Consider the following 72,089-nt stretch of genomic DNA (forward strand, 5'->3'; position numbering starts at 1 on the left):
AATATACGCGCGCAATTCTGCCTCTAACGCGTCAATGGATCAGGGAATCAACATCATCAAGGCGACTCAGAGCCCCGCAGGCAGGCAGGGGCAGTCCGACACTCCCCAGGCAGCAATAGACCCCAGAGTAGGACTTCAACAGAGACAATGGCAGGCTGAACGGACATTCACGCCATCACAGTGGACAATGCGGCCTGGGATGGGGTCATTGAACCCACTAATAGGGTACTTAAGAGCAGTCAGCGCGGAATGCCTGGCCATAGTCCCTTTGTTCCCAACAATGGAAACTGTAACTCATGCTGGAGGTGTGGGGGAAAACACTCAGCTAGATCTTGCAGATTTCAACAGTTTGTCTGCAGGAACTTCAATCTCAGTGGCCACTTAGCTCGAATGTGCAGGAAGTCTGCAACCAGACTAATATATGAGGCGGATGGACCAGAAGAAGGTTCTTTGAGGCAGATGACTTTTGGGGCAAATCGATGGACGCCGAGGTTCAGCGGGTCCATGTGACGAATATTCACAGTTCATACACCAAAACACCACCAATGATGATGAGGGTTCTATGAAACGATATCCCTGTACGCATGGAGCTGGACACTGGGGCCAGCCAGTCACTCATGGGCATTCAGCAATTTGAGAAGCTATGGCCACTTAAAGCCAGTAGACCCAAATTAGCACATATTGAGACAAAATTACGGACTTAAACTAAATAAATCATTCCTGTGCTAGGCAGTGCAATGTTGGCTGTCACACACAATGGATTAGTGAATCGGCTGCCGCTCTGGATTGTCCCGGGCAATGGTCCCGCACTGTTGGAGAGGAGCTGGTTAGCCGAGATGAACTGAAAATGGGGGGATGTTCACGCAATGTCATCTGTGGAGTGAAGTTCATGCTCACAAGTCCTACAACAATTCGATTCACTATTCCAACCTGGCGTCGGGACTTTCAAAGGCACTAAAGTAGTGATACACATCACCCCGGACGCCAGGCCAGTGCACCACAAAGCCAGAGCGGTGCCATATGTGATGTGGGAAAAGATCGAGAGCGAATTGGACCGGCTGCTGAGAGAGGGCATCATCTCGCCTGTTGAATTCAGCGACTGGGCAAGCCCCATCATTCCTGTCCTAAAAGCGGATGGCTCTGTCAGGATCTGTGGCGACTACAAGGCCACCATCAATCGGGTGTCCCTACAAGATCAATACCCGCTCATGAGAGCGGAGGACCTCTTCGCCACGCTGGCAGGCGGCAAGCTGTTCACCAAGTTGGACCTCACTTCAGCCTATATGACCCAGGAACTGGCCGACGAATCTAAACTACTGACCACCATCATCACACACAAGGGACTTTTTGTTTATAACAGGTGCCCATTTGGCATTCGATCGGCGGTCGCGATTTTTCAAAGAAACATAGAAAGCCTGCTTAAATCCATTCCTGGAACGATCGTATTCCAGGACGACATCCTCATCATGGGGCGAGGAACACCTCCACAGCCTGGAGGAGGTGCTACGCCGACTGGACCGGGTAGGCCTGCGACTTAAGAAGTCTAAATGTGTGTTCTTAGCTCCTGAGGTTGAGTTTCTGGGCAGGAGGGTTGCTGCAGATGGGATTCGGCCCACCGAATCCAAAACAGAGGCGATTCGACGAGCACCCAGGCCCTGCAACATATCGGAGTTGCGTTCATTCCTGGGACTGTTGAACTATTTCGGGAACTTTCTGCCAAACTTGAGCACGTTGTTGGAGCCGTTACACGTGCTCCTGCGTAAGGGTTGCGATTCGTTTTGGGGGGGACTGTCAGGAACGGGCTTTTGATCGGGCGCGAAACCTATTTTGTTCAAATAAGTTGTTGACCCTGTACGACCCCTGTAAAAAATTGGTTCTGATATGTGGTGCATCGTCCTATGAGGTTGGGTGCGTGTTGCAGCAGGGCAATGCTGAGGGTCAACTACAACCTGTGGTTTATGCCTCCAGGTCGCTCTCTCAAGCAGAACGGGGATATGGGATGGTCGAAAAGGAAGCGCTTGCATTTGTCTATGGTGTAAAAAAAAATGTATCAGTACCTCTTTGTTAGGAAGTTTGAATTAGAGACGGACCACAAGCCATTAACATCCCTGTTGTCAGACAGCAAGGCCATCAATGCCAACGCATCAGCTCGCATACAGCGATGGACTCTCACGCTGGCTGCTTATGACTACTCCATCCGGCACTGGCCCGGCACTGAAAATTGCGCTGACGCGCTCAGCAGGCTTCCACTGGCCACCACTGAGGGGGCAGCGGGGCAAAGCGCCGAGATGGTCATGGCTGTCGATGCCTTTGACAGCGCAGGCTCCCCCATCACAGCCCGTCAGATCAAAATCTGGACAAACAGAGTTCCTTTCCTATCCCTGATTAAGAAATGTGTCCTGACTGGGGATTGGGCGCCCGCACACGGAGCATGCCCTGAGGAGGTCAGGCCGTTCCACAGACGGATGGATGAGCTCTCCATCCAAGCCGACTGCCTATTATGGGGCAGCTGGGTAGTTATGCCCCAGAAGGGCAAGGAGGCATTCATCAGGGAACTCCACAGCGAGCACCCAGGCATTGTGCTGATGAAGACCATTGCCCGGTCACACGTTTGGTGGCCTGGAATTGATTCAGACCTGGAACACGGTGTTCGCAGGTGCACGACGTGTGCCCAGCTGGGTAGTGCCCCCAGCGAGGCCCCGCTCAGCCCGTTGCCCTGGCCCACCAGGCCATGGTCACGCATTCATGTTGACTACGCGGGCCCGTTCATGGATAAGATGTTCCTCATTGTGGTAGATGCGTACTCGAAATGGATCGAGTGCATCATTCTGAATTCATGCACGTCATCCATCACCGTGGAAAGCCTACGTGCGATCTTTGCAACCCATGGCTTGCCGGACATTCTGGTTAGTGATAATGGCCCATGTTTCACAAGCTACGAATTCCAAGAATTTATGTCGGGCAATGGCATCAACCACGTCAGGACTGCGCCGTTCAAGCCGGCCTCCAATGGCCAGGGGGAACGTGCGGTCCAAATCATTAAACAAGGTATGCTCAGGATTCAAGGACCCTCCCTACAATGCCACCTATCGCGTCTCCTGCTGACCTATAGATCCCGACCGCACTCGCTCATGGGGGTCCCGCCCGCAGAGCTACTAATGAAACGGACACACAAAACTCGGTTGTCCATCATTCACCCAGTCCTGACCGACATAGTTGAGGGCAAGCGCAAGTCACAAAATGAATACCATGACTGTAATTCGAGGGGGCGATGTATAGAAATAAATGATCCTGTATTCGTCCTCAATCACGCCATGGGGCCCAAATGGCTTGAGGACACTGTAATTGACAAAGAGGGGAATAGGGTCACCGTGGTAAAACTCAACAATGGTCAGATATGCTGTAAGCATCTGGACCAAATAAAAAAAAGGTTCAGCATCGACACGGAGGAACCCGAAGAAGACCATGAGATGGAGCTCACAACACCGCCAGTGGACGAGCAACAAGAGCTATCAGAAGAATACACAATCCCTGCGGTCAGCCCGGACAGGCCGGAATCACCACAGGTGACAGACACTCACGTCAGTGTCCAACAACCAGAGCCCCAACTGCGGCGCTCCACGAGGGAGCGTAGACCACCTGAAAGACTAAACCTATGATCCCAATAAGACTCTGGGGAGGGGGAGGTGATGTCATGTGTGTAACCACAATGTAACACCACTGTATTACTGTATAACCTCAACCTAGATGCACAGCTTGACCACAAGGGGTGAACATGTGGGAAACACTCCTTACCTGATCACACAGGTATAGAAAGGAAGGTCCCTCGCAGGGTCACCGTCTTTGGAGTCCTGTGAATAAAGAGCTAAGGTCACAGAGTGACCTTGTCCCCAGAATGTGCTTCGTGTGGTTTCATGCTGTAAAGTAAGGACTTTACACTACCGGATTGTCGTCAAAACCCATCTGGTTCACAAACATCCTTTTGGGAAAGAAATCTGCCATCCTTACCCGGTCTGGCCTATATGTGACTCCAGAGCCACAGCAATGTGGTTGACTCTTAACTGCCCTCTGAGTTGTACCAAACTGCTACAAGGAAGAATCATTGCAGTGGCTCAAGGAGGTGGCTCAACACCACCTTCTCAAGGGCAAGTAGGGATGGACAATGAATGCTGGCCTTACCAGCGACGTACACATCCCGTGAACGAATAAAATAAATTTTAAAATGTGGCTTTTCTTAAACGATAAACCTATGATGCCTTCCCCAGAATGTGCTTCGTGTGGTTTCATGCTGTAAAGTAAGGACTTTATCAATTCTGTCAATTCTGATGCCTTGGTGAAGTCTTCAGCTGAGACGAGGCAATCCATCTCCCTGACGTGTAGGTGGGAATGAGGACAATGTGGATATAAAGGTGGCAGCACAGATGTACAGCCAAAAAAAATCTCATCTGAAGGAAGACATAATTCATACAGCACCGAGTTAGTGAGGTAAAGCAGTTAACATGGACTGCTACGATTATTAAAAACAGTGTGAATATATTGTAAAGGCAATCTTTTGAGAGGCCAAAAGGTAAAATGCAGGAAAAAGCAGTGAGGAAACATTTAGTTTACTGCCACCACTGGGCAAGAGATGGTTCTCCACATGCTTCATGATAATTAGAGCAGAAAACACTCCATGGTTATAAAAAAATAGACGAGAGGAGGAGCTCATTAGATTACTGAAACCATTTGAACAAGTCACTTGGGGATATCTGGCCAACTATCCAGTGATATGGATTCTTCAGCAGATGGCGGATAGCTTCTGAAAAAGTCCTGCTGAAGAGGTGATGGATGTGTTTAAATATTTTTCTGATTGAATCAAAGGTGCTTTAATGGCAGTCATCTGAGAAACAAATATATTTTAATTGGATTAACAGAACTTTAGTTCAAGTCTCCTGCGCTTTGGATAGAAGTGTCTACTGAACACTCATGAATGACCTGAACTGAGAAGATCAGATTCCTTACACAGCTGTTACAAGAGTTTTGGTTTATCCTGCCTTTGGTTTCCATAATATCTTTTGCTGGTATGTCATCAGTTTGGTCAGATAAAGAAGGATTGTGTGGTCAGGAGTGCCACTGCATCCTTTCAGCAGAGGATACATGCCAAACTTTGCAACCAACTGTGCACTGATGCATCAACAAGTGACATGCCTTGTTTGCCAGGACTAGTTCATTCGTACTTTCTCTTTCTATGGAAAGGAGCCAGCAGCACAATACTTTATACATTTCACAGATTTCCCCAATGTGTAGGGTATATTGATGTCCATATGGGCCGTATCTCACAATCCCACAGAGCAAGTTGATGGAAGACGAAATAAGGTGTCATGTAAAATGAGCTGTCGATTCGTTATCAGCCCATTTTACATGACTGCCATTGACCAATTTCCCCCGATGTACCTGTTCTGGTGCTTGCCACTGTTGACGTGAGTGATGAAGGTATCCGTAGCTGCTGAGGATAGGGTGGACATTGGCCTCTGGTTCACCTCCATAGTATTACTATAGGATCAGAAGAAAAAACATTTGTAAGAATACTGTCAATGAGGTTTTGCTTCAAACAGAGCTCACATGCCAAGATATTGGGGTTGAATTTCTGTGGGACTCCCTCATCTCCTGCCATACATTTGGCAGAAACCCAGGAGAAACAGGGGTAAACTGTGAACTGTTACCTGGGCCTTCCTTTTCACCTGCACTTGTTCCTGCTCAACTGTGCTCAATGAATCACTCAGCACAAACCCTTCTAATTCACTGTCTACTCTACATGGGGTGCGAATTACTGTCCTGGAGCTTGGGTCAGAGCAAATGACCTTCAGCAAGGTTCTCCCCTTGAGTCTGTGTGGTTGTCAAATGAGAGTCGTCGAACAGACCTAGAAAAAGGGGAGAGGGAGATGGGTTCTCAAGTAATGGGAAAGGTAAACTGTAGCAGATGATGCACCACCAGGTTAGCACTTCCACTAATGGTGGGATGAACAAAGTGGGGTTAGAGTAGCTAATGTAGGGGTGATGGGTGGGTAGAAAGGTGTGGGATATGGGCTGAGGTTTATGAAGGGTGATGGATGGGCGATCAGCCAGGAGATCATTGGAATAGTCGATCCTGGAGGTCACAAAGGCATGGATGTGGGCTTCTGCAGCAGATGGGCTGAGGCAGGGCATGCAGCAGGCAATATACATATCAAAGTTGTCAGTCTTTGTGATGGGAAGGATCTGGATTTGAAAGCTGTGCTCAGGGTCAAATGGGATGCTGAGATTGAGAAGATGCAGCTTTGACGAGAGACAGATGGTGAGTCGGTGGCGAAGGTATGGAGTTTGTAGCTGGAGGAAATTGCAGCTCAGCCACAACTGGGGTATGGTAGTGTAGTGATTATTTCACTGGACTAGAAATCCAGAGAATGTAAGCTCAAATCAACCACAGCAGTATGAGAATTTGAATTCAATTGAATCTGGAAAACAAAGCTGTATCAGTAAGAGTGACCAGGAAGCTGTTGGATTGTCGTGAAAAATGAACTGGTTCACTAATGTCCTTCAGGGAAGGGAACCTGCCGCCCTTACCTGGCCTGGCCTGTGTGTGACTCCAGTACCACACCAACTTGATTAATTCTTAACTGCCCTCTGAAGTGGCCAGCAAGCCACTCAGTTATCAAATCATTACCAGGGTAATTAAGATGGGCAATAAATTTCGGCCTTATTAGTAATGCCCACATTTTGAGAATGAATATATTAAAAAAAAACAGGGTTCGCGGCAATTTCCCGTGTGGTATTTGCATTGAGAAGCCGGCAAGCCGGCTGTGATGGGATCCCTGGAGCAACTTAAAGGGAACATCGGTTAGTGGAGAGGGGTTCGAGACAGGTGGTGGCGAGGTCAGCAGCATACATGTAGAAGCTTACCCTATGTCTTGATATGATGTCACCAAGTGGAAGCATGTGGCTGAGGAAAAGGAGCCAATCATGCATAGATCTTCCAGAGGTAACAGTGCAGGGGTGGGAAGAGAAGCCATTGCTGGCGATGCTCTGGCTACGAACGGATAGCTAAGAGTGGAGCCAAGCAAGGGCAGGCCCACTGAGTTGAACAATGGAGGAGAGGCGTTGGAGGAGGATAGAGTGGCCAACTGTGTCAAAGGCTGCAGAGGGATTGAAAAAGACGAGGAGGGATAACACCAGTCAGAGTGACAGAGGATGTGATTTGCGATTTGGGCTGCTTCATGCTGTAAGCATGTATATAAAAAAATCAATGAGCATTAAACTAATTCTAACTATAAGACTACTGTAATTAAACAGAGCTATAAAGACGGTTTACTTTCCCTCCCATGATCCGGGGAAGTATGTCTCTCTCTCTCTCTGATTTACATTTCTATCTTAGCAATGGCTGCAACAACCTGAGACACTTCTAAGACTACTTGAGGTCCAAAATATCACTAAAGAAGATGTGTCACTTATTTTTTCAAAAGGCATGACAACTTTGCAATGTAAAAGTTTTGGAAACTGATAAAACAAAGTTTCATTGATTATGTGTTAGATGACAACAAGCAATTCCATTTTTTTGGAAACCGTTTAATTAAGATGTGTATAGCTAGCAACATTAACAGATTACTTTCATCTCTTTCCAATACTTTCAGCCTAACTGGAGAGGAAAGAATAATCAGATCTCACATACTGGTTTCACTACTTTCATATTTTCTCATCCGCTCCATAAATATGGGAATGGTTAAATGCGCAGTGAAATAACACCCCAGTTGACTTTGAAAACGCCCACACGACCAGTTAAGTCATGTTTTCCAGATTACCACTGGGAAACGTCAATTACACTAATAACAGAATTGACGTCAAATTCTTTGAAAAAGACAAACATGTGTGGACACAATTTTCAAAAAATAATTTTTCAGAAACTTTTGTGGATCTCACCTGGAGATCAAAGTCTCATTCAGCGCATTCACTGGAAAGAGGATTAGTACAGGACTGATTCTACCTTTGTAGGGAGCATCACGGGACGTTGCAATCGCACAGCCATTTTCATTCATCTAAATGGAGGGAAAATTATCGTCTGTGCGTCCCAGTGTTCTTCCTGTGAGCTAAGCTATCCATTGTGAGTGCAGAATTGTAGAATCGGGATTTATTTTTCTCCTTTAAGTAATAAAAATGGACAATCATGGCCCAGGGATAGGGAGAAAAAAATGGAACCAAGGTTCACGCTCCTGATCACTACCCAGTTATCCTTATTGGAAAATGCATGTGTGCAGACATCAGGTAAGAAGAGGTTCACCCTTTGCTGTGATGCACACACAGTTAAATAGATTGCCAGCATTCAAAACTAGATTTTTTTTTTACGGATCTGATCTCCTCAGGCAGTTTGACGAGGTTCACTCTCTCACCCACTGCAGTGCTGAGCTCGTTGAAGTTCATGGGGTCAGTTTAATTATAATATTGAGGGTGAGTGTTTGCCATTGAAATTGCCACTCATTGGGAGCTCACGGGTAACAGTGTGATCCTGCAGGATTTATATGCCTGCAACAGCTTAAAGTAAATTGAAAATAAGGTCAGCAGCAGAGGTTGAACATTTGTACAACAGAACATTTGTGTCTGTTCGTTCTGAATCATAGAATCATAGAATGGCCCCAGATGTTTACATTGTACATTAATGATTTAGACGAGGGGATTAAATGTAGTATCTCCAAATTTGCAGATGACACTAAGTTGGGTGGCAGTGTGAGCTGCGAGGAGGATGCTATGAGGCTGCAGAGTGACTTGGATAGGTTAGATGAGTGGGCAAATGCATGGCAGATGAAGTATAATATGGATAAATGTGAGGTTATCCACTTTGGTGGTAAAAACAGAGAGACAGACTATTGTCTGAATGGTGACAGATTAGGAAAAGGGGAGGTGCAACGAGACTTGGGTGTCATGGTACATCAGTCATTGAAGGTTGGCATGCAGGTACAGCAGGCAGTTAAGAAAGCAAATGGCATGTTGGCCTTCATAGTGAGGGGATTTGAGTACAGGGGCAGGGAGGTGTTACTACAGTTGTACAGGGCCTTGGTGAGGCCACATCTGGAGTATTGTGTACAGTTTTGGTCTCCTAACTTGAGGAAGGACATTCTTGCTATTGAGAGAGTGCAGCGAAGGTTCACCAGACTGATTCCCGGGATGGCGGGACTGACATATCAAGAAAGACTGGATCAACTGGGCTTGTATTCACTGGAGTTCAGAAGAATGAGAGGGGATCTCATAGAAACGTTTAAAATTCTGATGGGTTTAGACAGGTTAGATGCAGGAAGAAGGTTCTCAATGTTGGGGAAGTCCAGAACCAGGGGTCACAGTCTAAGAATAAGGGGTAAGCCATTTAGGACCGAGATGAGGAGAAACTTCTTCACCCAGAGAGTGGTGAACCTGTGGAATTCTCTACCACAGAAAGTTGTTGAGGCCAATTCACTAAATATATTCAAAAAGGAGTTAGATGTAGTCCTTACTACTAGGGGGATCAAGGGGTATGGCGAGAAAGCGGGAATGGGGTACTGAAGTTGCATGTTCAGCCATGAACTCATTGAATGGCGGTGCAGGCTCGAAGGGCCGAATGGCCTACTCCTGCACCTATTTTCTATATTTCTATGTTACAGGACAGAAGAAGGCCATTTGGCCCGTTGAACCTGTGCCGGCTCTCTGCAAGAGCACTTCAGCTAGTCCCACTCTCCTGCCCATTCCCCGTGGCAAGGATTAACCAAGACGACTGGAGACCAGCTCTGCTGCACAAACCTAGTGCGTACACATATCGCAGTGTGGGCTAGTCCGTGCTGCCCCTGGGCCCTCGCCTCTTCTGGGCCCCGAACTCACGCCTTTCCTGAGCCCCGATCACATCCCTCTACGAAATCTTGCCGCTCCTTCGCCCCAACCTTGCCACTCCTGCTGTATCTGCCCACGCTCCAATCAGCTGTTGCCCTCCTGCAGCAGCACGTGCTGCTCCCTGTAGTGGCATGCCGCCGCACGCTACTCCCTCTAATGGCCCCGGCCTGCTGATGGTCTTGCAGGCCGGGACCGCGCCGATTTCCCGGCCTGGCCTCCACACGCTGCTCCCTCTAATGGCCCTGGCCTGCTGATGGTCCCATAACAGCAGAGAAAGATTGGCAACAGACACTTGAACTCCCAAACCCCACCCTCTCACGCCATATGAAGAGGAAGCTTTGGAGCTCCTCTGGAGACAGGCAATAGATGGAAAGGGTGGGAGGGGAGAATGGGAGCCCTACAATGGAAGGCACAAAGGTAACAGGTAAATCATCAGAAAGGCAAAAACAAGTGATCCAAATGGGTTGAGAAATAGTGTTGCCCCTTATACCTAAAATGTAATATGCTCAATGGTTGCAGCCGAACGATTTCATAACTCTGGGGGGGGAGATCAGTGGATAGCTTAAAGAAACAGCTTTATCTATTTACACCATTTCTCTGGGGAGCAAAGGGGGTGGGTTCTTTGGGAGTTATGGTGGGAGACTGGTGGAACCCCCATAGATTTTCAGGACTTTTGACTTACGTAGCACCTTATCATGATTCAAAAACATCTCAAAAATGCTTCACATACAAGGAATGACTTTGAAGTGCACTGACTATTTTGGACACTGTGGGGATAATTTTGACTTTCTGCAATAGTGTAAACGAGTGATATCGAATGAACAGCTCTTGTTACATCCCTCTTGTGGTTAAACAGAGTTAAAAATTGGGAGAAATGTAAAACGGGCTGCCGATTCACTATCACCTGATTATATTATCGCTCAAAGCCAAAATTAACCCCAAGCAAGTTGTCACCAACAGCACTGAGATGAGTGATAAGTTGAAGGAAGAACATTGTCTGAGACACAAGGAGATTCCCTGCTGTTCTTTGAATAGTGCCATGGAATCTTCATCATCCATCTGAATCACCAGAACAGTCAGGTGGGGCCTCCGTTCAATATTATGCAGTTTCGGGCTGCCTTTCTCATTGACAGCTGCCCTCGGGTGGAAGGAAGGATAGCGGAAGGGAGAGGGAGGAGGCGGTGCGATCGTGGCTGACAGGTGCTGTTGGAAGCACTGTGGAGCTGGGTTTCGGTAGAAATGTAACATTTCTTGTAAGGGTCTTTAAACAGGCATTGGACCTTTCATTAGCATATGCACGTCACCTTTATTTTCGGCACCCAATTTTGGGTTGGACGTTTTTCTGGCGTCCTTGGGGCACAGAACATTGCACCCCAAAATTGATCCTTTTTGTACCTGTTTTATGCCTGTAAAATGGATGCAATGAGGACCAATTTCTGCCCCAATATGTGTTCTAGATCTGGAATGGGACTTGAACCCAGATTTAAGCAAACTTGCACCACATAATATCAGAAAAATTAGTAAACTTGTCTTCTGCACAACAAAGTTTGCACGGGAAAATTGTTTTTGAAGAGAGGGGCTTGAAAAGAAAGCAATCTGTTGCAAAGAATATGGTTCATTTGTACACTGTTTTGTATCTTTTTCTGTTCATTTTTATGAATATCATTGTTCAATATTTGTGCCAACATCATCAGGATACTACGCTGGAGCATTTACTGATTGTGACAGGCAAGACAGTGTTACTAACGCTTTGTAGAGGCCAAAAAATCTCAACCAATGTCTCACTTGAGGGCCACGCTCTGGAATGTTGCAGCATATGGCACAATGCAGTGATGGGAAACAGATCTGTGCCTGCAATTCTTTACACAGGGTGCTCCTGATTTTAATCACACCACTGTAGGAGGTTGCTAAACATACTGAGCAGGGAGGCCAAGCCTTTCTCCGTGTGAAGAAAGAAAACATAAATCCCGAAGACCAATAGTTCTGTAAACTGTTCTATTTTTATAAGAACCCTTCCACTTCCAGTCTGGAAGGTGACATAGCCCTGCCTTGTAATAGAACTCCCTGCCTTCTTTTTGGTAGAGGGCAAGAAAAAGAGAGAATTGAACACATCAACATCAACATGAATGGAGTCAAATGGAGCAGAAAATTTGCCAAGACCTTCATTACATGTGCCAATGATGTAAGTGAACATCAATACACAACACCATTAACCCAGACGGTACATCAGCTGTGTATATGTTAATTCCATTTTCTCATTTCATAGTGCTCTGTAACGCCTCCAAATTATTCCCTCAGTGATTCACTCCCCATTTAAATAAAAATAATACTTTAAAAGGAAACGGAAATGGCAGGGAAAAAAAATAAGAAAATTAAAATCAAAGTTGATCCTCGTTCATTTTAGCTGTTTGATTTTTTTTTCACAAAGAGATTCCAATGATAAGACTCCCTCTTGAAATATAAACCTATTCATTGTGCAGTTTCATTTTAAAGTGGTTTTTAATAGGACACGTTAGTGGTTCCAGCACTTTACAGCACTTTTAATGCCGATGACTGTTCTGTAGTGGTTACGGAGAGACAAACAAAAAATACGTGGGATATCTTTGAAGTGTCTTTGCGCAAAGAGCAAGAATCCTTTCCATGCAAGCACTCAACTGAAGTGGATTTTTTTTTTAAATTGACTCTTTCATCCACAGCAGCAAGCTGTGGACATGCAACATAGAGGGGACATGAAACAATTGAGGAATAGCTTATCGCTGTAAGAATGTGGCAAAGAAATGGGGGAACCAGGAAGCAGCCACTGCCCCAGCCTCATTCATCTTATTGGGAACGACATGGGATACATATATGGCCTCGAGCACAGTGCTTGTGTTTACATGGGCAAGATTCCTTCAGTGTGCTTTCTGTAAGGAAATTGTAAACATGTTTATTGCGGTAGTGCACAAAAGAAATCTAACTCCTATATGGTGTGCATGTGCAGGGGAAGGGGGCAGGGCTTTTCATGAAAACTGTCGTCAAATGCCAATTTGCACACAACAAGGCCCCACAAACAGTAATTATTTAAATGGCCAGATAATCTGTTAGTGAAGGTATAAAGGTTGGCCAGTTAAAAATTAAATCTAAATTTTAAAAAATAAGTAGGCTGGACATTTTGGGGGAAGAATTGGTGTTCACTTTTCCCATTTTCCGGGCTCAAAGCGGGTCCACAACATATCGATTTCTAACGTGGATCGCACGCAACTGAAATGCACTGGAAATGCATTGGTCGCCATGTTGTTGTGGGCGCCTAAAATAAACGCAGAGATAATTGACATTTTATAATGAGGGTTCTTGTAGTGATTTAGGTCCCATTTGGTTCATTGGTTTGTGCCAGAGCCTGATTCACCAGTTCTCAAGACCACTAAGTAAATCAAGGTGGGAACAGTCAGGAAGCCACCTTCTTAAATGGTATTTAAAGCCATCCTTACCTCAATTAAGGTAAGTTTCTGGTTAGTCCTTTCAAACTGCAAGAGTGCTTGTTGGGCCAGTTTTGGCTGTAGCAGCAGCGCTTTAAAATGTCTTCAATCTATTTTTGGAGGGCAGCCTCTCGGCAGTTATTACTATTCTGCACTATTACTGCTGTCATGAGTATCCTGTTAGGTCTGCCAGTGAGGCTGCTGGATTAGGAGCAGCAGCACCAGCAATGGAGACCTGCAGTCGCTGCAAGAAGAAAGAATGGAAGAGAAGGCCGCAGGAAGTTCGACACCACACGGGTCTTCAGGAAGCAAGTATCACACCTCAACCTCACTGAGGAGCAGTGCATCAGGCACCTCCACCTCACGAGGGAAGCAGTCACAGAGATGCTGTGGCACACTCTGGAGCCCCAAACCAGGGCATGGACAACACTGGCCATGGCTGTGCTGAGGGAAGAATTTGAGCTGGAACTTGGACGCACTAGGTTTCAATCCCTTTTAACCCACGGTATATAACCAGAGAATTCGACAACCTATCGAAATTATTAAAGGTTAAATGGTCACTCTACAGATATGAAGAGCAATAATTAGATTAATAAAACATTCCTTCAGTAAACTTAATGAATATATTCCTACAGAACCAGATTTAAGTCTAAACCACAAAATGACTCATAAAGACATATGTTTTTATGCAGAAAGACAGACTAAATCAATAAAGTGCCATTTCTGCTTGGGCTCCACTTAAAAGGAAAAGTTGTGCATATTTTAAAGAATATTTTCATTGACAACAGTTATACTTTAGGGTTCAATAACTTTATTTCCAGTAATATGATACAGGTGAGAGGTAGGTAGGTTAACCCTTCAAGTACTGTGATGAGATTTTCGAACATTTTAAATCGTGCATGATTTTTTAAAATTGGGGGGAAATGGTCACGTTCTGCACTCCATTAAAATGAATGGTCAGAATATAATGGATGGGAGGGCAAGATTTTGTGGTGTGCATTCCCCAACATGTTTAAAGCACTGAAGTAAAATTTCTACCACTTATTTTGAAGGTTTTTTTGAAGAGTACTGTTGACAATGCATCATATTTATTGGTAAATCACAGGCTTGCTATTATCATGGAAAATTGCAGGAAAAATAATGTTGATTTTCCAATATGCACCGGCTGTATGCGAGGCCCCAGTGGTGATGTGAGGCTGAGTAAAATGTATCCTTATGCATATCACAAAAGTTTCAGACATCTGTTCAAAACTTGCAATGATTTTATCAGCAGGAGAAGGAAGATTTTCTGTGTGACTTGAGCACATAATCCAGGTTGACACATCCGTGCAATACTGAGGGAATGCTGCACTGTTGGAAGTGCCATCTTTTTTTCATTTATATCACAACAACAACTTGTATTTATATAGTGCCTTTAACGTAATAAAACATCCCAAGGCACTTCACAGGAGTGTTATAAGACAAAATAAAATATGACACCAAGCCACATAAGGAGAAATTATGGCAGATGACCAGAAGCTTGCTCAAAGAGGTAGGTTTTAAGAAGTACCTTAAAGGAGGACAGAGAGGTAGAGAGGTGGAGAGGTTTAGGGTAAGAATTCCAGAGCTTAGGGCCTAGGCAGCTGAAGACACGGCCACCAATGGTTGAATGATTAAAATCAGGGATGCTCAAGAGGGAAAAATTAGAGGAGCACAGATATCTCAGGGGGGTTGTGGGACTGGAGAAGGTTACAGAGATAGGGAGGGAAGAGGCCATGGAAGGATTTGAAGGATGCAAATTTTGAAATCGTAGCATTGCTTAACTGGAAGCCAACGTAGGTCAGTGAGCACAGGGGTGATGGGTAAGCGGGACTTGGTGCATTGCGGCACTGGAGCTACGGGTGGATTCACGCTGGAGCATCCGCGATGCTGAGGACGCCATGAATAGCACGTTTAGTGAGTTGGTCTTACCGCAGGTAAAGGTTACACAGACAGATAGGGAATGGGAAGAGCAGTGGAAGGAAGGTAGTGCAGGAGTCCCCTGCGGTCATCCCCCTCCAAAACAGATATAACATTTTGGGTACTGCTGGGGGGGGATAACTCATCAGGGGAGGGCAGCAGCAGCCAAGTCCATGGCCCCGTGGGTGGGTCTGCTGCACAGGAGGACAGGAAAAAGAGTGGGAGAGCTATAGTGGTAGGGGATTCTATTGTAAGGGGAATAGATAGACGTTTCTGCAGCCGCAATCGAGACTCCAGGATGGTATGTTGTCTCCCTGGTGTAAGGGTCAAGGATGTCTTGGAGCGGTTGCAGGACATTTTGGAGGGGGAGGGTGAACAGCCAGTTATCGTGGTGCATATAGGTTCCAATGATATAGGTAAAAAACAGGATGAGGTCCTACAAGCTGAATTTAGGGAGCTAGGAGTTAAATTAAAAAGTAGGTCCTCAAAGGTAGTAATCTCAGGATTGCTACCAGTGCCACATGCTAGTCAGAGTAGGAATTGCAGGATAGCTCAGATGAATACGTGGCTTGAGGAGTGGTGCAGAAGGGAGGAATTCAAATTCCTGGGACATTGGAACCGTTTCTTGGGAGGTGGGACCAGTACAAACCGGAAGGTCTGCACCTGGGCAGGAACGGAACCAATGTCCTCGGGGGAGTGTTTGCTAGTGCTGTTGGGGAGGGGTTAAACTAATATGGCAGGGGGATGGGAACCTATGCAGAAATACAGAGGGAAGTAGAATGGGGGCAGAAGAAAAAGATAGAAAGAAGAAAAGTAAAAGTGGAGGGCAGAGAAACCCAAGGCAAAAATCAAAAAGGGCCACATTACAGCAAAATTCTAAAGGGGCAAAGTGTGTTAAAAAGACAAGCCTTAAGGCTCTGTGCCTCAATGCGGGGAGTATTCGTAATAAAGTGGACGAATTAACTGCACAGGCAGCTATTAACGAATATGATATAATTGGCATCACAGAGACATGGCTCCAGGATGACCAAGGCTGGGAACTCACCATACAGGGGTATTCAACATTCAGGAAGGATAGACAGAAAGGAAAAGGAGGTGGGGTAGCGTTGCTGGTTAAAGAGGAAATTAGCGCAATAGTAAGGAAGGATACTAGCTTGGATGAAGTGGAATCCATATGTGTGGTGCTGCGGAATACCAAAGGGCAGAAAACACTAGTGGGAGTTGTGTACAGACCATCAAACAGTCGTAGTGAGGTTGGGAACAGCATCAAACAAGAAATTAGGGATGCATGCAATAAAGGTACAGCAGTTATCATGGGCGACTTTAATCTACATATAGATTGGGCTAACCAAACTGGTAGCAATACGTTGGAGGAGGATTTCCTGGAGTGTGTTAGGGGTGGTTTTCTGGACCAATATGTCGAGGAACCAACTCGAGGGCTGGCCATCCTAGACTGGGTGTTGTGTAATTAGAAAGGACTAATTAGCAATCTTGTTGTGCGAGGCCCCTTAGAGAAGAGTGACCATAATATGGTAGAATTCTTTATTAAGGTGGAGAGTGACACAGTTAATTCAGAGACTAGGGTCCTGAACTTAAGGAAAAGTAACTTCGATGGTATGAGACGTGAATTGGCTAGTATAGACTGACGAATGATACTTAAAGGGTTGATGGTGGATAGGCAATGGCAGACATTTAAAGATCACATGGATGAACTTCAACAATTGTGTATCCCTGTCTGGAGTAAAAATAAAATGGGGATGGTGGCTCAACCGTGGCTAACAAGGGAAATGAAGTATCGTGTTAAATCCAAGGAAGAAGCATATAAATTGGCCAGAAAAAGCAGCAAACCTGAGGACTGGGAGAATTTTATAATACAGCAGAGGAGGACAAAGAGTTTAATTAAGAGGGGGACAATAGAGTATGAGAGGAAGTTTGCCGGGAACATAAAAACTGACTGCATAAACTTCTATAGATATGTGAAGAGAAAAAGATTAGTGAAAACAAACATAGGTCCCTTGCAGTCAGATTCAGGTGAATTTATAATGGGGAACAAACAAATGGCAGACCAGTTGAACAAATACTTTGGTTCTGTCTTCACGAAGGAAGACACAAATAACCTTCCGGAAATATTCGGGGACCGAGTGTCGAGTGAGAAAGAGGAACTGAAGGAAATCCTTATTAGGCGGGAAATTGTGTTAGGGAAATTGATGGGATTGAAGGCCGATAAATCCCTGGGGACTGATAGTCTGCATCCCAGAGTACTTAAGGAAGTGGCCCTAGAAATAGCGGATGCATTGGTGATCATTTTCCAACTGTCTATCGACTCTGGATCAGTTCCTATGGACTGGAGGGTAGCTAATGTAACACCAATTTTTAAGAAAGGAGGGAGAGAGAAAATGGGTAATTATAGATCAGTTAGCCTGACATCAGTAGTGGGGAAAATGTTGGAATCAATTTTTAAAGATGAAATAGCAGCGCATTTGGAAAGCATGTGACAGGATTGGTCCAAGTCAGCATGAATTTATAAAAGGGAAATCATGCTTGACAAATCTTCTGGAATTTTCTGAGGATGTAATTAGTAGAGTGGACAAGGGAGAACCAATGGATGTGGTGTATTTGGACTTTCAAAAGGCTTTTGACAAGGTCCCACACAAGAGATTGGTGTGCAAAATTAAAGCACATGGTATTGGGGGTAATGTACTAACGCGATAGAGAACTGGTTGGCAGACAGGAAGCAGAGAGTCGGGATAAACTGGTCCTTTTCAGAATGGCAGGCAGTGACTAGTGGAGTGCCGCAGGGCTCAGTGCTAGGACCACAGCTATTTACAATAGACATTAATGATTTAGATGAAGGAATTGAGTGTAATATCTCCAAGCTTGCAGATGACACTAACCTGGGTGGCACTGTGAGCTGTGAGGAGGACGCTAAGAGGCTGCAGGGTGACTTGGACAGGTTAGGTGAGTGGGCAAATGCATGGCAGATGCAGTATAATGTGGATAAATGTGAGGTTATCCACTTTGGTGGCAAAAACATGAAGGCAGAATATTATCTGAATGGCGGCAGATTAGGAAAAGGGGAGGTGTAACGAGACCTGGGTGTCATGTTACATAAGTCATTGAAAGTTGGCATGCAGGTACAGCAGGCGGTGAAGAAGGCAAATGGTATGTTGGCCTTTATAGCTAGGGGATTTGAGTATAGGAGCAGGGAGGTCTTACTGCAGTTGTACAGGGCCTTTGTGAGGCCTCACCTAGAATATTGTGTTCAGGTTTGGTCTCCTAACCTGAGGAAGGACGTTCTTGCTATTGAGGGAGTGCAGCGAAGGTTCACCAGACTGATTCCCAGGATGGCAGGACTGACATATGAGGAGAGACTGGATCGACTGGGCCTGTATTTACTGGAGTTTAGAAGGATTAGAGGGGATCTCATGTAAACATATAAAATTCTGACGGGACTGCACAAGTTAGATGCAGGAAGAATGTTTCCGATGTTGGGATAGTCCAGAACCAGGGGAGACAGTCTAAGGATAAGGGGTAAGCCATTTAGGACTGAGATGAGGAGAAACTTCTTCACTCAGAGAGTTGTTAACCTGTGGAATTCCCTACCACAGAGAGTTGTTGGTGCCAGTTCATTAGATATATTCAAGAGGGAGTTAGATATGGCCCTTATGGCTAAAGGGATCAAGAGGTATGGAGAGAAAGCAGGAAAGTGGTACTGAGGTGAATGATCAGCCATGATCTTATTGAATGGTGGTGCAGGCTCGAAGGGCCGAATGGCCTACTCCTGCACCTATTTTCTATGTTTCTATGTTTCTAAGTTAGGACACGGGCAGCAGAGTTTTGGATCACCTCTAGTTTACATAGGGTAGAATGTGGGAGGCCAGCCGGGAGTGCATTGATATAGTCAGGACTAGTCAGCTAAGTTTGACAATTTAAAAAATATGCCAAACTTTCATATTCAGGCGAGTTGGACTTCTGCTGGCCTTCAGAAAAGCGAAATTGAAATGGAGATACTGCTAATATATTCAGAAATATGAGTACTGTAGCAAACCAACAGTTTTCCACATATTACAGTACATAATTCTAAGTGCTTTCTAATTATTTAGCATCGCTGCAGTGTTTATATAATGACTTTATATTTTAAGTAAATTCCCATGTTGCACATAGGCAGGCATTTTGTTTTGCATTTTCTGCAAATCACCTGCAGAAATGTGTTATTAATTCATTTTAATTAATTACTTTTATAATTTATACATCAGTTCATATCAGATGAATATACGCACAGGTGTTTTCCCAGTGCCTAGTTCCATTCACATGCTGCAAAACGTAAGTAATTATGCTGCCTTAATACTGTATTAGTTTCTATGTACAGGTCCCGCTATGGACACACAGGTGTAAGTGTTGAGTCCCACTTCCATTCCCCTTCCCGCTGAAGCTGCAACCTGTTTTATAAGAAGCTCAGGGAAAGAAAATTGGTGAGTAAGGCAGATGAGGAAAAATATTTTAAAATGGCAACAATAATATGCGAGGGATGGAGGAGAGCAAAATTAGAGAAAGGAGGTGGGGGCGGTGTGTGAGAGAGAGAGAGATGAGAGGAAGAGAGAGAACATGAGGCGAGAAAGGAAGATAAAATGAGGGAGAAACAACAACAATGAGAGACAGGATGACAGTGTGAAAGTTGAACAAAGAGGGCGAGTAGGAGAATAGTGTTGGAATCCACCTGCTTTTAGATTGGATGACCAGTTTTAGAATGGGTTACCTGTAAATTTCTAAAATATAAATCAGGCACAAAATAGTCCTTCATTTCCACTTACTTCCCTTATTTATGGAGTTGTTAGTTATAAAATTTGAATTAACTTTCACAATCAGCAAGGTAAAAATCAGAACTCGAGCCATTTTGAAATCCTTAATATGCAAGAATAAGAGCCACTCTTTTGTTAATTAAACTATCAACTGGCAGCAACAAAAGTGCGGCCAGGCCAGCCAAAGCTGGTGGGTAGCAGCCCGACTCTTAGCTTATCAGGCCTGTCACTTGCTTTTGGATAAGAAAGGGTAGGAAAAGTGAGAATGAAGACTAGAGCGAAGGAGAGTGCAATCTCTTCTTAGGTAGTCCCTCAGAGTCGAGGATGACTTGCTTCCACTCTAAAAGTGAGTTCTCAGGTGACTGTACAGTCCAATGCGGGACCTACAGTCTCTGTCACAAGTGGGGGAGACGGTGGTTGAAGGGATGGGTGGGTGGGGTGCTTGGGTTGTCGTGTGCTCCTTCCGCTGTTTGTGCTTGGCTTCAGCTTGCTCTCGGCAATGAGACTCGAGGTGTTTGGTGCCTTCCCGAATGCTTCTCTTCCATTTTGAGCGGTCCTGGCATGGGATTCCCTGGTGTTGGTGGGGATGTTGCACTTTTTCAAGGAGGCTTTGAGGGTGTTCTTGAAGCATTTCCTCTGCCCACCTGGGACTCGCTTGCCGTGTCGAGCTCCGAGTGGAGCGCTTGTTTTGGGAGTCTAGTATCGGGCATGCGGACGATGTGGCCCATCCATCAGAGTTGATCAAGCGTGGTCAATGCTTCAATGCTCGGGATGTTGGCTTGAGTGGGAACACTGCATTGGTGCACCAATCCTGCCGATGGATTTACAGGATCTTGCAGATGCAGCGTTGGTGGTACTTTGCCAGTGGTTTGAGGTGCCTGCTGTCCCTAGTCCATGTCTCTGAAGGATATAGGAGGGCGGGTATCCCTTCAAACACCCTCTTCCTCAGGCGACCAAAGGCTGTACTGGCACTGAAGGTGGTGTTGGACATCGTCATCGATGTCTGCCCAAGTTGACAGTAGGCTCTTGAGTGTGGCGGGGGCAGGTTGGTAGAGAACCTTTGTCTTACAGATGTTTAGTGTAAGGCCCATACTCTTGTACGCTTCGGTGAAGGTGTTGACGATGGCTTAGGATTCAATCTCCGAGTGTGCGCAGATGCAAGCATCGTCTGCAAACTGTAATTCAATAACAGAGGATGGGACGACATTGAATCTGGACTGGAGATGACAGAGGTTGAACAATTTCCCATTTGTTCTGTAGATTATCTCCACTCCAACGGGGAGCTTATCGAGGATGAGATGGAGAATTGCAGCAAGTAGGATCGAGAAGAGTGTAGGTGCGATGACACAGCCTTGTTTGAGCCCAGTCCGCACGTGTATTGGGTCTGTGGTGGATCCATTGGTTTCATCGTGAAGCAGGCAGAGGACGGTGACAAACCGTTGAGGGCAGCCGAACTTGAGGAGGACACTCCATAATCCCTCACGGTTGACAGTGAGAATGAATACGAGAGCGAAGGAGAGTGCAAAAAGTGAGAGTTGGAGGACAAGAGCCAGACAGACAAAAAAACAGCTGTTAATGCAACTATCTCAACAATCATTTTGTTGTGGCTGGGGAGGGAGGAGGTAGCTGTCGTTCTCATTTTTAAAACAATTTAAAAACAAAGATCAAGCAATGTGGAACTACCCTAGTTAATGTATATAACATCTGATTCTCCATTATAAATGAGACTCTCAAGGACTATTTTACGAGCACTGTTTCAGGAAAGTATGATACCTCAGTGAATACTAGAGTTTAAAGGTGTAAGTTTTACATGCCTGTATCTCCCAAAAAATACACTCAAGGGGGTGATCAGCCAACTACAAAACTAGAATGTTGGATTGTAACTAAGAGTTTCAACTTCAAATCCTGGTCATGACTGTAATTCACTCCTGGGATCCTTCCAAAAATTGCAGAAAGTGTGACTTTGCCGATTTTGACCATGCTGTCAGTAAGTAAAGGATAAAGTTCAACCCAGATGTCTCAAACAAGCTGCAGATAATTTTCAAGGTCTCCACCGGGCGGGATCAGGAAGATAGTGTTCCAAAAACCATTGAAATGGGCAGCTGGAGCATCCGCCTGTTCAGGCGGGAGGCTAATTTATTATGCTGATCGAGGTCCTATGCTGTTTGGAGGACCCAAAATTAATTTTCTGCTCTCAGGCATTGAGATGCCGAACCAGTGGTGCTTAAAGGGGCCACTGCAGCCTGTTCAGAAAACATGGCGTGAAACGCAGTAGCACTGATTTTTTTTTTTGTGGGACCACATAAATTCTCTTTCTAGGCTTACAGAAATCTTATAACCTGTCTGCCGGCCTGTCCATTCCCTCCTTCCTCCTCCCTTCACTCTTTCCCTCCCCATTTAACCCAGCTCGGATCTGTGAAGGAGCGGGCAGATTTCAAACCCACCCTGATGTGAGCGTTGATTTAATGCTAGTAGCTCGCCAATCAAATGGAAATGAGGCCCGGTTCTCAAAATGGCTCAGGTATCTTGTCAAGGCTGGCCGCCCGATGACTGCATCAAGTGAAAATCTCGCCCACTATCACCTAAGTCGTCAATCAGAGCCTGGTATTGATGGCTTCCTTGGAGAGGTCTCTGGTGACTGGTCAGGCTAGCATTACGCAAGTGATAAGTGTTGCGTATCTGTAAAGCATGCACTCCCATGTTCCGCCACCAGGGAGCGCATCCCCTGAAGTCCCAAGGGATCCCAGCATCCCTTGGGAGCACTGTGTATAAGCCGGCCCCTAAGACCTATTCCTCACTTAGGAGTGTCTTAATAAAGACTGAGGTCACTGTTACTTTAACCTCCCTGTATGTAGTCTCATCTGTGTTAGGAACACAATAACTGTCAACGAGTATACGAATCCAACGCAAAGATGCAGCAAACTGTGGGCATCCTGGAGAAGTTCTCGGAGGGTGAGGACTGGGAAGCCTATGTCGAACGGCTAGACCAGTACTTTGTAGCCAACGAGCTGGACGAAGAAGGAAGCGCTGCAAAAAGGAGAGCGGTCCTCCTCACGGACTGTGGGGCACCGACCTACAGCCTCATGAAGAATCTTCTGGCTCCAGTGAAACCCACAGATAAGCCATATGAGGAGAAGTGTACACTGGTTCGGGAGCATCTTAACCCGAGGGAGAGCGTGCTGATGGCGAGGTATCGGTTCTACACGTGCCAGCGATCTGAAGGTCAGGAAGTGGTGAGCTACGTTGCCGAGCTAAGGCGACTTGCAGGACAATGTAAGTTTGATGGCTACCTGGAGCAAATGCTCAGAGATCTTTTTGTACTGGGCATTGGCCACAAGACCATCCTACAAAAACTTTTGACTGTAGAGACAACGACCCTCAGTAAGGCCATTGCAATAGCACAGGCGTTTATGTTCACCAGTGATAAAGCCAAGCAAATCTCTCAGCACACAAGTGCTAGCAATGTTCATAAATTAACTGGAATTGTGTTTGCGAGCAGAAATGTACAGGGCAGAAACCAGCAGACCTCAGGTGACCCAGATGACACAGAGTCCCCAACAAAGGATGCAAGGCAATTCACACCTTGTTGGCGTTGTGGAGGCTTCCATTCAGCCTATTCATGCCGCTTCAAAGGGTATGTTTGCAAGAGCTGTGGAACAATGTGGCACCTCCAATGAGCTTGCAGACAGGCCTCAAGCTCTGCAAAACCTGCTCACCACCATGTGGCAGAGGAAGATCGGTCCATGGTAGATCAAAGCAATTTCAAGCCTCAGAGAGAGGAGGCAGATGCTGAAGTACACGGGGTGTACACATTTTCAACGAAATGTGCACCTATAATGCTAAATGGAAAATTGAATGGCTTACCCGTAGCCATGGAACTGGACACTGGCGCTAGCCAATCCATCATGAGTAAAAGGATGTTTGAGAGACAGTGGTACAACAAGGCACTCAGACCAGCCCTGAGCCCCATCCACAAGAAACTGAGAACATATACCAAAGAGCTTATCACTGTCCTGGGTAGCGCCATGGTCAAGGTCACCTACCAGGGCACGGTGCACGAAATGCCACGCTGGATTGTCCCGGGCGATGGCCCCACACTGCTTGGTAAGAGCTGGCTGGGCACAATCTGCTGGAACTGGGATGACATCTGAGCACTATCACATGTCAATGAGGCCTCATGTACCCAGGCTCTTAACAAATGTCCTTCCCTTTTTGAGCCAGGCATTGGAAACTTTTCCGGAGTGAAGGTGCGGATCCACTTGGTCCCAGAGGCATGACCCATTCACCACAAGGCGCAAGCGGTACCTCACATGGTGAGGGAGAGAGTGGAAATAGAGCTGAACAGGTTGCAACGTGAGGGCATCATCTCCCCTGTGGAATTCAGCGAGTGGGCCAGCCTGATTGTTTCAGTACTCAAAAGTGATGGCACGGTCAGGATTTGCGGTGATTATAAAGTAACTATTAATCGTTTCTCGCTACCTAAGGTGGACGACCTATTTGCGACGCTGGCAGGAGGCAAGACGTTCACTAAGCAGGACCTGACTTCAACCTACATGACGCAGGAGCTGGAGGAGTCTTCGAAGGGCCTCACCTGCATCAACACGCACAAGGGACTGTTCATCTACAACAGATGCCCGTTTGGAATTCGGTCGGCTGCAGTGACCTTCCAGAGAAACACGGAGAGCCTACTCAAGTCGGTAGCACGCATGGTGGTTTTTCAGGATGACATATTGGTCATGGGTCGGGACACCGTCGAGCACCTACAAAACCTGGAGGAGGTCCTCCAGCGACTGGATCGCGTAGGGCTGTGGCTGAAGAGGTCGAACTGCGTCTTCATGGCAACAGAAGTGGAGTTTTTGGGGAGAAAGATCGCGGTGGACGCCAAGACAGAGGCTATCAGAAATGCGCCCAGGCCACAGAACGTCACGGAGCTGCGGTCGTTCCTGGGACCTCTCAGCTATTTTGGTAACTTCCTACTGGGGTTAAGCACCCTCTTAGAGCTCCTACATCTGTTATTGCGTAAAGGTGAGAACTGGGTATGGGGAAAAAAAAACAAGTAATTGCTTTTGAGAAAGCCAGAAACATTTTATGCTCCAACAAGCTGCTTGTATTGTATAAACCGTGTAAAAGACTTGTGCTAGCATGTGATGCATCGTCGTACGGAGTCAGGTGTGTATTACAACAAGTTAACGTTGCGGGGAAGTTGCAACCTGTCGCCTATGCCTCCGGGAGCTTGTCTAAAGCCGAGAGGGCCTACAGCATGATTGAGAAAGAGGCTTTAGCGTGTGTGTTCAGGGTAAAGAAAATGCATCAGTACCTATTTGGCCTCAAATTTGAGCTGGAAACCGATCACAAGGCCCTCATATCCCTGCTCGCTGAAAACAAGGGGATAAGTACTAATGCCTCAGCCCGCATACAAAGGTGAGCATTCGCGCTATCAGCGTACAACTATACCATCCGCCACAGGCCAGGCACCGAGAACTGTGCGGATGCTCTCAGTCGGCTACCATTGTCCACCATGGGGATGGAAATGGCGCAGCCTGCAAACTTGTTGATGGTGGCGCAGCCCGCAGACTTGTTGATGGTCATGGAAGCATTTGAAAATGATAAATCACCTGTCACAGCCTGCCAGATTAGGACTTGGACCAGCCAAATTCTCTGCTGTCCCTAGTAAAAAACCGTGTACTGCATGGGAGCTGGGCCAGCATCCCCGTTGAAATGCAAGAGCTAATCAAGCCTTTCCAGCAGCGAAAGGATGAGCTGTCCATTCAGGCATACTGCCTGTTGTGGGGTAACCACATAGTGCTACCCAAAAAGGGCAGGGAGACGTTCATCTCGGATCTCCACAGCACACATAGTAATGAAGCAATAGCCAGATCCCACGTGTGGTGGCCCGGTATCAACTCTGACTTAGAGTCCTGTGTACGGCAATGCAGCGTGTGTGCTCAGTTGAGCAACTCGCCCAGAGAGGCACCACTAAGTTTGTGGTCCTGGCCCTCCAGACCATGGTCAACGATCCATGTCGACTATGCGGGCCCGTTTCTCAGCAAAATGTTCCTGGTGGCGGTGGATGCTTTTTCAAAATGGATTGAATGTGAAATAATGTTGGGAAGCACCGCCACCACCACCATTGAAAGCCTGAGGGACATGTTTGCCACCCACGGCCTGCCTGACATACTGGTCAGTGACAACGGGCCATGTTTCACCAGTGCCGAATTTAAAGAATTCATGACATGCAATGGGATCAAACATGTCACCTCGGCCCCGTTTAAACCAGCCTCCAATGGGCAGGCAGAGCGGGCAGTACAAACAATCAAACAGAGCCTTAAACGAGTCACAGAAGGCTCACTCCAAATCCGCCTGTCCCGAGTATTGCTCAGCTACCGCACGAGACGCCACTCGCTCACAGGGTGCCCCCGGCTGAGCTACTCATGAAAAGGACACTTAAAACCAGACTCTCGCTGGTTCACCCCAATCTGCATGATCAGATAGAGAACAGGCGGCAGCAACAAAATGTAAACGATGGTCGCGCCACTGTGTCACGGGAAATTGATCTGAATGACCCTGTGTATGTGCTAAACTATGGACATGGTCCCAAGTCGATCGCGGGCACGGTGATAGCTAAAGAAGTTTGTACTCAAACTAGACAATGGACAAATTTGCAGAAAGCCCCTGGACCAAACGAGGCTGCGGTTCACAGACTGCCCTGAACAACCCACAGCAGACACCACCTTTTTCGAGCCCACAACACACACCCAAAGGATCAACGACACCACCCTGGACCAGGAAATTGAACCCATCACGCCCAACAGCCCAGCAAGGCCAGGCTCACCCAGCAGCCCTGCAGGGCCAACAACACGCCAGCCCAGCGAGGGCACAGCCAACACACGAGAACAGACATTTGTACCGAGGCGGTCCACCAGGGAAAGAAAGGCTCCCGACCGCCTCACGTTGCAAATAGTTTTTGTTATGTCCTTACTAAACAGTATAAATGCACACGAGGCCCATACTTGAGAGAAGATCACTCTGTGACCAGTTACCTTTATTACCTGGCCTCAAGAGAGTGAAGGTGGGTGGAGCTTCCCCTTTTATACCGGAAAGTCCAGGTTAAGAGTGTCTCCCACAAGTTCGCCCCCTGTGGTCAATGTTCTCAAGGTGTACAACTTAGGTCAGCTTATACATGGGTTACAATGATAGTTGAATACATGACATCACCTCCCCCGCAAAGTCTTATTGGGATCACAGGTTAAGTCACTCTGGTGGTTTACGCTCCCTTGTGGAGCACTTGAGTTGGGGCTCCGGTTGTTGGGCGCTGGCCTGAGTGTCTACTGTTTGCGGTGCCTCAGGCCTGTCCGGACTGCCCACAGTGACTGGGCTCTCCTCCACTTGGTTCCGGTGTTCGGTCACCTGTGATGGAATGAACTCTACATCATGTTCTTCCTCTGCTTCTTCTATTGGGTTGCTGAACCTCCTTTTAGTTTGATCCACGTGTTTGTGGCAGATTTGTCCATTGGTAAGTTTAACTACCCAAACCCTATTCCCCTCTTTGGCAATCACAGTGCCTGCAAGCCATTTGGGCCCTGCAGCGTAATTAAGGACAAAAACAGGGTCATTGACATCAATACATCGCGCCCTCGCATTCCTGTCATGGTAGTCACATTGTGACTGACGCCTGCTCTCAACAATTTATTTCATAGCAGGGTGTATAAGGGATAATTTGGTTTTGAGCATCCTTTTCATTAGCAGCTCTGCGGGTGGAACCCCTGTGAGCGAGTGTGGTCGGGATCTATTGGCCAACAGGAGGCGTGATAAGCGGCATTGTAGGGAACCCCCTTGGATTCTGAGCATCCCCTGTTTAATTATCTGCACTGCTCGTTCCGCCTGGCCATTTGAGGCCGGCTTGAACGGTGCCATTCTGACATGGTTGATTCCAATGCCTGCCATGAAGTCCTGGAATTCAGTGCTTGTGAAGCACGGCCCATTGTCGCTGACCAAGACGTCCGGTAGACCATGGGCGGCGAACATTGCCCGTAGACTTTCTACCGTGGCAGAGCATGTGCTTGAATTTAAAATGGCACACTCAATCCATTTGGAGTAGGCGTCTACTACAACCAAAAACATTTTTCCCATGAAAGGACCTGCGCAGTCCGCATGGATGCGTGACCATGGCTTGGCGGGCCAGGACCAGGGGCGAAGGCGGGCTTCCCTGAGTGCGTTGCCCAGCTGAGCACACGTGTTGCATGTGCGAACACAAAGTTCCAGGACTGCATCTATCCCTGGCCACCAAATGTGTGACCTGGCAATTGTCTTCATCATGACAATGCCCGGGTGCTCATTGTGAAGTTCTTTGATAAACACCTCTCTGCCCTTCTGGGGCATGACTACTCGGTTTCCCCACAGTAGGCAATCGGCCTGAATCGAGAGTTCATCCTTGCGCATATGAAACGGTTTAAACTCCTCAGGGCATGCCCCATACGTGGCTGCCCAGTCCCCATTCAGGACACATTTCTTAACTAAAGACAATAGCGCGTCTTTATTTGTCCAGTCTTTACTCTAACGGGGCTGTCACAGGTGAGCCTTCGCTTTCGAAAGCTTCAACAGCCATGACCATCTCAGCATCATGCTCAGTTGCCCCCTCAGTGGTGGCTAGTGGGAGCCTGCTGAGTGCATCGGCACAGTTTTCAGTGCCCGGTCTGTGCCGAATTGTGTAGTCATAGGCGGCTAACGTAAGTGCCCACCTCTGTATGCGGGCCGATGCATTCGCATTTATGGCCTTGTTGTCGGCCAAAAGGGACATTAGGGGTTTGTGATCTATCTCCAGCTCAAATTTCCTGCCAAACAGGTACTGGTGCATTTTTTTTACTGCATGTACACATGCTAGCGCTTCCTATTCTACCATCCCATAGTCCCTTTCTGCCTGGGACAGACTTCTGGAGGCATAAGCTACCGGCTGTAACTGACCATTGGCATTCACATGCTGCAACCCACACCCGACCCCATATGACGACGCATCGCACATTAAAACAAGTTTCTTACATGGGTCATATAATGTTAACAGTTTGTTGGAGCATAACAAATTGCGTGCTCCATCAAAAGCCCTTTCCTGGCTGTCCCCCCAGACCCAATCGCGATCTTTGCATAGGAGCATGTGTAGCGACTCTAACAGCGTGCTCAATTGGGAAGAAAGTTGCCAAAATAGTTCAGGAGCCCCACGAACAAATGCAGCTCCATCGTGTTACGAGGTCTGGGTGCTCTCTGGATTGCTTCCGTTTTGGACGCAATAGGTCTGATCCCATCTGCTGCTACCCTCCTCCCCAGGAATTCTACCTCTGGAGCTAAGAATACATACTTCACCTTTTTCAGTCGCAGCCCTACCTGGTCCAGTCTGCATAGCACCTCCTCCAGATTGTGGAGGTGTTCTTCAGTATCGCGACCCGTGATGAGGATGTCGTCTTGAAAAACCACTGTCCCTGGAATCGACTTGAGGAGGCTTTCCATATTTCGCTAAAAGATTGCGGCGGCCGAGCGAATCCCGAACAGACATCTGTTATACTCAAACAACCCCTTGTGTGACGTGATGGTGGTCAGCTTCTTCGACTCACTCGCCAGCTCCTGTGTCATGTAAGCTGAGGTCAGGTCCAATTTTGAAAAAAGTTTGCCACTGGGTAGCGTCGCAAAGAGGTCCTCCACTCTTGATACCGGGTACTGGTCTTGGGGTGACACCCGATTGGTGGTGGCCTTGTAATCGCCACATATCCTGACCGAACCATCTGCCTTGAGCACTGGCACAATCGGGCTCGCCCAGTCACTGAATTCGACTGGCGAGATGATACCTTCCCTCAACAGGCGGTCCAATTCGCCTTCTATCTTTTCCCGCATCACATACGGCACCGCTCTGGCCTTGTGGTGTACTGGCCTGACGTCCGGGTTTATGTGAATCACGACCTTGGTCCCCATGAAAGTGCCGATGCCGGGTTGAGATAATGAGTCAAATTTGTCCAGGACCTGTGAGCATGATATTCGCTCCACAGAAGAAATTGCATTAACATCGCCCCATTTCCAGTTCATGACAGCAAGCCAACTCCTCCCCAGTAGTGGGGGACCGTCCCTCGGGACAATCCAGAGTGGCAACCTGTTCTCCGAATCTTTGTGGGTCACGACTATCGTGGCGCTGCCTAGCACCGGTATGATCTCCTTTATATTTGTCCGTAGCAGTTCGTCAATCAGCAATAATTTTGGCCTCCTGGCCTTGGACACCCACAACCTTTTGAACTGTTTGATACTCATCAGGGACTGGCTGGCCCCCGTGTCTAGCTCCATTAATACTGGGATGCCATTGAGGAGCACTTCCATCATTATCGGTGGTGTCCTGGTATATGAACTGTATATGTGCTCCACATGAACTCACTGAACTTCAGCTTCCAGCGATTTCCCCCAGTATTCATTTGGCCTCGTAGGGCTTACATCGGGCCCATCCTCCTCGTACATCAACCTGGCTGCAGGCTCCCTGCACATACACGCCAAGTGACCGCTGACGTTGCAGTTTCTGCAGGTGTATTGCTGATACATGCAAGTTCTGGCTGGGTGTTTGCCTCCACACCTCCAGCATGAGCTGAAGGCCCCATTGTTGGAAATAAAAGGTCCATTACCAGTCGATCGTCTCTGACGGTCTCTGTAACTGTCCTTAAGCGCACCATTAACAGGTGTTGATGGCCCCATTACTGCCTGCATTGTCCATTGCAATGGCATGAATTGCCGTTCAGCTAGCCATTGTCTCTGTTGAATTCCCCCTTTGAGTTCGACTACATGCTGGGGCATGTCCGATTGCCCTTGTCTGCCTAGAGAACTGTGTGCCCCGTTAACAATGTTGACTCCCTGGTCGTTTGCCACATTTGAGCCAAGATTTTTGCCATAAATCATTCTGGTCTCTTCCTCCTCTGGGATAAATGTCTGGGCTATCAGAGCCGCCGCTTCCAAGGTCAAGTCTTTGGTCTTAATCAGTTTCCTGAAAACCCCAGCGTGTCCGATGCCCTCAATAAAAAAAGTCTCGCAGCACCTCCGCTCTGCATGCATCTGGGAACTTACATAGGCTCGCCAGTCGCCGGAGGTCTGCCACGAAGTCTGGAACGTTTTGCCCTTCTCGCCGCGGTGCGTGTAAAACCGGTGTCTCGCCATGTGCATGCTGCTCGCCTGTTTAAGGTGTTCCCCGATCAACTTACTGAGCTCTTTGAACGTCTTGTCCGCCGGCTTCTCTGGCGAGCATCAGGGAATACGTCTGGATCCACAAACCGTCAGGAGGTGAGCCCTGCGTTTGTCGGCCGAATCCTGTCCCAACCATTCCTTAGTGACAAAACTTTGCTGTAGTCTCTCAATAAAGTCGTCCCAATCATCACCAACACAGTACCTCTCTTCTGTGCTGCTAGTGGCCATGCTCGCGCGGTTTAAATCCCAGTTTCTCGTCCCCAATGTTATGTCCTTTCTATACAGTATAAATGCACACGAGGCCCATACTTGAGAGAAGGTCACTCTGTGACCAGTTACCTTTATTACCAAGATCTCAAGAGGGTGAAGGTGGGTGGAGCTTCCCCTTTTATACTGGAAAGTCCAGGTTAGGAGTGTCTCCCACAAGTTCGCCCCCTGTGGTCAGTGTTCTCAAGGTGTACAACTTAGGTCAGCTTATACATGGGTTACAATGAATGCATGACTGTTTTCACTTTGAATTTGCGGGGGGAGTGATGTTGTGTATCTGTAAAGCACGCACTCCCATTTTCCGCCACTAGGGAGCGCATCCCCTGAAGTTTCAAGGGATCCCAGCATCCCTTGGGAGCACTGTATATAAGGCCTGTTCCTCACTCTGGAGTGTCTTAATAAAGGCTGAGGTCACTGTTACTTTAACCTCCCTGTGTGCAGTCTCATCTGTGTTAGGAACACAATAATAAGTGTGAATGTTCAAAAAATCAATCAAACTCTCTTCTGTTTATTTGTCACAGCATATCCTGTGCCCCCTTCCAAGTCTCACACTCCCATCACCCCTATCCTTGCCAATCTCCATTGACTTCCCTTATTCCATTAAGGATTAATTGTAAGATTCTCATTGTTAAGTTCAAATCTGTCCATAAGAATCAGCTTGGCTCATTTTTCAGCATTTTCATCTTTGAGTCAGAAGGTTATGGGTTCAAGCCCCACTCCAGGGCTTGAGCACATAACCTAGGTTGATATTTTTGTGCAGTACTGAGGGAGTGCAGTACTACCAGAGATGCCATCTTTTGGATGAAGTGTTAAATTAAGGCCCTGTCACATCTGTCCCAGTGGATTGAAAAGATTCTGTAATACTAGTTGAAGAAGACTAAGGAATTTTCCTCGGGGCTGAAATTCAGCCTCCCGATGAGGCCTGTTACCGCCAGAAAGTGTCGAATGGCTGCCGATTTTTTTTGTTGATTGGCCACCGCTCGCAAAATTCTCCTCGATGGTTTTTCCGGTGGTCCCCACTTCCGCCCCACTGCTGCCGACCCCTCCTAAGTGCATCATCAGAGTGTGCATCACCGATCTCCCGCCCCACAAGCAAAATTCACCTAAAACATCTTGTGGCCGCCACGCGATGTCCCCGACTGTTTTTTGTGTCGGTGCACTGTGTTCGCAATGTGTGTAAAAGCCTCCATTCATCATCATAGGCAGTCCCTCGAATGAGGATGACTTGCTTCCACGAGAGTTCACAGATATTTCAATGAAGGACCCGATGTTCCAGTCCTGAACTCCAGTTGAGGGGGTGGAAGATGCCTGTGTGTGAATTTTTTTACCGTCTGGTGACCGTTGCACATTAGCCACCACACGGGCTTGACAGAGCTAAGCCTTTATCCAGTGACAAAACAGGGCGTCTGGAGACCTGCTCTGCTGCACGGACCTAGTGCGCACACATATCGCAGCGTGGGCAGGTCCGTGCTGCCCCTGGGCCCACGGCTCTTCTGGGCCCCGTACCCTCATTTGGCGCACCTTCGCCTACAATGCTCCAGGGTCTGGTGCTCCAGCTCTATTTATAGCCCCGACCTGCGGTGGTGTTCTCACACAGGTCGGGGCAGCCCATGATGTTCCCAGGCCTGGCGCTCCAACTCTATTTATAGCCCCGACCTGCGGAGGGCAAGGGCGCACTGCCGCGGCTGACAGGCAGCCTGGTACCCACTCCCTGGCGGCCCAGTGGACCTAACTAAAATAATCGTCGAGCTCGCAGTGGTCCTCCCCTTTAAGTGAAGGGGAGAGACGTGGTGACGCGCCAGCGTGATGCCGTTATCAGCGCTACACCGATGACTGACAGAGGCAGACACACTGCCTGCCCCCAATTCCGTCCCTCTTATGCCAAACGCTCTGCTCCCACCCCCCATTTCTGCCCCCATTGTGACCAACTTCTGCTGCGTTCGAAAAAAAAAGACAAAGAGCTGAATTTTGCGCAAGAGGCCACCGCATCCACCGCGGTGGTGAAAACCGTAGGTGTGACCTGCTTCTGGCGGGGTGAATTTTGGCTCCCTAGTGTCCTGGCTAACAATCATCCTTCAAGCAACACCAACAAAACAGGTTCATTTGCCATTTGGAGGACCTTGCTGTGCTCAAAATGGCTGCTGCATGTCCTTACATAATAAGGATTACACTTCAAAAATAATTCATTGGCTGTGAAGCACTTTGGGATTTTGTCTGTCTCCCAACTCTTGTTAATTCACACTCACAGCAAGTTGCAGTTTCAGAAACCATGTCCCCTGTGGTCTGAAATGTATACATTATGCATGTTGTAAATAGGGAATAGGGTGCAAAGGATTATCAATCACACTTTTAGCAAGTTGTTATGAACTGGAGATTACATGGGGGAACAACAGCGTGGCCCACGTCATTCACTCAACCTGGTGCAGGCACCAGCTCAGGTGTGTCCCTCCCAGGATTTAGCAAGTCAGGATGAGGGAGTGCTGGGTGAAGCTCTAAGCATGAGTGAGCTGGAACAAGTGAAAGTGGCAGCAGAGGAATCAGCTGGCAGAGGGGCAGCTAGAGCCTTTCCTTAGCTAGTGAAGCCAGAATTGGTACCTCACGGGGCCTGCATATAGAGGAAAGCTCGCATCTCAGCACCAAAGCTTCACGCATTCATTTGCGAATGTGTAAAAGACCCTGCAAAATCTGGTGGCAAGGTCTGTCTGTATGGTGGTGTATACAAAATATACAGTGCTACAGAATGCAAGCCAATTTGGAATTTATGTTACAGGGTACCTCCTTGGCCACCTGCAGTGGAGCCCCAAGTGGCAGAGGTCATAAGCCCAGTTACAATTTCTCTCTTGAATGTTCTGACTGGTAATATTATACTGCTATTACTTATTTGTTTGGCAGCTTTTGTGAAATAAATTTGCTTAATAATTTAAAAGTAAAACAAACCCTAATGTTTTAATGCTCTGTAGAAGCTTATCTAGATATCAAGAAAGAATCTGCATGTATTTAACATTTATTTAAGGATTTCCCTCAGTTCTTCCTTCTTACTAGACCCTCTGACCCCTTTTATATCTGGAAAGTTGTTTGTGTCCCCTGTATGTATACTGTGACCTGAGATGTGGATTTTGCTGTTGACTGCTATTCCAATCCAATAGAAATGCAATAACGGTTTATCCATACTGTAATACAAGAGATTTGCAGAAGCAATATTTTACACGATTCAAGATAAAAATTTCATATTTTATTAAAAGATACAGGGCTCACATATGTAAATTTTATTTGTATTTTACAAAAATTGCTTCAGATGCGAGAAACTTGTTTTCCTTTCCTGAAGCATATTATTCCCAGTTAGTTGCAGTGTTGACTTAAGACTATTTATTTTTTCATTTTTACTTTCTCTTTTAAAATCGTATTCTTTTTCTGATTTATTTACATGCCTAGTAAATATATAGGCCTAGAAATTCAATAGCGTGCGTCAGTTTTTCAGAAGTTGAACTGGCGCCTAAGCCTCCAATATGGCATGCCACCTGTCATATAATATATATGGACTTTAGCAAGGCTTTTGTTCAGGTCCCACATGGTAGACTTGTCATGAAGGTTAAAGCCCATGGGATACAGGGCAAAGTGGCAAGTTGGATCCAAAATTGGCTTGGAGGTAGGAAGCAAAGGGTAATGATTGATGGATATTTTGTGACTGGAAGGATGTTTACAGTGAGGTTCCACAGGGCTCAGTACTGGGTCCTTTGCTTTCTGTGGTATATATCAACGATTTAAATTTGAATATAGGGAGTATGATTAAGAAGTTTGCAGACAACAGTAAAATTGGCTGTGTGGTTGATAATGAAGAGGAAAGTCATGGGCTGCAGGAGGATATCAATCTACTGGTCAAGTGAGCAGAGCAGTGGCAAATGGAGTTTAATTCAGAGAAGTGTGAGGGCTAATAAGGAAGGGGTATACACATTAAGCGGTAGGCCACTTAATAGTGTAGATGAACAAAGGAACCTTGGAGTGCTTGTCCATAGATCCCTGAAAGTAGCAGGCCAAGTGGATAAGGTGGTTAAGAAGGCATATGAAATGCTTGCCTTCATTGGCCAAGGCATAGAATATAAGAGCAGGGAGGTTATGCTTAAATTGTATAATACTTTGGTTAGGCCACAGCTGGAGTACTGCGTGCAGTTCTGGTCACTGTATTATAGGAAGGACGTGATTGCACTAGAGAGAGTGCAGAGGAGATTTACTAGGACGCTGCCTGAAATGGAGAATCTTAGTTACGAGGACAGATTGGATAGCTGGGTTTGTTCTCATTGGAACAGAGGAGGTTGAGAGGAGACCTCATTGAGGTGTATAAAATATTGAGGGGCCTGGACATAATGGATAGTAAGGGCCTATTTTCATTGGTGGAGGGGTCTATAACGAGGGGGCATAGTTTTAAGGTGGTTGGTGGAAGATTTAGAGGGGATTTTAGGGGAGGCTTCTTTACACAGAGGGTTGTGGGGATCTGGAACGTGTTGCCTGGAAGAGTGGTGGATGCAGAAACCCTCACCACTTTTAAGAGATGGTTGGATGGGTACTTCAAGTGCAGTAACCTGCCAAGGTTACAGACCTAGAGCTGGTAATTGGGATTAGACTGGATGACCTTTTGTTGGGTGGTGCAGATATAATGGTAAGTATTGCAAGGAATAGAATACGGCCAGCATGATCTCCTGGACTAGTTTCTATCGCCTGGATGGGTCGGAGAGGAATTTTCCCAGATTTTCTCTCCCTAAATTGGCCTGGGTTTTTATCTGGTTTTTGCCTCTCCCAGGAGATCACATGACTCCGGTTGGGGTGGAGTATAGAATGTTTCAGTATAAGGGGTTTCGCCGTTGTGTGAGGCGGATTGGTTGGGCTGGGTGCTCTATGCCTTTCTGTCATTGTTCATAGGTTTATATGTAACCTTTAGGGCTGCTGGCCAAGGGCCGCGCGGCTCTTTTTCAGCCGGCGCAGACACGATGGGCCAAAATGGCCTTCTTCAGCACTGTAAATTTCTAGGTTCTATGTTCTTTCTATGTTCTATATTGGTGTGTCGGAGCTCCTTCACGGCAAACGAGCCAAAAGTGGGCAGCGGAAACGCAACAGGGATACCCTCAAAGCTTCCCTGATAAAGTGCGACATCCCCACTGACACCTAGGAGTCCCTGGCCCAAGACTGTTCAAAGTGGAGGAAGTGCATCTGGGAGGGCGCTGAGCACTTCGAGTCTCAATGGCGAGAGTATGCAGAAATCAAGTGCAGGCAGCGGAAAGAGCGTACGGCAAACCAGTCCCACCCACCCCTTCCCTCAACGACTATCTAACCCACCTGTGACAGAGTCTGTGGCTCTCGTATTGGACTGTTCAGCCACCAAAAAACTCATTTCAGGAGTGGAAGCAAGTCTTACTCGATTCTGAGGGACTGCCTATGATGATTGGTGTGGGCCAAAATAAGACGTCCAGGGCACATGCCCGAAACAAACGTTTGCATATTCAAATAAGGGGCCTAATGTCTGTTTGAGGTCCTCTCTGCAATATTGGGTTGCCCTGAATGCAGCCAGTGCCAGTTAACAGGGTAAACTACAAGTGGAGAAGGTTTCATCCCATCTGATACCTGGTTATGATACACTTTGGTGTAAAAGGAAGTTTAAAACAAACACTCAGCTGAAAATAAACTAACTCTCAAAGGTGCAGTCTTCTGCATTTGGAGTAAGAAATCTTTTTGGTTGGGCATAAAAGCACTTGAGCATGTGCCACTTTGTACATGTGTACACTGTACTGGTGACATCAGCCCTCCAATTTCCACCACCAGCTTCTTTGGTGGTGGCAGCTATAGTCTGTGCAAGGTGAAGACTCAATGTGTCAACATTACCTGGGTGCCAGGTGTGTCTGAAATGGGAGTGAAGGAGATATACTAAAAGTCTTCAGGAAGACCTAGCTTTGGGTGTCACATTGAAGAAAGGACATTAAAAGTCACATACTGTATAGATTCTCCAAGATGATGCCAGGGCTGGAAAATTAGTGATTAGGGGAAACTTTACATGATGGGACTATTTCCACTGAAAGCTGAGAAGCTTTGCTACAGGGAGTGATTGATGTAGAGACCATTGCATCTTTCAAGGGACAATTGGATAAATATTGAAGCAGAGGAGAATACAATGCTACGGGGAGAGCACAGGGCAGGGGTCCCGGCGCTGGATCCTGTGGCGCCCTGCGGGTCACTGCCTGCCGTTCTGGGAGGGACCCCTGTCCCGGCTCTCTGCTCCCTGTCTGCCGGCTGGTTCTCTGTCCGCGTCAGTGCATTGCCCCCAATACCATGTGCTTTACTTTTGCACCCCAGTCTCTTGTGTGGGACATTGTCGGGGGCCTTTTGGGGGTCCGGGTGCACCGCATCCACTGGTTCTCCGTTGTCCGCTCTGTTAGTTGCATCCTCGAATTCCGGAAGATTTGTCAAGCATGATTTCCCTTTCATAAATCCATGCTGATTTGGACCGATTCTGCCACTGCTTTAGAAATGCGCCGCTATTTCATCTTTAATAATTGATTCCAACATTTTCCCTGCTACTGATGTCAGGCTAACTGCTCTATAATTACCTGTTTTCTCTCTCCCTCCTTTTTTAAAAAGTGGTGTTTACATTAGCTACCCTCCAGTCCATAGGGACTGATCCAGAGTCGATAGACTGTTGGAAAATGCTTGACAAGTCTTCTGGAGTTTTTTGTGGGTGTGGCTGGTGGAGTGGGCGGGGGGGGAAACGGTGGATGTGGTGTGTTTGGACTTTCTGGGAGCTTTTGACAATGTCCCCCACAAAAGATTGGGGGTGGTGTACGGATGTGGGTGGAGGGTTGGTTGGTGGGCGGGGGGGCGGGGAGTCGGGGTGGGCGGGTCCTTTTCAGAGTGGCGGGCAGAGGCTAGCGGGGTGCCGCGGGGCTCAGTGCTGGGACCCCAGCTATTTACAATATACATTAATGATTTAGATGAAGGAATTGAGTGTAATCTCTCCAAGTTTGCAGATGACACTAAACTGGGTGGCGGTGTGAGCTGCGAGGAGGACGCTAAGAGGCTGCAGGGTGAATTGGACAGGTTAGGTGAGTGGGCAAATACATGATGCAGTATAATGTGGATAAATGTGAGGTTATCCACTTTGGGGGCAAAAACACGAAGGCAAAATATTATCTGAATGGCGGCAGATTAGGAAAAGGGGAGGTGCAGCGAGACCTGCGTGTCATGGTACATCAATGATTGAAAGTTGGCATGCAGGTACAGCAGGTGGTGAAGAAGGCACATGGTATGTTGGCGTTCATAGCTAGGGGATTTGAGTATAGGAGCAGGGAGGTCTTACTGCAGTTGTACAGGGCCTTTGTGAGGCCTCACCTGGAATATTGTGTTCAGTTTTGGTCTCCTAACCTGAGGAAAGATGTTCTTGCGATTGAGGGAGTGCAGTGAAGGTTCACCAGACTGATTCCCGGGATGGCTGGACTGACATATGAGGAGAGACTGGATCGACTGGGCCTGTATTCACTGGAGTTTAGAAGGATTAGAGGGGATCTCATGTAAACATATAAAATTCTGACGGGACTGGACAGGTTAGATGCAGAAAGAATGTTTCCGATGTTGGGGAAGTCCAGAACCAGGGGACACAGTCTAAGGATAAGGGGTAAGCCATTTAGGACTGAGATGAGGAGGAACTTCTTCACTCAGAGAGTTGTTAATCTGTGGAATTCCCTGCTGCAGAGAGTTGTTGATGCCAGTTCATTGGATATATTCAAGAGGGAATTAGATATGGCCCTTATGGCTAAAGGGATCAAGGGGTATGGAGAGAAAGCAGGAAAGGGGTACTGAGGTGAAGGATCAGCCATGATCTTATTGAATGGTGGTGCAGGCTCGAAGGGCTGAATGGCCTACTCCTGCACCTATTTTCTATTTTCTATGTTTCTTGACATGGTCAGATTTTGATAAAAATAAAAATACTGGAAATCTGAACTAAAAATAGAAAATGCTGGAAATTCAAAATGGGTCTGTCAGCATCTGTAAAAATAGGAGACAGGTTAATTTTCAGATCTTTTGTCAGTTTTGATAAAGCAATACAATGATCACTGGAATTGTTGGAATTTAACAAAATATCAGCTCCATGACCAACAGTTATTGTTGGATCTGTGATCATGCATATGTACCCCTGTTGCTTCAGTGTTGCTGCTGGTGGTTTGAATTCCAAGCCACAATGTAAACAGGGCAAATACAGAGCATCAGCAGCTATAAAACACTGTGGAACGGCTATCAATATAAACACATCATCTTTGCAGCCTCTGCAGGAACAGGGCTATATACTGGTCTGTAAGCATTCTAGAAGGAGCTATACAGGTAGGAAGGATGCCCAACTAACAACAGCGACAAACAACTGGGAACATTTCTGAGGAGTGCACGGTAGCATCCCTTCTGAATTGCTTAGACATCTCAGACACATTCTTAACATCCCAAAGATTTTCTCGCTGATGTTATGTGTGGACAGGAGCATCTGACTGTATAATTATTCAGCAGGTGAACTGGGATTTGGGAGAGGAGGTGATCAATCAAGCCTTTATGTCATAATTGTTGTCATCCAACAGCTACCCATGTAGATTTACTTCTGCCTCAGCTAAATAGGGTAGGCTTGATTGTGACAGAACAAAGGAAGCATGGCAAAAACTTGGGTAACTGCCAAGGACATAGGGAACGATATTTGGAACATCACAAGCTAACTGCATGTTCGGAGAATAGTGATTTTTGATTTTGGTTGATGAAAATGCATAGATTCTCTGCAGGAACATGTAATTCCGCATAGACTGTGGTGCCTAGGACCCTGGGGAAGCTCGATTTACTGTGGTATTTCAGTTATATGTTCCCTCGCTGCTCATGGACTCGAGTGATTTGACATGCTGACCAACATACTAGTCACCTGGCTGATACAATTACACATTGCCAACTGACTCATTCCTACGGTATTACTCATGGCGATTGGAACATGCCCATGTCATAGAAGGTGAGGGCACTGTTCATCACTGCAACTGTTTGCTGCGAGCCTCTCAGCAAATCAGCTTGGAAAACCTGGCAACGATCCACTATTGTCTGCTTACATATAGCCAGCACTGGCAGCATTGGCTGTCTGTTGGAGCTGGGGAAAAAAAAACGCTATGCAGTGCTTATAATGTTTCCTTCCCATTGTCCTAGGGTTGCCAGCTGTCCGCTTTTGCATCAAGCAACCTGTTTTTTTGAGTGGGGGTGTCTGAAAATTTCTAAACTGTAAGATGCTAAGATGTCTGATGGGACAAATTTCTGATATACAATTTTCTGGTGTGAGTGCTTAAGGAAATCGTAACAAATTCCTGCCAGCATTGCCTTAAAATAACACTGCTGAGAATTTGGCACGAGTGCCTTAACTGTTCACATCAAAAGATCTGTTTTTTCTTACTTCTGTGCCTTGTGATCTGGACGCATCAGTTTTTGATGCACTAATGTATTCAAGGAGTTTTCATCAAGAGCAAAGCAAACATCAGAATTCAAATCACGATCCGACGCCCCGTTGTGCCAGTATTCTGTCGTCTGTCTGACTTGGACCTAGAAAGTAATGGCACAAACAGTATCTACCTATTATCACACTCAGTACATGTGAAGACCAGTTGCTATACTATCATCCACTCATACTCATGGCAACCCTTTGACCTTGCCATCTCACGTGGCATCTCTATTCCCATTGTCTTAATCATAGACAAGGCTATCTCTGACCACTTCCTTGTATCCCTCACCACGCACATTCAACTTTCCCCTTTCAACCCCACTTCTTTCTGCACCCGCTACTGAAAAAAACATCTCCTTCACATTGCTTATAACGATACTTTGGTCCTCCATTCGCCACAATAGGCCGGATTTTCCAGTAGAAATAATGGTATGGCCAAAAGCACTCACCGTCATATAAATCGAAGAACATAATAAATAGGAGCAGGAGTAGGACATTCAGTCCTTTGAGCCTCTCCACCATGCAATAAGATTATGACTGATCTTCTATCTCAACTCCACCTCCCCGCACTATCCCCAAATGCCTTGAGTCCCTTAGAAACAAAAAATCTATCGATCTCGGTCTTGAATACAATCAACGACTGAGCATCCACAAATCTCGGGGGTAGTGAATTCCAAAGATTCACAACCCTCTGAGTGAAGAAACTTCTTTTCTCAGTCCTAAATGGCCGACCCCTTATTCTGAGACTGTAGCCCTTAGTTCTAGACTCCCCAGCCAGGGGAAACATCCTCCCTGCATCTACCCTGTCAAGCCCCTTACGAATTTTGTATGTTTCTATGAGATCACCTCTCATTCTTCTAAACTCTAGAGAATATAGGCCTAGTCTAGTCAATCTCTCCTCATAGGACAATCCCCCCATCCCAGGAATCAGTCTTTTGAAGCTTTGTTGCATTCCCTCTTAGACAAGTACATCATTCCTTAGGTAAGGAGACCAAAACTATGTACAGTATTCCAGGTATGATCTCAACAAGGCCCTATACAACTGTAGTAAGACTTCCTTACTCTTATACTCCAATACCTTTGTAATAAAGGCTAACATACCATTTGCTTTCCTAATTGCTTGCTGTACCTGAATGTTAACTTTCTGTGATTTGTGTACAATGACACCCAGGTCCCTCTGAATACCAACAGTCTTTCACCATATAAAAATATTCTGCTTTTCTATTTTCTATTTTTCCGACCAAAGTGGATAAATATGCACTTCTCCACAGTATATTCCATCTGCCATGTTCTTGCCCACTCACTTCACCTGTCCATATCCTTTTTCAGCTCTTTGCATGCTCCTCACAGCTTATTTTCCCACCTAATCGGACAGCAGTTTCCAGTGACCACACATGTGCAGTTAATACGTAAATCAGGAAGTTGCTGTTCGAGATGCTATGACCCCTATCTTCACTTCTTCAAGACCAAGGCGTGCAGACTTGACTGTCTGCGGTGCATAAATACTTTAAACATTCATCGCCAGATATGACATGACATCACCCATTACCCTCATCTCCAACAAGAAATACCAGGAGCTCATGAACCTCTTTGTCAGTAAGATTGAAACTATCCGTTCAGCTGCCTTGGCCACATCACCGCCTTCCGCTTGCCCATCAAGCCAAACTACCATCAAAGTTCCCCATGCCATAGCCCTAAATCCGCATCTTTCTCTAGTTTTTCTCTTATTTTCTCTCATTCTCTCTCTGAGCATCTCCTGGACTCTCAATCCTATTCCCACTGAACTGTTGAATATACATCTTCCATTCCTGGCCCCCATGCTAGCTGATATTGTAAATAGTTCACTCTCCTCAGATACTGTTTGCTCCTTTCAAAACTTCCGACATCACTCATGGCAAGCTAATTACTAGGACAATATTTCCCGTAAAGGAAAGAAAACTAAATTTAAAAAATGATATTTGCAGCTCCCCTGTTTACTCGGTGGGCAAGGATCCATTGTGGAACTAAGCTAAACTGAGCCGAGCAAAGGTCCTAGGTTCTCATGCCCAGTATTTGTTGCATTAGTTCATCTTAGCTGGGGTGGAGCAGGGTACTATAATGAGTCACATCATTGCTGGGCTGGGAGGGAAAAACCAACCAGGGTCTCCTGAATGCTATCGGGTGACCACTGCTGGCAAGTGTGCATATGTGGATGTGGGGTGAGAACAGGATCCACCTTGGGAATGATGGCCTCCATGGTCGAAAAGCCTGCCCATGCCAATTGTTAAGGTGCCCAAGTAAAGATAATACACGGGACCAGCGATGGGGAGGATAGAGAGAAAGGGGAGACAAGATTGCAGGAAAAGAATACCATCTGGTTAGAAATCGCTCATTATGCTTTCTTCATGTTTTACTTCTCCTTCTGACAAGTTCTGGTGAATGGAGGTCAAGAGTAGCAAGGAACAAAGTGACAGCAAACACTTCTCAACAAGATTTGGACAGAGATCCATCATGGGTATTCATTTGGATACCTGGAATGGTACCCTGACATTCTTCAAAAATAGGAAATGCATAGGAGTTGCAGTTACTAAACTGCAAAACAAGAAGTTCCCTTTATGTGAGATTGGTTACTAAGGCTTACCCTATTTTGTGGGCCCCGTTTTAAAAACCTGGAATTTGTGTCATTTGTGTCATTTTAAAAAAAAACTAGAAATGAAATGGTGGCGACCACAGGTCACCTGTCACTTTGTTATGCACTGATGCAATAGTGTAACGAGTAGGGTCTGCAGGAAAGAGAGTGAAGGAAGTGATACTGACACTTATAACACATTGGTAAGACCGCACATGTCAGCTTTGGCCACCGTAATTATGAAATAGAGGTAGAGAAAAAATATTCAAAGGTAGACAACCCATGGTGGTTTCAATTGGATCACTGAGTTATGAAGTTGAGGGGCTATTCTGAGATTTATCTGGGGTATTTTTTTCCTTTCTTGTTTTCTCTCTTCCTCTCTTAGAATAGAATAGAATCATAGAATGGTTACAGCGCAGAAGGAGGCCATTCATCCCATTGAGCCCGTGCTGGCTCTCTGTAAGCGCACTTCAGCTAATCCTACTCCCCCGCCCCCTCACTCCCCCGCCCTTTCCCCGTAGCCCTGCAATTTTTTTCCTATTGGTACTTATCCAATTCCCTTTTAAAGGCCACGATTGAAGATAACTCTACCTCCCTCTCAGGCAGTGTTTTCCAGATCCTAACCACTCGCTTCGTACATTTTTTTTCATATGTCGCCTTTGGTTCTTCTGCCAATCACTTTAAATCTGTGTCCTCTGATTCTTGACCCTTCTGCCAATGGGAACAATTCCTCTCTATCTAGTGTCATTTAAAAAAAAAACTAGAAATGAAACGGTGGCGACCCCTCATGATTTTGAACACCTCTATCAAATCTCCTCTCAACCTTCCCTGCTCCCAGAAGAACAATCCCATCTTCTCCAGTATATTCCCGTAACTGAAGTCCCTCATCCTTGGAACAATTCTTGTAAATCTTTTCTGCACCCTCTCCAAGGCCTGCAGATCCTTCCTAAAATGCAGTGCCCAGAATTGGACATAATATTCCAGTTGAGACTGGACCAATGTTTTATAAAGGCTCATCATCACTTCCTTGCTTTTGTACACTATGGGGGAAAATTCCATTGCGCCCTGCTTGGGGGGGGGAGGCAGTAACATCCGGGAGGCAGGACAATTTGAGGCAGGCAGTAAATTTGGGTTACTACTCCCGAAAGGAAGTGGAGCACAAAATAATGTGCTTCACTTCCTTTCTCGGGCAGTAGTGGGGCGGGCGGATCGGGAGCAGGGCGCAGCACTACGCACTGGGCTGCATAGTGCTGCCGCGTAGGAGGGGCTCTTCTCTTAATTAAGGAGAAGGGCCCAAGCTGCAAACTCTGCAGTGATGGAAGGGTCCTACCTGGACCACTGGGGAGCGGCTACGCTGTGCCAACAGCCTGCCACTAAAGCAGAGTGCCAGGCTGACCGATCAGGGCACGGACCCCTGTTCAAAGCACCAACAGGACGCTCGTGAAAATCAACGGTTTTATTTTTTGTAATGGCCCACACCTTCCCTTTAACTTGTCCCCCGCTGTCACTGGCATTGTCCAGTGCAGCTTCAGGGGCAGATACTCAATTTAGGGTCATGGGGCGCTAACGGGGCGCCGTGCACAATGATGGCGTTGTCATCGCCGTTGCAGTGGGAGTGCAGCACTATGGGTTACCATTGCTCCCACGGAATTTAGCAGGAGTCGTTAGCAGCGACGGGCCCGGGCGAAAAGTCGTTTGCGCCCCATTAACGCCCTCCGGGAGCGCAAACGGGAGGCACAAATGACCCAAATTGCCAGGCCTGAGCCTCTATTTATGAAGCCCGGGATCCCGTATGCATTTTTAACCGTTTCTCAACCAGCCCTGCCAACTTCAACAGGTGCACATTTACCCCCAGGTCTTGCTGTTCATGCATCCCCTTTAGAATTGTACCCTTTAGTTTATATTGCCGTTTTTCATTCTTCCTACCAAAATGTATCACTTCGTACTTTTCTGCGCTAACTTTCATCTGCCACGTGTCCACCTATTCCACCAGCCTGTCTATGTCCTCTTAAAGTCTATCGCTATCCTCCTCACTGTTCACTATACTGGCAAGTTTTGTGTTTCTTGAAGTGCCATGGTATGGTTCCATCGATACTGTCCTTTTTGGTACCTCACTCAAGTGGCCATCCTTCATATGTGAGCATAGGCAGTTAATGAGGACATCACAGCCAAGCCTGGACCTGGACTTACCTGATTCCTTGTACTTTGCACCAGACAGTGATCAGCAATGTGCACATTTTATGATTTTCTCCCGCTCCGCCCCGCCCCGCCTCCCCCATGGCTTTGATCTCTATCCTGCGCTAAGTGATCTGCTGTCAGCTGGGGCAGGTATAGGGGTACTACAATTAGCTTCAATACCCATAGGCGAGGAGCGGATCTTTGTGTTCAGTGTAAGAGGAGAGGATCAGGTTTGGCTTTGGCTGCTTTTAGATGGTATTATGACATGTGTGGGTAGCATTGACGCCTGGCACACAGGTGCTGTGCCGCCACTGCAACCCATGTGTATATTTGCCAGGGGTCGCAATGGCTGGTGGCTAAGAAGATCTAACTCTACTGGACTTCCCAGCCATCGGCTTTAGCGAATCACTGCAAATTTGCTTCTGGTTTGCAGTCAGTTAGGTATGTCAGCTTTGTCAGCTGTGGCTCAGTGGGTAGCACACTCGCCTCTGAGTCAGAAGGTTGTGAATTCAAGTCCAAAACCAGGGACTTGTGCATATAAATCTAGGCTGACACCTCAGGGCAGTGCTGAGGGAGTGCTGCACTGTCGGAGGTGCTGTCTTTTGGATGAGACGTTAAACCGAGGCCCCTTCTGCTCTCTCAGGTCAATGTAAAAGATCCCATGGTACTGTTTTGAAGAAGAGCAGGGGAGTTATCGCCAGTGTCCTGGCCAATATTTATTCCTCAATCAACATAACAAAAACAGATTATCTGGTCATTATCGCATTGCTGTTTGTGGGAGCTTGCTGGGCGCAAATTGGCTGCCGCGTTTTCTACATTACAACAGTGATTACACTCCAAACGTGCTTCATTGGCTATAAAGTGCTTTGGGATGTCTGATGGTCGTGAAAGGAGCTATATAAATGCAAGTCTTTCTTTTATGTTGGGAGCCAGCCCCACTAGCCCGAGTGCAATACAAAAGCAGCTGATTGTGATGATTGGATTGAGTCTCAATGGTCAATGTCTGGACTCACACAATGAGGACTGGTCACTTGGGTGAGATACTAGAGAGCAGCTGGTATATGTGGAACTGTGCCCCAGCATGGTTAATGGTTTCAGAGCAGGGGCAAAGGAAATTGAATGGGAAGGAAACAACATTTTCCATTAAATAGAGGCCAGGGTTTTCTGCTGGTGAGCTTGCCAGCCTGCATTCACCACCCCCCACACCCCCCACCTCCCCCCAACCCACCCACCCCTCCACTAAATTAATCGCAATGGACAGGAAAGCCATGAGCTAGTGATAGCACAGTGGAAAACCACAGCTAGAATCTTTCTATTTCTCTTCCTTTTAACTCTCGGACTGCAGTCCAAGGTGCTGTTCCCTAACTGGGAGGGTAGGGGAGGATGAAATGTACAGGGGACTTCCCCCACTACTTCATTAGTGCTCTTAGTGTATGGGGGCTGCTGCTGCAGTGCTAAGATAAGTGGATCCGAAATGCCAGACTCTGTGCTGCACCTGACAATTCAACCAAGATTGCCAACTTGCCAAACAGTTGAATGCCTGAATGCGATTTGCTATAATTATGTTGGTTGTGAATGTCACTCTCAGTTGAGTCCATTACAAGTTGCTGGAAGTATTACCTCAATAACCCGATAGTTGATTGCTTCTGGTGTTGTTGAGTAATGAAGAAACCATAGGGGTATAATTATCTCATGATCTTAAAACAAGCTTGTGCTATGAATAACCCATAAGCTTCAGCACTCGCCATTCATGCATGATGCGCTGACTGAGGTTAATGCTGTGTAGTTGGTGCTGTTGGCAGGGAAGAAGACGAAAAAATACAGAAGAGGAAATCATTAGCAATTCTGCAATAAGTGATTGAACTGACCCATGATTAACAGCTTAAATAAATGTTTCTCTTTTGCTGTCTAAATACTTTATTGCAGCACTGATGCACAATTATTATGAAATGTGGCATGTTGTTTTGAACACTGGCGCCTCACAAAACATTCTCTGGCAGCAGAAGTAAGCACAAATATATAATACACTTATTCAAACCAAGGTACAACAAAAATGTCAGAAAGAAGCACTGGGTTGCACTACCACAGGGACAGAGAACAATCAAGTGAATTCTGCTAGATAAAATATTGATCACACTACATCTGGAGTGCCATCTGCAATTATGATCAGCTAATCAGGGAAAGGATAGTACTGCCCTTGAGAGACAAGCGAAAAAGGATTTTTATCGGAAAGGTTACGGAGTTGAATTTGTTTTCTGCGGAAAAGAGACTTCCCAATGATCTAATTTTCAAGATTAAGAAAGGAACTGACAAAATTCATCAAAGCAAATTGTTCACAATAGTGAAGGATTCAAACATCAGAGAACAGTCTGGCGAAGGGTCATCGACCTGAAACGTTAGCTCTGTTTCTCTCTCCACAGATGCTGCCTGACCTGCTGAGTGTTTCCAGCATTTTCTGTTTTTATTTCAGATCCCAGCATCTGCAGTAGTTTGCTTTTGGATCAGAGAACAGTCGTTAGAAATGAGAAGATTGAGGGCTAGAACCTTCACTTTTTTTGCCTGCTTAATTCCCACTTAATGCCCATTTTACCGTTGAAATGACGTATAACGCACATATATCGCCCATTTTGGCACAAAATGGAAACTGGCGGACATTTTTCGGAAACTTATCGCCGAGCGTTACTTTCCCCATGTGCTTAACAGCGAGAGAAAATATTACTGCCCGCCCACTTTTTGGGGCGGAATCAGCAGAATGGGCAAATTCAATGCCCATAATATCGCCCAGCATTACTTTCTGCATGGAATTAACGCCGAGATTCAATATTACCGCCCGCCCACTGTTTTTTGTCGCAAAGAGCATATTTACCCAAACTAGCGGCCATGGAGATCGCCCATCGTCAATTTCACCACCTCACACACATATCGCCCACAATATCGCTCGCTCAAAAAACCACCCACAAAAAATGGAACGAACCGGAACGAATCACAGCGTTATGGACGCCATGTTGTAGATCACATGTCGCGCCCTTTAAAAGGCTGCTGTGCTTCAACCTCGGAGGAGTTCGGATGTACTCTGCAGGTCGTTGGAGTTGATGTAAATATCTCTAAAAACATCTTAAACATACTGTGACCAATTGGAATTGAAGAGGTGTGTTCGTCGGGTCATTCCTTGTTTGTGAGCAATCGGTGGAAAACAGAGAGCGACTGCAATGCGGCCTGTTCTTTCTCACCCTCTCTTTGTGACCAGATACATGCAGCAGACTTGACAACGCTGAAGGAACACTCCACTGCATTATGTGCCCAATGTAAGAAGTGGCAGACAGATGAGGAGGACCAGACGTTACACCCTCCGCAAGTACAAGGAGAAGCATTCTTACCTCGATTTGCCTGACACCACCTGCCTTTGGAGACTGCGCTTCCACAAAGAGGTTATCACTGAGGTATGCCATCTGATAAGGGCAGATCTGCAGCCTGCCAACACCGTCGAGCTCAAAGTCACCGCTGCACTGTTGTTCTACGCCTCGGGTTCTTTTCAGGCCACAGCTGGCGACAGTTGCGGACTTTCTCAGCATACCACACATCGCTGCATTAGACAAGTCACTGAAGCCCTGTATGCTTGCAGGAGGGACTTGATCAGCTTCCCTATGACCAGGGAGACACAGAGTGAGAGGGCTCTCGGATTCTCCAGAATTGCAAACTTCCTCAAGATGCAGGGAGCAATAGACTGTACGAACATCGCGATGCGGGCACCTTTTCAGGATGCTGAGGTTTTCAGGAACCACAAGGGATTCCACTTCCTGAATGTCCAGCTGGTTGTCGACCACTGAATTATACTGGCAGTAAATGCTCAATTTCCAGGCAGCATCCATGATGCTCACATCCTGCGTGAGAACACTGTATCTGACTTGTTTAACAATGAGCCACAAGGTCAATGCTGGATGCTTGGGGACAAAGGATATGGCCTCGCCACCTGGCTGATGACCCCCCTGCGTGATACCCACACCGAGGCCGAGAGGCAATACAACAAGAGCCACAGAGCAACTCGCAATATCGTGGAGGAAACCATTGAATTGCTTAAGCAGTGCTTTAGATGCCTGGACCACTCAGGAGGCGAGCTCCAATACCACCCTGAGCAGGTAGCTCAATTCGTGGTGGTGTGCTCCATGCTACACAACTTGTCTATCAGGAGGGGACAAGAATTGCCTGATGAGTCTGACAGTCCACCTCACCAGAGAGAGGAAAAGGTGGACGAGGAAGCAGATGCGGACATTAGCCCAGACAATCAGGCTGACACTGAAGCCGTGCCCCCCCCACTGTAGACTGCATGAAAGGGCCCATGGTGGCATGATAGCTGCAAGTGCCTTACGTCAGGGGCTCATCAATGATTGCTTTGCCAGAAAGAACATCGGTGTTATTTACAAGACTGACACACTGCTGGGTGTGCTGGTCATACATCAATGGTGGGCATCACATTGGTGACAGTTAAAATTTAAGTTGATTGAAGTTTGAGTGTGATTATGTCCTTTGATATTAAGGAATCACCAGCGTGTAATGGTGCAGCTATCTGAGCCAATATGCTGCAAGGTTTTGCTAAATAAAAAACATTTAAACCGAACATTAGTCTGAAATCATCAGTATTTCTGTGCAAACCAACCCTTCCGCCCTCCCCCCTCAGCCCCCCGCTTCTCCTCCCCACCTCTACCCCTTCCCCTTCCCCTCCTGACTTCAAGCCGCCTGGCCGAGGAGGTCCTCAGGCGATGCTTCATTGGGGTGGGGGGAGGGGGGGGGGCGTGACGGCTGAAGCGCTGCTTGGAAGGATACAGGAGAGGACGGACCTGAGGTGGGAGCGTGCTCTGAGCCAGAAGCAAGATGTTGCTGCTGGTTCTTGTGTGGTTGGCAATGGGGGTGCATCACCTTGGGGTGCAGTGCAATGTTCTGGAACCACTGGGAGCCCTCTGCCACCAGTGTTCCTGGCTACCAGCTCCAGGGCCTCCTCCATCGCTTCCATGTTATATGTTATTTGATGGACAAAAACTCGATGCCAACTATGTTCCTAGTGCTGCTGGTGAATCTCCGTCGTTCTTTCCACAACAGCCAAACAAGCACACATCACAGCCACACACGCTTTCAGTGCCTCTGAGCTCCCTCTCTCTCTGTCTCCTCTTCTGCGCATGTCATGATGACCCTTGACCTCCTGAATTGCGAGAATCGAGCGTTGCCATGCTGTTGCTAAGGACGGCCACACTTTACTGCAGCAGGTCAAAAAAATTTAACGCTACCGCCCATTTGCTATCGCTCGCGATAACGCCCATTTTCAAAAATGTAAACTAGGTGTTTTGAGAATGGACGAGAAACTGCCGATCTGAAAACCCTTTTTTAACGACCACGCTGGAAAAATCACTTTTTGGGCGATAAGCTCAAAAGTGGAGGTTCTAACCCTGAGAGTAAGAAGGGAAGTCCAATGAAACTTTCCCCCCTAAGGTTCTTCGAGTAATGAAATAAGTTACTGGCAATGATCAATGTTGGGACTACTTTTACTCTCCACCTATATGTAATTTAAATACTTACATGTGGCACACGTTTCCTATTTACAAATTTTACTTCTGTTGCACAATTTTGGAACATGCGTTTTGAGTCACAACATTTAACATTGAAACTGCCAATGGAAACATGGGAAAATCCTTGTAGCAAAAGATTAACGTTCCACGGTTGAGATTTCTTCATGAACCAACAGAATCACTCAAAAATGTTTTTAAAAAAAAATTTGATTTGCCATTTAATTCAAGATTTCTACGGGCTGAATTTTCCTCCACTATTCAAGAGTGATGGCAATGGGAATGGTAGGAAAAGTATCTCCCCACCCTGTCTCTGGCAACCTTTTCCCCACTTTTCGTATGCAATGTCAGTGAAGCAGCACATCCCGACTTCCCATCCCATTTCCATCTTATCCACCCTTCTTACCACTGCTCGCCAGGGCCATCTCGCCCAGAGCCATGGCAGTAGGCCTGAGGATAATTATTGGAAGGAGCAGGTCAAGTCGAGGCTGCCTGTCCCTCAAATTTGGCCTTCATGCACTGACCTTTGTAGCCCTTGCTGAGGCTGACAAAAACTGCAGCTTGTTGGAAACTTTCTGCCTCTTTATGCTCCCTCAACACCTCTTTGTGTACTTCAGTGGTGGTCCCACTGCAGACATGCTGAATTAGCCTCTTCCTCATCAGTGTGTTCCATATTGGTGGCAGGAATCCTGCTGGGACCCTATGCTGCATGGTCAATGCTCCGTAATCCAGGGAAAGGAGCCAGATTGGGGTCAGGTTGGAAGGGTGGGCAGAAGTCCCACCCTATCACTACTCCACCCCAAGCAGGTCGCCATCGCCCCCCCACACCGCCATCTTTAACGTTCTGTCGACTCTTGAGTTGGCTTCAGGCCGTCCACCTTAGCTTGCTTGGTGCTGCCATCGTGCAGATCGACACTCCATTTTGGGTGCCGGGCAGCAACCCTGGTACCACACTGCCCTGGTGGCCCAGGGTGTAAGCATCGGCTCCCCAAGGATTTGTCGGACATTATCTGGACATTGTGTTTTAATCCCCAAGATTTTGTTGGACATAATTTTCTCACCGCAGCAAAAGTTGGAAGCTGTTTGTGGGAGGGGCCTAGGTACTTCTCCATGTTGGACTTAGAATGCTGGTCATGAGGTCTGGGAAGACAATGGCCAAGATAAGGCAATTCATCGCAGGTGATGAGCAAATGGAGAGTGCATTGTTAAGCAATGTGAACTCGTCAAAGGTAGATCAGGTGAACTGATCAGTGATCGAGCCATTACCTGGATGAGATACCAGAACAGTAGAAAGCCATTAAGCCCAGTCCAGTCGGAAGTGAAAATCCATCACTGGACTCAAAACAGGAAGCCTCGAAAACAAGGATAAAACTTTATTTGGCCAAAAGAAGACACACCCACAGGAAACTTCGAAACAACAACAAACTTTATTCGGCCTGAAAGGGCGGCCACAACTCGCTCTCTTGCTCTCGCTCACTTCGCCTCTACAGGAATCGAACCCTCCATGTGGGACGGAGAGAAGAAACCAGAAGAGACACGTTTTCATCAGCAGGAGTGAGAAAGCCAATGAGTCAGTGAGCATCATCTCTGCACTTGCATCTTTTTAAGATTACAGCCACGGTGTGAGGGGGTATCGTGCGTTCTCCCAACCAAATCTTAGGGGTTTTCAGGGGAGGTTTTAGACGTGGGTACTTTGTGTTAGGGGCCTGTTTAGATGGGCCAGACTGTGTGTTATACTGTATTTATTTGTTTTACACATTCAGGGTGTGTATGGTTTTACTGGGTGCAGGTGTGTGCGTTAACTTTAATAAAAGCATTGCCGGTTGCGACCAAGGTATTCGTCCGTGACTCATTCATTTGTTCAGTACAGTAATCACTTCCAGCTCGAGAACTATTGTAAAGTGGGGGTGCATCGAAAACACCTAAGGGAAACCACTTACAAGGGGCAGCCATCAGAAGCCTTGCAGAGCGTGCAGTGGCTCTCCCCTGAAAGAGAAGGGGAGGGGCATTGATGCTACGTGGAGCATCCGCGTAGCGCTGAACAACTCACCTCATTAGCACCGCTGGAACCGCCCCTAAAGGAAGTGGAATGTGCGAGATTGCACTCCACTTCCTTTGAGGAGTCGTAAGCCCAATTCAGGGGCCTGGGCGGGACTTCACCGCTGGGCACAGGAAGTGCCGGACCCAGCAGGTTACTGCCCACAATTTTGTCCCCTCTCTTCTGAACCATTTTTGAGGCTTAAGGAAGGATTGGAGACGGCATAATGTTTGAGTGCTTTATGGTAATTTATTTATGGAAATTTATGTTTATTAAAGACTATATAAGTAAGCACACTCATTAATAAAGAACTAAGCAGAAAATGTTCCACTTCTGTACCCCTGGCACATGCTGGAATTGCATATCAGGAAGTTGTACATCCTCAGTCTGTTATTTTCTGTCCATTCATTTTAAGATGCAGAAAATTTACCCTAAATGCTTTAAACCAGGGACATAAAGACAGGAATCAGTTCACAATTGTGGTGGAAAGTGATGGTGGGTAGCTGAGAGAGTAAACGTGACAACAATTGGATTGGGAGGAGGACAGTGGATGGCAATCCAATGGGAGGTTGCAACCTGATTTTTCAAAAGTGGTCAGGGCAGTTTGTGTCCTACCCCCACAAAATTGCTAGATCCTGTTCACCCCAGTACCTGCAGATCAAAGCAACCTTCAATACTACCACACACTGTCATCCCGATGCTCCAAAACTCTGCCCAGCCCTGCTGAACCCAGACTTCCCCTCCAATCCTAAATCTCCCCTTCAGCACTCGTAAACCCCGAGAACACATTCTCAATGCCCTCTGTTCGCAGAACTATTGCCAATGCTCACAGAACCTTTGAGTTCCTCCCTAATGCTGCCTCTCAAGACCTCTCTCCTAATGATTGCAAAATTGCCCCTTACCTTAAGGCCTGTTACTGCCAGAAATCGGCGGCCACACTGCGGAGTGCAATGGCTGCCGATTTTTCGTGTAATGACTGTCCTTTTTAAAATTCCGCTCCTGCGGTATCCCGGTGGTGACCCGCTTGCCCCCACCACTCCGCTGCTGCCGATCCATCCTAAGTACGTCATAAGGGCGTGCACCACCGAGGTCCCCTGTCCCCCCGTCCCCGATGGCAAAATTCCGCTGAAAAAATCTTCCTCCCGCCGTGCGGTGCCAAAAGCTGCTTTTTTTCTGCCGGTGCAGTGAGGCTGTAGTCCTTGCAAAATGGTGGTGTGGCTCCTATTGAAGGGGAGGAGCTATGGCTGCTGCCACCATGTTTTATTTTGTCGACCGACTCATGTCGGCCGACAATTATGCCCTCCGGGTTTGGCCGTGTCGCCAATGGGCAGCCTGGCACCTCCTCTTGGGTGCCAGGCCACTGGCCCGGCCAAAACCCTCCCTGGTGACCCAGTGGACCAAACCTAAACAATCGCGCAGGCTCTCCCCTTGAAGTGACGGGGTGAGCTGTGGTGATTCTTATGACTGACAGCGACGGCCATTCCGCACTCCCACAACTGCCGCCCCTCTAGTGTCCTCACGGCTGCACTTCCGCCCCCATTATGAGCAACTTCTGATCCGCCGGGGAAAAAAAGCCATAGAGCAGAATTTCACTCAAGAGGCCACTGCATGAACTGTGCTGGTAGGAACACTAGAAACAGGGGGATAGGTGTGTCCCGTTACCAGCAGTGGGCCATTCCGGCCCCAGATCTCAGAAACTGCTCCAGTATTCCCAGATACTTCGCTCTCCTGGAACTCTGGGACCCCTCCCACTGCTTGCAGACTTTGCATCTCCTTCACAACTACTGTTTGACCCTGAAAGCCCATTCCAGTACTGCTAGACCCTGGGTCTCCTTGCAACTCACTATGAGAAACCCCACAGAAACTCTGCTGGCTTTTAGTTGTTCTTGGGATGTGGGTCACACTAGCAAGACAGTTTTATTACTCAATTCTACTTGTCCTGAGCACATTAAGAGTCATAGGGGTAGAAATTGACCTCCGCCCAAATGGGGCACATCCTCCGTTTTTCAAAAGTTTTTCTCCACCACAACTTTGACTTTATTTTGGCTCGGGGTGCATGTTGTGGCGGCTAAAGGGCGGAAGTGCCCTTGCAGCAGGTCCGCCGCCCCGACCTGTCATCAACGCCGCGCTGATGACATCACAACGTCGCTCCCCTTCAGTTAAAGGGGAGAGTCACTATAAGCTCTGCATACTTTTAAGTTAGGTCCACTGGGCCCGCAGGGAGAGTTTTGGATGGGCCAGCGGCCTGGCACCCAAAAGGGGGTGCCAGGCTGCCTATTGCCGGTCTGGCTGAACCCGGGACAAAAAAAAATAACAAACAGTGTGCCCTCCCCCTTTAAGGGAGGCGGGGCCGCCATGCCACAGATGGTGTACCGACAGCAAAAAAGCTGTCGGGAGTACTGAACAGCGGTGGGGCCGCTCCCGCAGGGCAATACCGGGAAAGGTGCAATTTCCCGAGGGACAATTTTGCGAGGGGGTCCCCGCCGGTTGGTGAGGGGTCGGCATGTGCACGCCGCGGCGGGAAAACGGGTGGAGCGGTCCCGGGCACCACTCCAAAACTCACAAAGGACAATTTACAAAATGGTGGCTCGTCCTCGGAGCGTTGGCAGCCATTCTGCGCTGCCCCATGGCAATTGCTTTCAGGCAGCCAGAGGCCTTCTCGGGAGGGGCAATTTCGGCCTGATTGAATCATAGAAATGATACATTGGTTACAATATGGAAGATGTCCATTCGGCCCGTCGAGCCTGTGCCGACTCTCAGCTAATCCCACTCGCTGCCCTTTTCCCATAGCCCTGCAATCATGTAGTATGGCATTGGAGTCAATCGTTTTGTATGGCACTGGAGTGACATGTACGGCAGTTTGGGAAGGGGTTGCAAGTTCCCTTCCCTGAAGGGCATCAGTGAACCAGCTGGGTTTTTACAACAATCTAACAGCTTTTCGTGGTAATTTTGTTTAGTGCTAGCCCACGAAGTATCAGATTTATTGAATTTAATTTTACACCGTGCCATGGTGGGATTATGAACTCACCATCACTGGGTTGATAGTCCAGTATCATAGCCACTAGATTACTGTACTCTAAATTATAGAAATGATCTGGACTTAGACAAAGGATTGAATATCAAAGTTTGCTGATTACACCAATGGAATAGCAATACCAGGGATTACATGAAGACATAAACAGGCTTCAATGCAACATGCTACTGGGAAATTTTGATTGAGGGACCCTCTACTTCTCATAACTCACCTTAATGATCGATCTGGCTAATTTAAGAGGTAACATCACATACATTTGGTAGCTTTTCAATTTGCTGACTGGGCATACAACGGGCATTTTGGATCAGCTGCCTGTTATAAAACCCGTCTGATATTCTTTTACATTCAAATGTGGCCTGTCTTCAACATTCATTTAACCCTGGTCAACATTCATTTAACCCTGGTCAACATTCATTTAATCCTGGTCAACGTTCATTTAACCCTGGTCAATGATCATTTATCATTTAACCCTGATCAACGATCATTTAACCCTGGTCAACGTTCATTTAACCCTGGCTAATGATCAGTTAACCCTGGTCAACGATCATTTAACCTTGGTCAACATTCATTTAACCCCGGTCAATGTTCATTTAACCCTGGTCAACATTCATTTAACCCTGGTCGGCAAGTTGAAACTCTACCCATTGTGTCCCCAGCTTAGAATCCTGGCTGTCAGACATATTTAATCATAACAGTTTCGTTATGCTTTTGAGGTGAATATTTTTCAAATGCTCTTTCAAAAAAGAAATCATGATTCTCCAACATGTCTCACGAAATTACAGCCGGGCATTTAGCTCTAAAATTGCTCAAGGTACAATGCCAACCACATCTTTAATCTTTTTTAGTTTTCATATTGTAGAAGATTGTGTTTTTGACAGCTTGTCACAAAAATCTATGCTTCCATTACATTCTGTCTGTATAGTTGCCTTTTGGCACATGTACAGCCGTAGTTTCCTAACAATTTGGCTGATGTGAATGTCTTTTGTTTGCATCATGCCAAGTACTTTTATCCTTTCTATGTTAGCAGCTTCAAGGAATCAGTAGTGCGCCCTCCTCTTTCACAGAGTGCAACGACAGCGAAAGCTGTCGGGGGCACCGGCCGTTGGAGGGGCGACTCCCGTGGGGCAATTTCGGGTAAGGAGCAATTTTGCAAGGAGGTCCTCGCCAGACGCGTGCATGCTGCGGCGGGAAAATGGGCGGAGCAGTCCCAGGCAATTTCTAAAATGGCGGCCCCTCCAGGGAGAGTCAGCCGCCACTCCTCGCCGCCCCGTGGCCGCTGCTTTCCGACGGCCAAAGGCCTTATCGGGAGGGGCAATTTCGGCCCCTATGTAAGTTAACACAAAACTGTTCCTTGCAGTGAACAAAAAGTGATTTATGCAGCAACATCATTTACTGGAGTGTATTGTTGTCACACAACTATGTACATATCAGACTGATACCCGACTCCAAGGAGGAGAGATTACACAAGCTACGGTTGGATTCTCCAAATAGAAATAAATGGGTATGATCTGATAGCCATTACAGAGATGTGGTTGCAAGGCAACCAAGTGGGAACTGAATATTCAGGGGTATTTGACAATTCGGAAGGATAGGCAGAAAGGAAAAGGAAATGAGGTAGCACTATTAATAAAGGATGAGATCAGTGCAGATTGTTTGTGGCGAGATGCGGTGAATGTTTATGGCGGAGAAGTGGTGAGACATCGTGGCGGAGGTGCGACAGATGAGGGTATGGGGCCCAGAAGAGGCGAGGGCCCAGGGGCAGCATGGGCCAGCCCACACTGAGATATGTGTGCATGCTAGGTCCGTGCAGCAGAGCAGATCTCCAGTGTCTTGGTTGTCACTGGATCAAGACCTGGCTCTGTCAAGCCCGTGTGGTGGCTGGTGTGCAACGGTCACCACACGTTAAAAAAATTCACGCACAGGCATCTTCCACCCCCTCAATTGGAGTTCAGGACAGGAACATTGGGTCCTTCATTGAAACACCTGTGAACTTGTGGAAGCAAGTCATCCTCGTTCGAGGGACCGCCTATGATGATGATGTATAATGTAGACAAAGGTACAGACATTACTGACAATGAAGTGATGCAAACCCTTAATGGGTCTTTGCAAGACATTTCCTCTCCTGCCCCTCAACCCCCTCCCATGCCTGCTGCTCCTCCTCAATAAGTCCTCAGGACATACAGCAAGGCAGCTAGAGAGCTGCTGTGTTGGGGGGCCAGACAATGCTGACGGCATCTTAGGACGGCCTGGACCAGTTCTGGAAGGCCCAGCTTTGAACTGGGGTGCCTCATCATCGTCGTCACCAGTCACATGTGGCTGGGGTGTCAACCGTGTATGGAACATGGTTGGTGAATGAATGGTGGGATCCGGAATGCTGTCATCCTGAGGAAGGACAGCACCTGCCATTTCCTGGGAGCTACTGACTATCCGACGGGGCTGGGCCTCAGCAACTGGAGCACGATGTCTCCCCACACCTTGCTGGCCTGCTCTGACACCGTCACTTTCTCATTGGACAGTGGGGAATGCAGAGAGTATGGAAACAGACATGGACTGCATCACTTGGCCAAGCTGAAGCAAAGCTTGTACCCGTGATGTGCCCATGTCTGTGGCGTGATCACTATCGCTGCTCGAGGCCATCAGCCTCTGTGTGTAGGCAATGATGGCCTCACTGGACTCATGACTTGCAGAGACAATCTTCGACGCTGCCTCCGCAACAGTTGCAATGAGCTTGTCGATGCTCGCTGGGATCCATCTCAATGCTCACGGTGCATAACTGTGGTTTCCCTGGACATTTCCATCAGATCCAGTTCCATGTCTGCCTGTCTTTGGGCAGAACGATTCACCCTCCGGAGAGCTGGGCTGTGAGATTCCACCGTGGCACTGCATTGCTGTATGCCACTGGGGCCAGCAGCCTCCAACTCCTCAAACCCGGGAAGTCAGCGTCGTCCCCAGATGAACTTAGTCCCGATGAGGCAACTGGTGGGCTGTGATGCTCCACAGGAGCAATCTTCTCCCCTCCATTGTCATCTAAGCCATGGCCTTATGTGGAGGCTTCTCTCGAGGCATGCTGCGCCTCTGGTTAGTAATCTAGAAATAGAGAACAACAGAGGAGTGGTTAGCAGCAGGGGAGGGGGGCAGGGTAACATGAGGAAGGTGCCCTCGCTGGGCTGGCGTGTTGTTGGCCCTGCAGGGCTGCTGGGTGAGCCTGGCCTTGCTGGGCTGTTGGGCGTGATGGGTTCGATTTGCTGGTCCGGCGTGGTGTCGTTGATCCTTTGGGTGTGTGTTGTGGGCTCGAAAAAGGTGGTGTCTGCTGTGGGTTGTTCAGGGCAGTCTGTTAACTGCAGCCTCGTTTGGTCCAGGTGCTTTCTGCAAATTTGTCCATTGCCTAGTTTGACTACAAACACACTATTCCCTTCTTTAGCTATCACCGTGCCCACGATCCATTTGGGACCATGTCCATAGTTTAGCACACACACAGGGTCATTCAGATCAATTTCCTATGACACAGTCGCGCGACCATCGTTTACATTTTGTTGCTGCCGCCTGCTCTCGACCTGATCATGCAGGTTGGGGTGAACCAGCGAGAGTCTGGTTTTAAGTGTCATTTTCATGAGTAGCTCAGCCAGGGGCACCCCTGTGAGTGAGTGGGGTCTCGTGCGGTAGCTGAGCAGTACTCGGGACAGGCGGGTTTGGAGTGAGTCTTCTGTGACTCGTTTAAGGCTCTGTTTGATGGTTTGTCTGCTCATTGGAGGCTGGTTTAAACGGGGCCAAGGTGACATGTTTGATCCCATTGCGGGTCATGAATTCTTTAAATTCGGCACTGGTGAAACATGGCCCGTTGTCACTGACCAGTATGTCAGGCAGGCCGTGAGTGGCAAACATGGCCCTCAGGCTTTCAATGGTGGCGGTGGCAGTGCTTCCCGACATTATTTCACATTCAATCCATTTTGAAAAAGCAGCCACCACCGTCGGCCGCGATCTTTCTCCCCAAAAACTCCACTTCTGTTGCCATGAAGACACATTTCGACCTCTTCAGCCGCAGCCCTACCCGATCCAGTTCTCCAGGTTTTGTAGGTGCTCGGCGATGTCCCGACCCGTGACCAATATGTCGTCCTGAAAGACCACCGTGTGTGGTATCGACTTGGGTAGGCTCTCCATGTTTCTCTGGAAGATTGCTGCAGCTGACCGAATTCCAAACGGCATCTGTTGTAGATGAACAGTCCCTTGTGCGTGTTGATGCAGGTGAGGCCCTTCGAAGACTCCTCCAGCTTCTACATCATGTAGGCTGAAGTCAGGTCAAGCTTGGTGAATGTCTTGCCTCCTGCCAGCGTCGCAAATAGGTCGTCTGCCTTAGGTAGCGGGTATTGGTCCTGTAGTGAGAAACGATTAATAATTACTTTATAATCGCCGCAAATCCTGACCGTGCCATCACTTTTGAGTACTGGAACAATCAGCCTCTCCCACTTGCTGAATTCGACTGGGGAGATGATGCCCTCGCGTTGCAGCCTGTCCAGCTCGATTTCCACTCTCTCCCTCATCATGTGAGGTACCGCTCGCGCCTTGTGGTGAATGGGTCGTGCCTCTGGGACCAAGTGGATCTGCACCTTCGCTCCGGAAATGTTTCCAATGTCTGGCTCAAAAAGGGAAAGAAATTTGTTTAGAACCTGGGTATATGTGATAGCACTCAGATGTCATCCCAGTTCCAGCGGATTTTGCGCAGCCAGCTCCTTCCAAGCAGTGTGGGACCACCGCCCGGTACAATCCAGAGTGGCGGTTCGTGCACCGTGCCCTTGTAGGTGACCTTGATCATGGCGCTGCCCAGGACAGTGATAAGCTCTTAGTTTCATGTGGATGGGGCTCAGGGCTCGTCTGAATGCCTTGTTGTACCACTGTCTCTCAAACATCCTTTTACTCATGATGGATTGGCTAGCGCCAGTGTCCAGTTCCATGGCTACGGGTAAGCCATTCAATTTTACGTTTAGCATTATAGGTGGACATTTCATTGAAAATGTGTGCACCCCGTGTACTTCACCATTTGCCTCCTCTCTCTGAGCCTCGAAATTGCTTTGATCCACCATGGACCGATCTTCTCTGTCACGTGGTGGTTAGCAGGTTTTGCAGAGCTTGCAGCTCCTTTGCAAGCTTGTTGGAGGTGCCCCATTGTTCCACAGCTCTTGCAAACATACCCTTTGAAGCGGCATGAATAGGCTGAATGGTATCCTCATAACGCCAACAAGGTGTGAATTGCCTTGCATTCATCCTTTGTTGGGGACTCTGTGTCATCTGGGTCACCTGAGGCCTGCTGGTAGTTGCAGACTCATGGGTTCTGCCCTGTACATTTCTACTTGCAAACACAATTCCAGTTAATTTATGAACATTGCTAGCACTTGTGTGCTGAGAGATTTGTTTGGTGTTATCACTGGTGGACATAAACGCCTGTGCTATCGCAAGGGCCTTACTGAGGGTCGGTGACTCTACAGTCAAAAGTTTTCATAGGATGGTCTCGTGGCCAATGCCCAGTACAAAAAAGTCTCTGAGCATTTGCTCCAGGTAGCCATCAAACTCACATTGTCCTGCAAGTCACCTTAGCTCGGCGACGTAGCTTACCACTTCCTGACCTTCAGATCGCTGGCACGTGTAGAACCGACACCTTGCCATCAGCACGCTCTCCCTCGGGTTAAGATGCTCCCGAACCAGTGTACACAGCTCCTCATACGACTTATCTGTCGGTTTCACTGGAGCCAGAAGATTCTTCATGAGGCTGTAAGTCGGTGCCACACAGACTGTGAGGAGGACCGCTCTCCTTTTCGCAGCGCTTCCTTCTCCGTCTAGCTTGTTGGCTACAAAGTATTGGTCTAGCCGTTCGACATAGGCTTCCCAGTCCTCACCACAGAGAACTTCTCCAGGATGCTCACAGTTTGCTGCGTCTTTGCGTTGGATTCGTATTCTCGTCACCAGTTATTGTGTTCCTAACACAGATGAGGCTGCACACAGGGAGCTTAAAGGAACAGTGACCTCAGTCTTGAATAAGACACTCCAGAGTGAGGAACAGGCCTTAGGGGCCGGCTTATATACAGTGCTCCAAAGGGATGCTGGGATGAGCTCCCTAGTGGCGGAACATGGGAGTGCATGCTTTACAGATACACAACACTATGATTCTATGATCAGCTAATGGGTGCTGAAGTAAGCCTTCAGCTTTCTTTCTGATCGCCACCCAACAGTATTGAGAGGGACCATGCGCACGACAAACTTCATACAGTGTGTGAGATCAATCTTAGAAGTCATGGAGGCATACATAGATGCAAATGGTACTCATCCTGATGACCCTTGTAAGGTCGTTGAACTTTTAGCGACACTGTTTTCCAGTCCTGGGCACAATGTCTGCAGCAGACACTTCCTGTACTATCTCCCTCCACATGCCCCGAAACACAGGAGGGAGTGGTCAGGCTCCCCCAACAGGATGGAGTGAGGCCCGCCTCCTCTCCATTGCGTGGATGAAGGCCTCTCTTGTCTCGTGGCTGAATCACCTGGCACGCTGCCTTTCCTCTTGCTCCTCCATCTCAGCAGATGTGGCTGAAGTGGGGCAGTTTTTATGCGCATGCGCGCAGGAAGCTGCCGCGTCCTGCATTAGCATTTGCGACCGGAAAATAACAAAAAATTTAAATCTGCATACGCAAAATAGCCACCTCCTTTAACGCCAAAAGTTTCGGCTCGGGCGCACAAAGTCAGTCGTGCAACGCCTGACTTAACACCAATGCTCCTCCAGGTGACTTTTTTGCCGAAGACGCAAACTATTTTCAGGTGCAAACTTTTACATCCTGCTGTGATTAATGCCCTGAAATCCAAAAAGCTGAATATCCAGCCCGGTTGTAAATAGTATGGAAAGACAAATCCGGAATATTACTTTCAATGGAATTGTGAGAGTAAGACAAGGGCCATAGGTTCAGCATGTTAAAGGCAAAATTAGAATTAATCTTAAGAAGTTCTTCTTCACACAAAAAGTTAGCAATGCATGGAATGGACTCCCAGATAGAAGGAAAACCCTGGAACCATTTTGAATGTATAAACTAAGGTGGGCTGAATGGGCTTCTTCATCTATAATTATCGTACGAATGTTTTGCTGCTGAGTGGTGCTGCAATATGGAATCTCACCAAAGGTCAGAACTGTTCCCTTCATTGAGGAGACTTTCTTTTTGTGGACGATTCGCATCAGGGGAAATCAGAGCGAGAGAGCCAAGAGAGCACACCAGGGGACATGCAGAGCACACGTGAGAAGGGCCGAGTTGAGATGGCAGTAGAGAAGCAGGAACAAGATGGAGGGAAGGCACACATCCGGCTTTTCTCTGCTGCTGGGTTCCTAGGATCATTGGGGCCGAAATATGGTGAAGGGCAAGGGCCGTCCAAGTGTCGCCCAAAGGATCGCCGATGGCTGCTGAGATACCTGATGGTCCTCTGGGCGGGTTTTTCGGCAAAAAGGTCCTTGAAAGGGCCGTCAATCTGGGCAGCAGCGGGCGGGAGGTCTCATTCTTGGCGGCAAAGGCGCTTGCCGCCCAAGTACCGCCGAGGATGGAGTTGAGCCCAGGGAGGATCGAAGAGCTGTAAATAAAAAGCATTAAAAAAACATCGGAAGACCTTCAGGGGACCCCATACAGGTAAGTCCCTGTAAAGAAAAATTTAAAAAATTGTTTACTAACCTATTGTTTCAGCTCTTCATACTCACCGTCGGGGACAGACCAGCCTCCAGCCAGCAGTCCGCCCCTGTTCTGGCGCCGACTCCCGCCCGCACTAATCTGGCATCTCGGCGCGCGGGAGCTCAGTTGCGCCACTTGGCCATCCGCTGATGTCAGCGGGCAGTTCCCAGCAGTTCTCCCCTCCCTCCCGCTCCAGCCCAAATGGAAACTAGGTGCAACTCGAGGAGGAATGTCGGCGGCAGTGGGCAGCAGTCGGCGGCAGTGGGCGGTAAGACCATCAATTTCGGCCCCATTGTTTGGTGTGTCAGAGACTGTGTAGAAGTGCAGCTCTGGCATCTGTGTAGTCAAGCTGGAGGATTTGGGAAGTCAGGAGCCCACCATGGAGTGAGTGGCATCACCACTGCCAGCTGCAGGAGCGCCCCCAAGGACAGAGGTCCAAAGTGCAGACACAATTTGTCTTGTGAATGCTGTGACTGGCTATTGAGATCCATGGCTCCAACTTACAGAAGGTTCTCACTTCTGGATTTAATATGCTCAAATATTAGTGAGTTTCACAATACTACGTGGTGGCCAAGGCTCTGTTTGCACACAGATTGCTTGGCATCTGCAAGCGACACCCAGCGGTCAGGCCGTGCAGAAGGAGGCACTGACAAAACATGTACATCTTGTGTCCTGGGTTCCAGGCACCTAAGCTGCAAGCGAACCTGCCTTTGTTTCCCCTGCCTGTACTCCATCCATCACTGCCATTGGAAGGTCCAATTCTGAGCACTGTGTTTGTTGCTGAGGAAGCAGCTGGTGTCAACAAAAGTGCTGTGCTGAAAGATCTTTTCAAAAGGAGTCTTGAAATGCCAAAATGCAGCAACAAACAGCAGCAGAAAGAAATGCTCCAAAGGTACTACATATGCTGCTTTATACAAAGTCCAAAAGATTGATGACACAATGGTAAACTGCCAGTGACATCTTTAAGAATCCAAGATTGTTGGCAATAGTGCTAGCTTCATTCAATAGTCACACTCTGAACTCTATATGCTATAGGTTCAAGTCCATTCCAGGGACTGCAATGTATAATCTAGGCTAACACTTAGGGAGTGCTGCATTGTCGCAGTTGCTGTCCTTTTCGATGACATGTTAAACTGAGGACCCGTCTGCCTGTTTAAGTGGAGTTAAAAGGTCCTGTGTCACGAATCAAAGAAGAGCTGCTCTACTGATATATTGGTCACTAGACTATCTGGGGTCTGGGTGGGGTCACCTGATGGGCATATCTTCAGTGAGCACATCTTGGTGCTGGCTGGATGAGGAGCGCAGGAAATGTGGTGCTGGTCAGCCTGGCACTATTGCCTCACAGCTTTGTTTCCAACTTTTGGTCAGTAGGCCTCCTTTATAAAGGTCCTGACATATTTCATTGTGCTGGAAAACTTTGGTGGTGACCTGGCCAAGATCTAGGCCTATATTACCAGGTCGTCCCACTTCCATCTCTTAGGGTTCTTCCCAGCTTCCAAATCAGTGGGTGGAAGCAACGCAGGAGCTGAGTAAATGCCCTCCCCTTGACCCTGCCATCTCTGATGTCAGGGGAGATTTTTGAGGCACATAGAAGTTCAGTTTGCTCCAGACAGCTGTGCAAGTTGGCTGCCATGATCATTCTGGGTGAAGACCCGGCATCTCAGCTGAGCCTTCGACACCTGACTACTCCGACAGTGGGCTCGAGGATATTCAGTCCCACTTTGGTCAATGGTAAGCAGTTAGGAATAATCTGTTGCCACATTGTACCAACAGCCACTCTTTACTCAGGCCCAATTTTTCTCTAAAATTAGCAACCAGAAAATAATATCGCCCCTAGTTGGAGCAAAAGCATGGGCACAGAGTATTTCGACCAGAAGGAAAAAAACAGCTAAGAAATATTCAGTGAAGAGATGAGTAAGTAATGTGATAAAAGAAATTTGTCGCTGAAGCTTAATTCCTTTCAGTTTTTTGTAGCTTCAAGCCTGCTGCTGGAATATTTATTTTTATAGTAATTGGTAATTAGCATTCCAGTCTTGACAGTATTATTTCCTGGCATTAAGATCAGTAATTATTACAATCTGCCATTAAAAACGGAAACATTTTTAGCCTTTGGTGGCATGAGCATTAAAATATTTAAGAGTAAATTCGTTCATTGACAAACAGTATATTTTATCACCAGCTGAACTTAAGTTTTTTTTAGGTATTCCCAAGCTGAGAAAAAAGGAAAAAGGGTTGTGGTATATTTTTAGTACATATAAGTGTCAATGTAGCACACTATGAAGTGATAGCAAACACAGAAAATGCCGGAAATACTCAGCAGGTCATTCAGCATCTGTGGAGAGAACAGATGAGTTAATGTTTCAGGTGTGGACCTCGCATCAGAACTGGAAGATATTAATGATGAGCGGCATTTAAAAAAGGAAGACACAACTGCACCCGGGAACGAAATAGAATGATCTGTAAGGAGCTTAAGTGGAAAACAGACGATGGTTAAATGGCTGAAATTATATTAGCATGAAACAATAGGAGGCATAATGAGAGAAATTAAAGACAGTTCTGAGACAGCGATTGTTGAGGCAGTGTGGGATAAGGCAGCTAGAAATGAATGCACAAACAACTGGTACAGCTGACATTTTGTGGCCATAATTGGCTCAATTAATGTTTTGCCTTCAGGGAGGGTGAGTGAGGAGAGGAGGATTGGGAGCCATTCTAGTAACCTAATTTTGGGCAGAAGTGGGGAAGGAGAAGGGGGAGGAAGAGGAACAGCAGCACCAGCAGCAGAAGCAGAGAAGCAGCGAGGAAAGCATGCTGGCACTGCAGCAAGTTGTTATCTGAGCCCCACAGAGAAGGGGGGAGGGGAGGGGTTGCCTCCATGTAAGGCCTATAGTCCCAGAATGAGTTACTAGGCACTCACAAAGGAGCAATGTGCAAAGAGGCTCAGGTTACTCCAGCAGACAGTTGCAGACCTGTACATCCTCCTGGGGGAGAAGCTGCAGACCATCTGCGCCATCTGGTCAATCCCTGCCAGTGACAGTCAAAGTGACGGTCGCCTTCAAAGTGACCTTCTCGGCTGCAATGGTGGGCATGGCACATGTTAGCCAGTCGGCTGCACATACCTGCATAAAGCAAGTGACAGATGCACTGTTTCAGAAAGTAAACCAGTACATCGAATTCACCATGGACATCGCCAGTCCACATGACAGAACAGTGGGATTTGCAGCAATTGTCGTGTTGCCACAAGTCCAGGCTGCTATTGACTGTATTCATGTGCTTATTAATGAGCCAGGACCTTTTATCAATAGGAAGGGGTACCAATCTCTCAAAGTGCAGCTGTCTACGAATTATGCCAGTGTGTGCACAGTATTCTGATAGCAGCCATGATGTGTTCGTCCTATGCCACTCCAACATCTCCACCCTTTTTGAGAAAGAGCAGCAGGTCCAAGAGTGGTTACTAGGGGACAAAGGATGCCTGTTGCTGCCATGGCTGATGACACCCGTCTGGCACCAATGAACCCCTGCTGAAAGGCAGTGCAATGATAGCCATGGGATGACCAATAACAGCAACAGTAACATGCATTTATAATGTTGTGTATGCAATAACTGTTAGGCTGAATACAGTTTAACTCTAAGAGGTATGACCTTGGCTCTGCTTTATTAAGGCCCAAAGTGACTAATATACAAAATGGCTGGCCTTTTATACTTGAGTTGCACACACGAGCGTGCAGCCCAATAGCCTCCAACAGTGATGCCATCTAGTGGCTAGTGATCCCGAAACTACATATATGACAATACCCCGCCTCTGAGAAATTAACACAGTCTTTTACAAATTGAGACGGTCCGTTGTTTTATGCTCCCGGGTTGCCCGTCTCAGTTCAACTCCAGCCTTGGGTGAGTGTTCAGAGTCTGTTGTGACTAGTGGCTGGGCGGCTGACCTGGTGGGAATGGCAATGGCCATGTTAGGGATTGAAAGTCCATTTTCATTGAACATGTCAGTGATTGAAAGTCCAGATTCAGTGATGAACACTGAGTCCTCTGATGACTGGGGTAGGTTGTTTGGTCGTCGATTGTCTCTTCCTCCGACGTGTTCCGGTTCGTCTGTGTGCCGCAGCTTTGTCTGATCCATATGTTTCCTGCATGTTTGCCCATTTTTGAGCTTGACAATAAGTACTCTGTTGCCCTCCTTGGCCATGACAGTACCAGCGATCCACTTGGGACCCGGACTATATACAGGATCATTTACAGAAATATCACGTGACACACCTGCGCGATCGTGATACCCTTGCTGACTTTGTCTTCTATATTCAACATGATTATTCAAGTCAGGGTGTACAAGAGATAACTTGGTCTTAAGACCTCTCTTCATCATTAGTTCAGCAGGCGAGACCCCGGTAAGCATGAGTGGTCTTGTCCTGTAACTAAGCAGTATGCATGACAGGCGGGTCTGCAGTGACCCTTGGGTTACTCGCTTCATACTCTGCTTTATGATTTGGACAGCATGTTCTGTTTGCCCATTGGATGCAGGTTTGAACAGTGCTGACCTTACATGTTGGATACCATTGAGGTCCATGAACTCTTGAAACTCCTGACTGGTGAAGCACGATCCATTGTCGCTAACAATGATGTCAGGCAGACCATGTGTCGCGAACATGACATTGAGATTCTCAATGGTAGCTGTGGATGTGCTGGATGACATGATTATAGACTCTATCCACTTCAAATATGCATCCACCACAACTAAAAACATCTTCCCCAGGAAGGGACCTGCAAAGTCTATGTGGATCCTGGACCATGGTTTGGACCATGACCACAGACTCAGCAGCGATTCCGCTGGTGCTTTGCTGAGCTGTATGCAAGTGTTGCACTGATGCACACATGATCCAGCTCAGAATCAATTCCCAGCCACCATACATGAGACCTGCCAATGGCTTTCATCATTACAATGCCGGGATGTGTGCTATGTAGCTCACGTACAAATTTCTCTCTCCCTTTCTTGGGCATAACAACACGATTGCCCCACAGTATACAATTCGACTGAATAGACAGTCCGTTTTTGCAACGAATGTAAGGTTTGGTCTCCTCGCACATTTGTTTGGGTATGGCAGACCAATCACCTTTGAGGATGCAACTCTTCACCACCAATAAAATCAGGTCCTGGCTGGTCCAGGTCTTAACTTGTTGAGCCGTGACAGGGGTTCCTTCACTCTCAAAAGCATCCATAACTAACAATAGGTCCGCCAGTTGTGGCGTTTCCAACTCCGGTGTGGGCAATGGCAGACGGCTCAAAGCATCGGCACAATTCTCGGTGCCAGGTCTAGGGCAAATGACATAATCATAAGCGCATAATGTTAGCGCCCACCTCTGGATGCGGGATGACGCATTGGTATTGATACCTTTGTTTTCAGAGACCAGTGAAATGAGGGGCTTGTGATCTGTCTCCAGTTCAAACCGAAGACCAAACAGGTACTGATGCATCTTTTTAACCCCATACACACAGGCTAGTGCTTCTTTCTCTACCATGCTGTAGGCTCTTTCCGCTTTAGACAAACATTTTGAAGCATACGCGACTGGTTGAAGTTTACCCGACTCATTAGCTTGTTGGAGTATGCAACCAATTCCATATGACAAAGCATCACAGGCCAATACTAAACATTTACATGGGTCATAATGTACCAGCAGCTTGTTAGAGCAAGGCAAATTAGTGGTTTTCTCAAAAGCTCTGTCTTGAGACGAGTCACCTTTTTTTAGCACCACGTGCAGTGGTTATAATAAGGTGCTCAATTTAGGTAGGAAGTTACCGAAGTAGTTGAGTAGACCCAGGAACGAATGCAGCTCCTTCACATTCTGCGGTTTGGGTGCATTCTTGATGGCCTTGGTTTTCGCGTCTGTGGGCCTGATGCCGTCAGCAGCAATTTTCCTCCCCAGGAATTCGACCTCTGGTGCCATGAAGACGCACTTCGAGCGTTTCAATCTGAGTCCCACTTTGTCCAGATGATGTAGAACCTCTTCCAGGTTGTTCAGATGTTCCTCGGAGTCACGACCTGTGATCAGGATGTCATCTTGGAACACGACGGTTCTGGGAACGGACTTCAGTAGACTCTTCATGTTCCTCTGAAATATTGTTGCAGCCGAGCGAATTCCACATCTATAGAAACTTTTGCAATCCATCTTAATGTTCCCTGCAAGCTTCTTCGCGTACTCCATTTTCCCTGCCCTAATCAAACCCTTTGTCCTCCTCTGCTGAGTTCTAAATTTCTCCTAGTCCCCGGGTTCGCTGCTATTTCTGGCCAATTTGTATGCCACTTCCTTGGCTTTAATACTATGCCTGATTTCCCTTGATAGCCACGGTTGAGCCACCTTCCCTTTTTTATTTTTACGCCGGACAGGAATGTACAATTGTTGTAGTTCATCCATGCAGTCTCTAAATGTCTGCCATTGCCCATCCACAGTCAACCCCTTAAGTATCATTTGCCAATCTATCCTAGCCAATTCACGCCTCATACCTTCAAAGTTACCCTTCTTTAAGTTCTGGACCATGGTCTCTGAATTAACTGTTTCATTCTCCATCCTAATGCAGAATTCCACCATATTATGGTCACTCTTCCCCAAGGGGCCTCGCACAACGAGATTGCTAATTAATCCTCTCTCATTACACAACACCCAGTCTAAGATGGCCTCCCCCCTAGTTGGTTCCTCGACATATTGGTCTAGAAAACCATCCCTTATGCACTCCAGGAAATCCTCCTCCACCGTATTGCTTCCAGTTTGGTTAGCGCAATCTATGTGCATATTAAAGATAACTGCTGCACCTTTATTGCATGCACCCCTAATTTCCTGTTTGATGCCCTCCCCAACATCACTACTACTGTTTGGAGGTCTGTACACAACTCCCACTAACGCTTTTTGCTCTTTGGTGTTCTGCAGCTCTACCCATATAGATTCCACATCATCCAAGCTAATGTCTTTCCTAACTATTGCATTAATCTCCTCTTTAACCAGCAATGCTACCCCACCTCCTTTTCCATTTATTCTATCCTTCCTGAATGTTGAATACCCCTGAATGTTGAGTTCCCAGCCCTGATCATCCTGGAGCCACGTCTCCATAATCCCAATCACATCATATTTGTTAACATCTATTTGCACAGTTAATTCATCCACCTTATTACGGATACTCCTTGCATTAAGACACAAAGCCTTCAGGCTTGTTTTTTTAACACCCTTTGTCCTTTTAGAATTTTGCTGTGCAGTGGCCCTTTTTATTCTTTTTCTTGGGTTTCTCTGCCCTCCACTTTTACTCATCTCCTTTCAGTCTTTTGCTTTTGTCTCCTTTTTGTTTCCCTCTATCTCCCTGCATTGGTTCCCATCCCCCTGCCATATTAGTTTAACTCCTCGCCAACAGCACTAGCAAACACTCCCCCTAGGACATTGGTTCCGGTCCTGCCCAGGTGCAGACCGTCCGGTTTGTACTGGTCCCACCTCCCCCAGAACCGGTTCCAATGCCCCAGGAATTTGAATCCCTCCCTGCTGCACCACTGCTCAAGCCACGTATTCATCTGCGCTATCCTGCGATTCCTACTCTGACTAGCACGTGGCACTGGTAGCAATCCCGAGCTTACTACTTTTGAGGTCCTACTTTTTAATTTAGCTCCTAGCTCCTTAAATTTGTTTCATAGGACCTCATCCCTTTTTTTTACCTATGTCGCTGGTACCAATGTGCACCACGACAACTGGCTGTTCTCCCTCCCTTTTTAGAATGTCCTGCACCCACTCCGAGACATCCTTGACCCTTGCACCAGGGAGGCAACATACCATCCTTGAGTCTCGGTTGCGGCTGCAGAAATGTCTATCTATTCCCCTCACAATTGAATCCCCTATCACTATCGCTCTCCCACTCTTTTTCCTGCCCTCCTGTGCAACAGAGCCAGCCACGGTGCCATGAACTTGGCTGCTGCTGCCCTCCCCTGATGAGTCAA

This window comes from Pristiophorus japonicus, chromosome 2 (genome assembly GCF_044704955.1).
Source record: "Pristiophorus japonicus isolate sPriJap1 chromosome 2, sPriJap1.hap1, whole genome shotgun sequence".
NCBI lineage: Eukaryota > Metazoa > Chordata > Chondrichthyes > Pristiophoridae > Pristiophorus > Pristiophorus japonicus.